The sequence below is a fragment of the Mustela nigripes genome, chromosome 2 (genome assembly GCF_022355385.1).
Source record: "Mustela nigripes isolate SB6536 chromosome 2, MUSNIG.SB6536, whole genome shotgun sequence".
Lineage (NCBI taxonomy): Eukaryota > Metazoa > Chordata > Mammalia > Carnivora > Mustelidae > Mustela > Mustela nigripes.
Window position 1 is genome coordinate 59,364,115 of NC_081558.1, and position 52,376 is coordinate 59,416,490.

At 49.8% G+C, this 52,376-nt stretch overlaps 1 protein-coding gene across 1 annotated transcript; it reads left to right on the top strand.

Annotated features, from left to right (window-relative positions):
• The first annotated feature begins 2,752 nt into the window (after positions 1-2,752).
• UROC1 (urocanate hydratase 1) lies at positions 2,753-44,336 on the top strand. The gene is made up of 20 exons (XM_059390462.1): positions 2,753-2,931; positions 10,453-10,583; positions 11,686-11,779; positions 12,736-12,795; positions 13,113-13,241; positions 13,371-13,432; positions 17,400-17,466; positions 17,554-17,697; positions 19,226-19,314; positions 21,823-21,885; positions 22,190-22,369; positions 22,673-22,770; positions 23,546-23,618; positions 25,274-25,395; positions 26,973-27,043; positions 30,135-30,233; positions 32,498-32,597; positions 35,348-35,429; positions 41,450-41,549; positions 42,299-44,336. The coding sequence occupies exons 1-20, from the start codon at positions 2,806-2,808 to the stop codon at positions 42,437-42,439; spliced, it is 2,031 nt and encodes a 676-aa protein (XP_059246445.1). The 5' UTR covers positions 2,753-2,805; the 3' UTR covers positions 42,440-44,336.
• The last annotated feature ends 8,040 nt before the right edge of the window (positions 44,337-52,376 follow it).

Below are 52,376 nucleotides of genomic sequence, written 5' to 3' on the forward strand. Positions count from 1 at the left end.
ACTGGCCATCTGGAGCCTGGCCAGGGTTGGCCATCCCTGGTGGCTCCCTCATGTGCCGGAGGTCAGCTGGGCGGTTGACCTGGGTACCTCTGCATGGCACACCCCAGCCTGGCATCCCAGGGTACTTGGGCTGCTCCACAGAGTCTAGAACTCCTTCTGTTTGTTTCCTGATAATCACTAAGTTTGACCCAGACTCAGAGGGCAGGACCATACCCCAGCATCACTGGGAGAAGCACCCAAGCAAGGACTGGCTGGCAGGTTTTACAACCACTTCTGGCGTGAACAAGGAGCAGGAAGGAGGCTCTGGAGTCGATGAGAGTGGATGGAGAAGTGAGAAGGGCAAGCAGGTGGTCTACATCCCCAGAGTGTCCTGGGCCACATGTGGGTTAGTCTAAGCAGTCTGCAGTTGTGTTGCTAATTGGCTGGAGGGGGCTGGGAGAAGGTGGGGGGCCAGGAGAGAGGCTGATGCCATCTCTGGGAGAGAAGATGGGCATGGACCTGGGTGGGGTGGTCTCAGCATCCAGGATGTATTTTTAAGTTAGAGGGGTTGGGTCAGGGTGGTTCAGGAGAAGGTATCCCAGGTGGTAAAGTGGATGGAGAAGTAGGAAAGGAAGCTGAGACCAGGCTGATGGTTCAAGAGACAGAAATCCTGCCTGGTTCAGGAAGGCCAGCTGGATACTACAGAGACTGGGGTCCAGTGTGGCCTGGACTGGGGGCCACCAGGAAGGCAAGGCTGTGATACATAGTGCTGGTCACCAGGTGCTGCTAGGAGGAGAGGCTGGCTAGGACAGAAGCAGCCACCGGGGTCAACCAGAGGGGAAACTAAGGCAGGCACTTGACGGCTGGAGAGAGGCCCCATCAATCACCAGGGAGGCACGCTCTGAGCGAAACTGGGTTTGGCTTTTAGTGCCTGCCTGCCTTTCTTTACTCCTTATTAGCTAAAATTTTTTATTTATTTGGTTTGTCCATGGAGCAAAATTCAAAACCACCAGAGGTTTTTTCAAATGAAGTGACATTTACATATCATAAAATTAATCATTTTAAAGCATACATTTAGTACATTGGCATTTAGTACACTGGCATTTAGTACATTGACAATGTTGAAAGTGTCAGAGTTTTACAGTGAGAAGTCTCCTTCCCTCCCCAGTTCTTTGTAGTGTACACACACACACACACACACACACACTTTTCCTTGCTTTTTGATACAGGCAACAACTGGAAAATGAACAGTATCTTAGCAGATGTTTATTCTGTGATAGGCATTAAGATGTGCCTCACGTGTTCTTAGTTAATCCTCGGATGCACCCTGTGAAGGAGGGACTATTACTACTTCCATTTTACACAGGAAACCGAAGCACAGGAAGGCTGAGTAACTTACCAAAGATACACAGCTAGCGAGCCGTAGAACCAGTCTGGCCTATGTAACACCCGTGACCTCATTCTTTTACCTAGCTTGTACAATGTTTTTAAAAATAAAGTGATTTATTTTGCAATTCTTGTTGATTCATGTTGTAAGAAACAATCCCTTGTGCCCCATTTTCCCATAGGAAACATCCTGCAAAACTGCCGAGCTCTGTCATAACCAGAACGTCGACACTGACAAAATCCACCCATGTTTAAAACCATTTTCTAATGGACTGCAAACATTTCAAAATGAGGAGATCTTACAAAAGCTGATTTCTGGCTTATCTGCCAGATGAGGTCCTCCAGGGGGACCTCAAGAGTGGCTGGGAGGGTGCATAGAGCCCGAGCTCTGGGTTCTGAGGGTTTAGATCCAACTTTGTGGTCTTAGTTCCTGGCACCCCTCTCCACCTCAGCTTCCACATCCATAGAATGGGATGGTGAACTCCACGGGGCTGACGAGGGGACAGAGTGAACTGGATCACGTGACGTGCTCCAAAGCGTGCATTTAGTACTCGGAAGATGTTTGTTGTTCTTCTCCCCTTGCCTCGAGTAGGTCCTGCCCTTGGTGCTTACACAACTTGTTTGTGCCTCCCACAGCCTGAGTGGTAAATTACCACCCACTTGTGTAGACAGGGACAAGGCCCAAGGCCACAGGGCCGGTCAGGAGCTGAGCTAGATTAACACCCAAATGTGTTGCTCTCCCCGGACCGCTAGGATTCTAGTGCGGTCGCTTCCTGGCTGTCTGAGTGGGACCTGGGCCTCAGTTTCCCCATCTGCAGCACACTACTGATTAGGAGCACTTTCCTGCAAGGTTGTTAATGAAATCAAGGATAAGAGCCATCTCCAGTTGGGCCCCTCACAGAGAGCTTTGGGTGGGGGATGAAGCAGCATGTACCTCACTGGGAGTCCAGAAGAGTATACCTGCTGCTGGGGGTGGGGCACTGCCTGCCTTCTGCACAGACCATGCGTTCTGTGCAGCTTCAGGATCACATGCCTCCCCATCATCGAGATACCAACCCAGCATCACCTGTGTGGGTAAGACTGCCAAAGCAAACCCCCACATTAGAGCCCACCAGCTCTCCAAAGCTGGGTCCTAGAAAACAGCCGCTTGAGGCCAACACCCCACTAACAGGACAAATAGACCCCTGAACAGCTGTCTCCCCGGTATGAAGCCTGCCTCTCCCCAGAACACTGCCCCCGCCTCAGGTCAATACTTCAGGCAGCCAGGCTAGGGGCCAACGACCCAATGACCTAATCATGGCTCCTTCTGTAGGACCTGGGCCCAATGAGGCGCTGGAGGAGGTGGCTGTGGAGCGGAAGGTCCCCGCCCGCTGGACCGTGACTGTGCGGTCTCTGCCTGACTTCCCACAGAGCCGGCCTCCGTCTCAGCCTCAGCCAGACATGTCCAGCCTCCAGACACTATGCTCCGGCCTGCCGCTGCGGCCCCTCCCGGAGAACCGGGGCCGCTGGGCTGGGGTGTCCCACGCACCGGTCAGGACCCCTGGCCTCAGCCCCTTGGAGGAGCAGGTAAGAAGTCGGTCCCCATTCCCACCAGGCCTTTTGCCCTCTGGTGCCGTATGGATGGTCCGGATGGACACTTCCTATTTCTGCTGTCTCTGCGGGAGCTGCAGCTTCTCAACTCAACCTCCCATCCCTGCTGGCCAGAGCCTCCTGAGGGGAGGTCGACGGCCACTCCACCCACCCCTTTCCTCATTTTCTCCCCAACTACCTGTGATTGATGGGGATCCCGTGGCTCAAGGTCATCCAGCCAGGAACAGGGTGGGACACTGTGGCTGCCTCCAGTCAGAGGAGTGAAGCTGGGGCAAAGTACCCCAAAAGCACAGCAGCGGGTGTACCCTCCTGCCCCAGACACGCACATGGCTTTGAGGGTCTAGGAAGTCAGCTCTAATTTCCGCCTGCCCCCAAATTTTGCAATGAGTTTGCTGCCGCAAGGCTAGAACCCCATTGGGGGTGCGATGGTGCTGGTGAGAACAGGGCGGAGGCCAGGGGTCTCCACCATCGCCCGCAGCCCCGAGAGCCTGGCCTGGCCGGAGACGGCCCGGGACTGGGGGCGCTCCGACCAGCCCCCCCGGCAGGTCTGACCATCTGGGAGTACACCTGTCTCCCTCGTAAGCTGGGGGCAAATAATTACACCACGCGGTAGGGAGGCCCGACGAAATGAAGTAGGTGGCTCGGTTACACCAACAGTATTCTCCTTTTTCTTTGTTCAGCATTACTAGAAAATATACGTAAGCACGAACATTAAAAAAGGAGTCACACAACCCCACCCCACAGAAAGACTGAGGCGCTTCAGCGGCTGCCCCCCAAACTTTCCGCCCTTCGGGGCTCACAACATGGGGGCGGGGCGGTGGGAGGACTTGGGGGCGCTGGGGCGGGGTGGGGGCGAGGCTGGGCAGAGCGAAGCAGGAGAAGGGTGGGCGCGAGATGCTGGGGGTGAGGGGTGTTGCTGGGGGCGGGGCGCTGGGGCGGGGCTGGGCGGAGCGGGGGGGGGGGGAGGGTGCGGCAGAGTGCTGGGGCTGAGGGGTGTTGCTGGGGGCGGGGCGGTGCTCATCTGGCCAGCTCAACTCGTGGAGATAGTCGTTAAAGCTTCCTCCCCCTCTGTCCTCCCCGCTGGGCGCCAAGGCCTTGACTTTTGACCTTGAAGGCCCGAATGGCTCTGCCACCTGCCCATCTCAGGCGATATTTTTCAGGTTGTGTGATGGCCTCTTGTGCTGGGAGGAGGGCACTCAGGAGCTGAGGAGCTGGGTCACCTCCGCTTTGCCCTGGGTATGTCGCCATTTGCTTGAAGTACAGAAACAAAACCCCTGGAGTAGGGGCTACTGGCAGGTCTGGGAGTTTGTGCTGTTGCAGCCCTTTAACCTTCCCTGGGATGTCAGGGTCAGCCAGCCTTCAGCGGGGGCCTGTTAGACAGTAAGAAAGATGTATGTTGACCTCGGCCCTGCCCCCCTTCCTGCTAGTACTTGGTCTTTGACCCCAGCTCCTGACAAAGCTCCTAAATTCTTTGGAATTTCCTGGATGATAGGAGCCTCTTTTGTTCTAAGGAAGCCACTGTGGGTGGGTTCCTGAATGGAGAACCATCACCCAAAAGACCATTCCATGATTAGAAACGGAACCTTGGGCTGTACCCCCCATTCTCTGGATGGGGAAGGGGACAGGAAATGGAGTTAATAATCCATCATGCTATGTGCTGAATGAAGCCTCCACAAAAATCGCTTAACCACAGTGTTCAGAGAGCTGGGCTGCTGAACATGCTGAAGTGCTGGGGCAGGTGTGGTACCCCAAAAGGGCATGGAGGCCCCACGCCCCTTCCCCAGACCTTGCCTTGTGTACCTCTTCACCTGGTTGTTCATCGGTATCCTTTCTGGTAAGCTTTGTTATATAATAAGCCAGTAGACATGTTTCTCTGAGTTCTGTGTGCTCTCTAGCAAATTAGGAGCCCAAGGGAGGAGGTTGTGGGAGGCCCGCTATGTAGCTGGTTGGTGGGAAGGTGCAAGTATGGGATGTGTGACCAGGCATCTGAAATGGGAGGGGCAGTCTTTGGGACTCTGTGTGATAGCTCTGAGGGTGAGCAGGCTCCCGGTAGATGGTGTCGGGACCAAACTGAATCGTAGGCCCCCCAGCTGGTGGGGAGAATTGGTCATATGGAGAAACCCCTCAAATCAGTCCCTGAAGCGTCCTGTGTGAGAAAATGTATGAGAAACACGAGAAGCTTCTCCTAGGCAGTCCCAAACACAGTGACTTTATCACTAGCTCATTTTATGCTTTCCCTCAGCTTGTTTCCAATTCTTTTTAAAATTTAAACATGTCTCTTTGATTTTTGGTGTAAACTTTCCAGGTAATTTTATAAGACAAGGATGTCAAGTATTATAATTGTGAAAGTTCCCCATTTCTCTGCCTGAATCACCATGGCCGCTTTTTGGGCGTACCCTTCCGCACGCATTCCATGTACTTACAAAATGTGTGTGTGTGTGTGTGTCCTTCTTAAGAATAAAGACACATTCTAGGGGCACCTGGGTGGCTCAATGGGTTAAGCCTCTGCCTTCAGCTCAGGTCATGGTCTCAGGGTCCTGGGATCGAGCCCCACATCGGGCTCTCTGCTCGGCGGGGAGCTTGCTTCCCCCTCTCTCTCTGCCTGTCTCTCTGCCTGCTTGTGATCTCTCTCTCTCTGTGTCAAATAAATAAGTAAAAATTAAAAAAAAAAGATTCTCTAAAAAAAAAAGAATATAGACACATTCTATATTCATCCGTTTTTTAAGGTGTTCGTTATTGGTGAGTTTAGAGTTGTTCTGTTCTTGTAACTGGTGCACAGTATTTCGTTACTAGGGTGCCCTTCCCTCTTTGGTCTTCTTTAAGGAGATTTCTCTGTTTAAATATAGAGTATGGTCTGGCTGTAATTTTAGTCAGTGTATTCTCAGCACAAACACAGGACAGCTTCTGTGGTGCAGAGGGAAATTTTCATCATAGAACAGGAGCAGCAGTTCTAGAAATATCTTTAGCACCCCCTGGTGCCATACCCAGTTACTCTTAGTGACCTTTTCTCCAAATCCTGCCCCACCCGCAGGGGCCGTTCTGGGCATCAGATACCAAGACCTGAAGACCTCTCACCTGTGTCCTTGTCCCCATCACTAATAACACACTATCTCAAGCTTCTTACGAGCGGGGCTCTGTTGTGTTCATTCCTGGGGCTTCAGCGACACCAGTACCTGTTTGTTGAATGAACAGGCAAGAGTCTACACTAAGCGCCCCAACCAAATCCTATAAGAGTTTAGTGGGCAGGAGAAACCTAGGAGGGCCTCTTGGAGGAGGTGGTCTTGGCAACATGGGCAGGGTTCTTAGGCTGGGAAATCCAAGAAGGAAGGCCATTTGGAGACAGAGTGGGGCAGAGAGTGAAAAATGCAGAGATGGGCCTGTCCAAAGTATTGTGGGGGTGAAGGAAGCCCTGTGGAGTTCCAAGCTGGCTGTGGAGCTTGGAGAGTCAGGCCCAACCAAATTACTGAGGACTCTGAAAGCCAAGAGCAGTGTTGACTGTGTCAGATGAGAAATGGGTAGCTCCTGAGGGTTTCTGAGTAGGGGCATGAACTGCTGCTTCACAATACTCTCTGTGAAGAGTATAAGGGTTTCTCCAGATTCCCTAGAAGGACAGGGTGGGCAGGAAACCCAACTAGAAGAAGAAGTCAGTAGCATGGAAGGCCATGAGTGTGGGAGATGATTATTTTGATGGCTGGCATTCCCACGGTACATATATGTGCCAGACCCTCTTCAGTTAGTCGCCAAGATGGCCCTATGATGTGTGTGCTGTTCCTGTGCTCATTTTCCAGAAGAGGAGAAGGGAGGTGAAGCATGCATGTGCCACATAGCCCCCCGCTCTGGGATACACTGAGATTGGAAGAGCCGGAGCCCTGTAGCCTCAGCCTCTGCAGAGGCTGCCCCGTTCCCAGCTACAAGCACCTGAGCCACAGTTTAGACCCAGGAGGCCAGCTGCAGTTCGGGCCAGAGCGCACCTAATGAAGCCTGAGCAAGAGTGGGTGTCAGGACTGGGGTGATTCAAACAGGGCCATGCCACACACTCTCTTCTGTGAGCTAAACAAAGTCACACACTGGTATCCTTTTAGGTGATCAGCCACCACGCAGGAAGGATTTGCTTCTGGCAGAAGTAACACTGTTCCCAAGACAGGATTCTGTCACTGTCTATTACTTTCCTAGGGCTGCTGGGATAAATCTCCATGAAAGAAGTGCCTTTAAAACAGCACAAATGTATTCTCTTACAATTGTGAGTGTCAGAAATCTAAAATGGGTTCCCTTGGGCCACGAGCAAGCAACACTGATGTGTATGCAAGGATATTGAAATCATGCTTGTACTTTTGCTCTCTGATTGAGTCTGGTGATTCCCATTTTTGGGGGTGCAAATATTACATATGAGATTGTCCTGGTTTATGTTCACATGTCTCAAAAGTTCATAATATATTTTCAGTAACATTAATTATATTGTAAAATGTTAAGTTAAAAATAAGCAGCAGGGCTGCATTTCTTCTGCAGGGGGTGGGGGCCGATTTCTTTCCTTGCCTTTTGTAGCTTCTAGAGGCTGTCTGCAGGTTTTGGTTGTCCTGTCCTGTCTTCCATCTTCAAAGCCAGCTGCCTAGCCAAATTCAAATCTCTCTCTCTGACTCAGACCCTCCTGCTTCCCTCTTACGAGGACCCTGGTGAATATATAGGGCTGATCTGGGTAATGCAGGACAGTCTCTCATCCTCAAATCCTTAATCACATCTGCAAAAATCCACCTCTTTTGCCTCACAATTTAACATATTCATGGGCTTCAGGGAGTGGAATGCAGACATCATTGGGGGCCATTACCTGCCCACCACACCATCAGGCATCCTGAATTCTCCAACCTGATGGCTGAACCCAGAACATTTTATGAATTCATCCTCTTTCCCTAAGGGAACAGGCCACTGTTCTGTTAGAGTTTTAGGCCTATTAAGGTCAGGTGGGAGTGGGAGTTGTCTAGAATATTCTTGCCAATTTTTGTGTCTTAAATACATTTGATTTCGTCAGTAAGAACCCACTTAGAGAGGTGCCTGGGTTGCACAGTCATTAAGTGTCAGCCTTCGGCTCAGGTCATGATCCCCAAGTCCTCGGAACAAGCCCCACATCGGGCTCCCTCCTCAGCAAGGGAGGATGTTCTCCCTCTCCCCCCTGCTTGTGTTCCATCTGTCACTGTCTCTCTGTCAAATAAATAAATAAAATCTTAAAAAAAAAAAAGAGAGCCCACTTAGAACATGCATTATATAATTAGCGGACCATAATTTCATCAATGATAATCCACCTCTGAAATTGTGTGTGTGTGTGTGTGTGTGTGTGTGTTTTTTAAGACTTTTATTCCCAGGGTCCTCAGGCCAGTGGTGGGATCTTGGGCAGACACAACATGTCTAAATACCATTTTCTCATCTTGACACTGAAAGCTGCTCCCAGTCAGAGGCTTGGAATATTGAATCCAGGCCAGCAAACAGAGCTGCTGCTTTGTACGCTTTTTCACTGAAGAAATACTTACTGCATGTGTATTAGATAACTCTATCAGGGGCTTTGTAGTGAGGTCAAGTCTTGTGTAGATGTGTGTGTGTGTGTGTGTGTGTGTGTGTGTGTGTGTGTTAGGTATTGCTTTAGAAACTTTTCTTTAAATGCTCAGTTTCGCTTGGCATGCTCTTATGAGAAAAGCTCTACACCAGCTAGAAAACAACAACCATCTTTGTGTTGAGGTATAGCCCGCACAGAAAGCAGCCGAAACCACCTGTGCACAGACACGAATGTCACAGGCACACAGGGAGAGGGGACAGACCCGGGCTTTGAAGGGGGACCGCTATCCTGACTTCTAATGTGTGGCGTGGTCACAGCTGCTCTTGAATGGCCTGTCAACAGAGTTACGCAGCTGTCCCTTAAGTCTTTCACTCAACAGCAGGTTGGGAGAAGCCACCTGGCTACTGTGTGTCACTGTGGAAGGTTCATCCTCGTCGCTGTCCTGTAGTGGTTCCCAAAATGGGGTCCCCGGGCCAGCGGCAGAAGCACCTGGGGACTGGTCAGGGACACAGGTCAGAGGCTGTACCAGACCACTAGGGTGATTCCGACATCTGCTGAAGTTAGAGGCCCTCCTGCCGTAGCATATTCCTAGCCGCTGTTCAGGCCTGGGTGTATCTTACCCATGCAGCCTTTGACCTCTGGGTGCATCGGACAGGTGGTCCTGCCCCTAGCCCTCTGCCCCAGGTACCTGTGCTCCCAGCTGGGTGTCCAGCGTCATCTCCCTGGTGGCACCCAGCTGGGTGTCCAGCGTCATCTCCCTAGTGGCACTTCTGTCCCACCAGGCCAAATGCTGTGTACCCAGTCATGGGCCCTAGCATCTTCTCTCGTCACCTCCTGCCTCCCTGTGTCCAAAGCCCACCTATCTTCCTCAAGTATCATGCCATCTCTTCCCTCAGCAGATCTGCACTGCGTGAATGAGGGAATAAATTCAGCACACTCACCTCCTACTCTCCCACCCCCAAAGCAGTTTGTGCCCCAAATTCAGCTGGTTGAAGAAATGGCCTCAATGTCCACCCAGACACCAGGCTGTCACCGTGGTCCCGTCTCCCACTTTGCCTGCCTCCAGGAGCTAGTCCAGGTGTTGGAAGGAGGAGTGCTATGAAGGGGTCTGCCAGGATTCTGGCCTCCTTGAGCTTAGACAGATTTTAAGCAATAAAACAAGCAAGCCCTAGAACATCCAACAGTGAAAAGCTTGGGACAGAGACAGAGGCAGGTGGAGTGGCTGGGAGTCAAGAGGGGGAGTCCAGGGCAGGCCACTGAGGAGGGGGCACCTGGACTGAGGCCCGAGTGAAGGTAGAGACCCTCCAAGAGAAGGCAGGGGGCAGAGAGGGTTTAGGCAGAGGGAAGTCTAAGTACTAAGGCCCTGTGGCCAGACCAGGATCATGAGGGATGTCTGGAGGAGTGACAAGATGGCTTGGGATTTGGGGTGGATGAGAAACCTTGGGAAGGTTTCTTCTTTCTCTTGGTCTGCTGTCTCTGGCTCCAGGCTCTGCCCTAGGCCTGCTGGCATCTGGGGTGATCTCATTTCCAGAGCAGTCACTATGCAGTTGTGCATCATCTGAGTCTGGTTGCCAAGCTGGCCGCTGGTGGAGTGTTGCTTCCCTACAAATGCACAAGATGCCTGTGGGCTCCAAGCAGATCTGCTTTCCCCACCCTTGAGTCCCCATCTCCCACTGCAAGCCTCAGGACAGACCCCTCTCAGCTCCTTGACTGGGATGAACAAAGGGAGGGTCTAGAGGTCTGTCTACGTGAAGAGGGTATGACAATCAGAGAAGGCTTCTTGTAGGATGTGACATAGTAGATGGGCTTGGAGTGAGAACTAGGTGATCTCTGGGTGGGGCCACAGGTTTCTGAGTGGAACAGAGGTGAATCAAGTAGGGAAGGAGGATGGCCTCACAGCGCTTGGCCCGGAGCTCCCCTGCCCCCTGCTGCCTCTCTTCTTTTTCTTCCCCCAGCTGGCGCTGAGGAATGCCCTGCGCTACTTCCCCCCGGATGTCCAGGAGCTACTGGCCCCTGAGTTTGCCCAGGAGCTGCGACTGTATGGGCATATTTACATGTACCGGTTCTGCCCTACCATGAAAATGAGGTCAGTGCTGGAGACGGGTGCAGCTTCCAAGGGGGCCCAGAGCAGGAAGTGCGTGGGAGGCACTGCGCTGGAGGTCAGCAGGTTGGGGGAATCCAGGCTGTCCACACTAGGAGGCACACAGCCATGGTAGGCTGAGCCAACAGCACTCCCACAGAGAGGGGGGATGGTGGCTGTATTGTGGTCTGTGTAGAGTCTGTAGCCTTGAACCTGGCCAAAAGATGAGGGAATCCTTTTCAGACAGGTGTCTCTGGCCTGCCATCCAGGGGAGTCAATCCTGAGCAATTCTGGAGCCCGGTTGTATACGAAATCCCTTCTCTTAACCTCATGTCTTTTCCTGCCTCGAGATGAGGAGAGCTTTAGAGGGGCGCCTCTGTCAGTGTCTTCAAACAGCTTTGGTTCCCACCAGCGGTCTCAGGCTGAGCAGTGCACGGCACTGGAGGCCTTGTAAGAAAATGTGGGTGGCTGGGCTTCACCCCACATTGTGGATTTGGCAGTTCTGGGGGATCGGGGCAGGAGGAGCTGCCATTTCCATGGTTCCCAGACAAGGCTGCCCTCACTCAGGGCTCACACTCTGAGCGTCATTGTTCTTGGATATGCCAGATCTGTGTGGAACTGCCCCCAGGGAATGCCCATAAAGTAGGAACCACGTCCCCTCATTCCTGTCAGGGCCTGTCAGCCTGGCATCCACTCTGGAATTGATGCCCAGGAGCACTGGTGGCATGAAGGAAAGCTGGGACGCATGAAGTCCACCTGGATTAGAGGCTTCTGGAAAGCAGACATCAGCTTTGCTCGAAATCCATTTTCTGCCACTTGGACCTCGTCAAGTGGGGAGGAAGGGAGGTCCAGGTGGGCAGGGGCCTAACTCCCTGTGCTTGGAAGGGCAGGTGTGCAAAGCATAAAGTGAGAACCAGAGTGGGCTGGCCTGGGTGGTTTGGAACCACCTTCTGCGGGCAAGTCCCGGGCGACTTCTGCAGGATGCCATCTTGCTGCCCACACCTGCGTGGCCAGGTGCTGGGCTGTGGCCTGTGTGGGCCTGAGCTTTAGCAGGCAGGCAGCCTGGGCCCTCCCATCATCACACCTGGTGGCTGGACTCCCCTTGCAGGGCCTACCCCATCGAGCAGTACCCCTGTCGGACGAGAGCTGCTGCGGCCATCATGCACATGGTCATGAACAACCTGGACCCTGCTGTGGCCCAGGTAACAACTGGGGGAAACTGAGGCATGGGAGGAGCACCGCCCGGCAGAAATGGAACTCAAGACATACATATAATGCTTTTAAGCTTTTATTTAGAAATAAGGATAGATTCATAAGAGATTGTAAAGACAATGCAGAGGATACCGCAGAACCTGCTCCCAGCTTCTCCCAGAGCCTGTAACTTCGGTAACCGCCATGCAGCACCAACACCAGGGCATCAGTATCGGCATAATAGACCCACGTGTCACTTTAAATTCTCTAAAAGCCACATGAAAAAGTAAAAAAAAAGTAAAAAAAAAAAGATTTACTATTGTATTTTGTTTATCCCAATGTATTATAAATACTATCATTTTAACCTGTAGCATACACATTATTGAAATGTTTTACAACCTTTTTTTCTACTAAGTCTCTGAAGTTGGGTATATTTTACATTCAGAGCATGTCAGATGAGCTACGGTTCAAGTGTGCGATAGCCACACATGGGTGGCCAAGTCTGGTCACGTGTGTATGGCAGGTGTCCTTGGGGGCCAGTCTGTACCTCAGACACCCATATTTGAGAAAGGATAGCCTTTTCAGGGGTGAGTGTCCAGGTATTAAACTTGAGGGCAAGATGGTCCTAGAATTTAAATATTCCACTTGAGGCAAGAGCTTCCTCAATCCTGGCCCTGGCCTCAGAACCTGGTCACAGACGGACCCTTGACATTGACCCGGGACTGAGTTCCCAGAGGGATCCCAGATTCAGGTCTGACCTTCTCCTCACACTGAGATCGTACCCAGTCACAGGTGGGCCAATGTTCTCGCAGAGGTTGCGGTCCTTGGGCCTTGTCCTTTCTGCCTTCTCCCTCTGTCCTTAACACTCCTTCTTCAAGGGCCATTAGCCACCTTGCCCCGTTGAGCACAGCAGAGAGGTGGGGGACCTCCCAGCCCCCCATCTCAGATGACATCATGTCTTCTCCAGTTTCCCCAGGAGCTCGTGACCTATGGAGGAAATGGACAGGTGTTCAGCAACTGGGCTCAGGTACACTGGACTGTATGGCTTTCCCCCCACCGTGTCTTCTGGCCTGGTAGGAGCTTACAACCCAGGGCTCAGGAATCAGGACTCAGGTCTCTGCTACCCTGATGCCTGAGATGCCAACACTGGAGATACTCAGTGTACTGAAGGTTCCAGGCATTACTGGAGGCACCCGGAACCATTGGAGAGTAATGAAGGCCTGGGGGATGGGGCACTGGCAGGACTCCTGGGGCTGTGTGAGCTCTCTGGGCCTGGGTGGTAACTTGGGAGGCGGTGTGCCCTCTCACCTTACAGATCCCTCCATGCTTTCTTCTTCCCTGCAGTTTTGGCTGACGATGTCCTACTTGTCGCAGATGACGGAGGAGCAGACCCTGGTCATGTATAGTGGACACCCACTGGGTCTCTTCCCCAGCACCCCCTGGGCCCCCAGGCTGGTCATCACTAATGGGATGGTGGGTCCTGGGGCAGCTGGGCATGGTCATGCCTTGGGGCAGCGGGAGACCTGGGTGCCCCCAACACCTGCCTCCCCATTGTTTCCTCTGTGCCGCCCCCAGCCCTTGGCTCCCATTCCTCTTTTCCAGGTCATTCCCAACTACTCCTCCAGGACAGAATATGAGAAGCTCTTTGCCATGGGAGTCACAATGTAAGCCCCAGCTCACTGTTACAGTTTTTATTAAGGTGTTTCTACCTCAACCATGCTTTATGTTTTTTTTCAGCCATGCTTTATTATAAAACTATATAGCAATATTAAAAACAATTTGAAAAACAGTCACAATGGCAGTACCAAAGCACGATTTCATGTTGACATATTCCCTAGGAGTGTTTGTGGATATGCATACTACAATTTTCATACATTTATGAGCAAGGGAACAATTTGGATCCTGTTGTTATGTTATGGACAATTTCAAATAGACAAAACATTGTAAGAATTAACAGTGAACACTGAGATTCTGTGTTTAACACACTACTGATGTCTGTATCCCCTTTCTATCTATCCATCGTCCTTCTATCCATCCATCTGATCAGCTTGGTTTTTGATGCTTCTGAAAGTAAGCTGATATGATGTCCTGGAATTCAATATTGGTTTACAGTTTTTTTTCTTTTAAAGTGAAATTTACATGAAATGCACACAACCTAGTGTGCCATTTGATAAGATTGACCAAGGTGTGCACATTCCAACCCTGACCCCAAGATACAAAGTACAACCATTTCATTTGTCATAAAATTAATGCAGGCTCTGAATTACAGACTTTCCCTTCAAACAATATAAAAAGAGCTACAGTGGAAGGGAAATCCTTCTCCCATCCTGTACTCCCCATTTTGGGGGAGTCAAGTCTGTGTCTTTCCAAACACTTCTTACGCAGGTGGTTACAGATGTAAGTAGACCCTTACAGGCCCTCTGCACTAGCCCTTCTACCTCTGACAATATTGTTTTCTTTCAGGGACTATGTCTAAGTGATCCTTATTTTACCTGCATTGTTCAACTGTAGCATGATTTATTTTACCCCCTTTCCCTCTGATTTGTGTTGTTTCGAGTTCTTTGGGCTTATAAAGAATGCTACAGTGAATGTTCTGATCTGCATATTTTTGTGGATCTCTGGAAGTGTTGCTCTAGACTAACCATGTAAAACCATTACCGGGACCAACGAAGTGGATCCCCTCCTCAGTGAGCTATGGACAGAGGCCACACCAAGCAGTGTTGCCTCACAAGGTCACTTTATTCGTACAAATGGGGACATCACAGGGAATAACGTCCAAAGGCACTCTCCCAGTGGGGGCAAGCAGGTCCCTTTTAGTAGGACTTGGGATGAATGTTCCTAGCGGGATTTTAATATTGAAATGAGGCTGAGGTAACTGTCAGGCACAGGGGTTCAAATGTTTCTTCTCCCATTCCAGCAGTTTCTTCCTTAGTTTCTAGAAGAGGAAATTGACAGGCAGGACCCTCTAGGCATTTCCTGAGTTCAGGAGTCAGTCCTGAGTTTGGGGGATCGAGGAATCTCGCCAGTGACCAAGTGTGATCAGGTCTGTCCTATTCAGAGCCAATTACCCAGGCCTCAGGCTTATATTTTATAATATAATCATCATAATAGTCACCAAGATTTGTAGATATCTTCACATTCGGTCCTTTACCCAAGACTCAGCACTAGGTGCCCTTCTCAGCCCATTTTGTGGAGGAAGAAACTGAGGCTCAGAAACTCAATTCTTTTTCTGGTTGGTCATAAGTAGTTACCATTACTGTTATTTCCTCTGAGGCCCGACAGCCTCTTCTGTGCCTGTGGAAGCAGCTGTGGGGTCAGAGGTTCCACCCAGGATCTGCCTCTTGGATCCGGTGCCTCCTAAGTGTGACGTTGGACAAGTGAGTGTGCTTCTGATTTGTAGGTTGAGGACGGAAGTTTCAAGAGAGTGGAACTGCAGAGTCAGACCCATCTGCCACACCTGAGGGTTGACCCAGGTGCCATGGGCAACTGACTAAATGGATGCAAAATGCCCATGGGTGGAAGAGGTTTACTCCTATCCAGGATCTGAGAGCTTCTAACTAAAGCAAAGCCTCCTTGCTACCAGTCAGACAAACACAAAGCTACAGATAGCTACGAGTCCCAGGGAGGATGTGGAAAAACAGGCAGTCTCAGATTGTGGGCAGGTCGAGGTCCATCCAGCAAGGCTGGGGGTGGCCAGGAGGACTACATCTCAGCAGCTGGGGTCAAAGTTCCAAGTGCAGTGGACTTGGAACTGTGGACAGTCTTACCTCCAAGAGCTATTTTGGGAGCAACATGCAGTGGATAACTTGAGCACAAAGGACCAAATCAGAAGGATTTAAAATCATTTCCCAGCTCTGGTGCATATCCCTATGTAACCTTGGAACTTGGATCCTGTCTCTAAAGAGAGAATTTAATAGCTCCTCCTCAAAGAGTCTCGTGAGATTTCATGAAAGGATAGAAGGGACACTGTTTTCCGCATAGTGCAAAGGGAGCTCCCCGAGCACTCTGCTTGATGTTTGTGGGCCCACTAGGGAGCCCTCCTTCTGGCAGACGTTAGGGGACCATGCAGCCTTGTGGACGTGCGATGGTTTCACCCTTTTCCCTGGGAAAGTATTTATCATCTTAGCACTATTTTTTATGTTGTTTAATAGACAACGTTCCAATGCAAGGATAATGCCTCCCCCTTTTTTAGAAGATGCAGAGGTTCCACGTGGTCTGGTGCCTTATCCAAATTATGGGATAGACGCAGCATCAGACACAGATCTGCAGGAATCAGGATCCACTGTTGGTTCAGCAGAGAGGAGGGGCTGGAGAGAGTTGCTGGGGGACAGGAACCCGATAGAAACGAGATAAGGAGTTGAAACTGAAGAAGGAGTAAAGCAAGCGTCCATAAGCCCTGGAGGATCTCCTTTCATCAGTGGTCCTCAGGGAGGAGGAAGGTACAGGCAACAGAAAAGTGCTGTCCTCCCCTTGTTGCATTGCCAGAAAATTCAAGAGTTTGATGATTATCAAGTGATGGACACAGACATGCACATGCATTGCTGGTGACAGTCACTTTGGCACTTGAGAGTATGTTCATATTTGAAATGTTTGCACCTGACGACCTAGCACTACTTCTTCCTGCTTCCTTCCCCGGGCCCAGGGAGAGGGATAGGAGGCATCTCACTGCCACTGTGGGGTGCGTTGTTTGCAGAGTGAGGTCGGAGGGGCAAACATTCTGTGGCTTCTGATATTGCATACTGTGGAGCCATGAATAGGAGTGGGCAGGATCTGTGTGGATCGTTGTGGGATGGCCTCCACTGCTGTTGTGCCCCCTGTGGAAATGGTACCACTACCTACACAGTGAGGCCATTTATATAAATAACACCCCTACTAATGACAGTAACCGTACAGCAAACGGTGCTGAGTGCCCTTCAGGGCAGTCTGCCTCACTGAGGCACAGCACACACACCTGACGTTTGTGGCCAGGTAAGTTTGGATACACGCCGGAGCTGTGCCAGCCCCTCTCTGAAGACACCTCCCCTGCCTCCTGCAGCTCAGTGCCAGCCCTCCCGCAGGTAGACTCCCCAGTGGAAGGTCATTGAAGGTCACAGAATGGAATCCCACAGAATGTACTTCTTCACGTCTGGCTTCTTCACGGAGCCACTTGACACACAGGAGGACATGGGTCATTTTCTTTGCCACATGGCATTTCATTGTGTTCATAGTCTGCAGTCGCTTCTCTGTCCTCTGTGTCCTCTGTGATGGGTATTCCAGCTGTTTCATGGGGTTGGCTGCTGCAAATACAGTTGCTGTGAACAGTGGTGTGCTTGTCTTTACGTGGGCGTGAGCCTGCACAGTGGAGGTGCTGGGTCACGCTCAGCCTCCATCAATATGGTCCCGTAGTCCCCAAAGTGATTTTACCAATTACAGTACAGTTTTGAATAAAACAAAAATCTGTTTAGAAAAGATCCAGGAGGCCAGAGGGGACCAGAATTGGGGGGACTATAGCTTTATCTCTGTTTCCCTTTTTAAAAGGAAAATATATTAATGTATTTGTGGGGAATTAAAAAGGAAATTTAAATTATGTAACACATGTGGAAGCTGTGCCTGCTCTGGGCTCACCCCTAGGCTTGCCTTCTCTGTGGGCAGGTACGGCCAGATGACAGCAGGCAGCTACTGCTACATTGGACCCCAGGGAATTGTCCATGGCACAGTGGTGAGAAAAAGGGCCATGCCTGGCTGCAGGGGGTGGGAGGCTGATGTGCTGGAGGGGACAGTGAGTGCCTGCCTCTTCTCCTGGCAGCTAACCGTGTTGAATGCTGGCCGACGGTACCTGGGTGTCAAGGACCTCACTGGGAAGGTCTTTGTCACTTCTGGGCTGGGCGGAATGAGTGGTGCACAAGCCAAAGCCGCAGTCATCGTGGGGTGCATCGGTGTGATAGCAGAGGTGAGCCCAGTGGCGGGGGTATGTCTAGGAACATAGGAGAAATCCTGCTCTCTGCCCACCTGCTTCCTCCCTCAGTCTAGAGACACTCACACTCCCAGCTGTCTCTTCTCTCTCCACCACGCAGAACTCCCTGGGGCGGGGGGGGGGGGGGGGGGCGGTAGAATTCCAACGGCAGTTTATGCCTGCTGCCTGCTAAGTGCCCATCACCTTCCACAGTCAACATTTGCGCCTTCTGTGGGCACTTCTCTTATCCCACCAAATCCCTGGAACACGGCCGGTGGATAATAAATATGGATAAATGAGCATAGACCTCTCCAGCTCAGACAGGTCACAGTCGGGTGGGGGGGTGTGGACTTCAGGAGAAGTGTTGCAGGTGGCGTTTGCTCAGTGGCTCTCACGGCTTTCTTTGGTAGTGCCAAGGAGAGGAAGGGAGCCAGGGAGAGGAGGCAAGGAGCTTTAAGACAAACCTGGTTGGGGTAGGGCGTACCTTCTCATGGGAGATGTATTTCCTGCTTTCGGGGGACAGAAGAAGGCCTGAGTGTCCTTGCACAGGCGTCTCTTAAGTGACTTGTATTTAAAATAATCAATATGCCAGAGTGGCACATTTTGGGGGGCCTGCCTTCAGCTCCTACACAGAAAATAAGTTACAGCAGCTAACGTTAGCTCACACAGAGCTCATCCCCTGGAATCTGCAGGAAAACAGCCTGCGTTTTTAAAAAGCCTTGACTTCCCCTTGCCTCATCCTCAACCCTCATCCTCATCTACTTTCCTCTGTATCTTCAAAACGTGTTTGCCACAGAGAGAACACTCAGTAAGTATTTGTAATAAGATTCCCAAAGAGTAAATAAGGAATCCTAAAAGAGAAAGAGAGAGAGAAGCCTTGGTGAAACACAACTTTGTGACTTACACTTAGTTGATACTAAGCCTGTGTCATACATTCTTGTACTTCTTAGGAGCCCACCTGGCTTTAGGTAACAGAAAATCAAACTATAGCAGCTTCCACAAATAAGGTTTTGTTTTTCTCACACAGCCACCAGTGCTGGCATTGGTCCAGCAGCTCAGTGATGTCCAGCCAACATCTCTAGATTGTCTTGGATTTCCCTCGTGGTTACAAAATGGCTATCCCAGCCCCAGCCATTTCATCTCCATTTAAGACAGGAAGGAGGGAGAAAGGAAGTGCCACCCCTTACTGACTCTATTTTAGCAGGAAAATAATATTTGAGAAACCCCTTCTTTTACTTCATTGATCAGTATTGTATCAAATGGAAGTTTTTACCTAAAAGGGAGGCTGGAGACAGTGGACAGAGTAGTTATGGTTCACTTGGACTGGGGATGAACATAGTGTCCTCTTGAAAATCTGGATTCTGTTGATAAGGAGAGTAGGAGGGGGAACGCACATTGGAAAGCAGCTCACAGCATCTGCCCTGATGCTCTGTTACAAAATTGGGGGACCTGCATGTGGGATGGCATCTTCCCAGTGGAGGCTGACATGCCCCGTAACTGGGGACCCTGCATCTCATGGTCCCAGGTGGATAAAGCCGCCCTCATGAAACGCCACGAGCAAGGATGGCTGATGGAAGTGACCAGCAGCTTGGACCACTGCATTGAAAGACTCAGGTACAGTGCCTGACACACGAGTGTGGAAAAGTGGGGAGACCCCAAGAAAGGGCCTGGAAGCTGGGCTGCTTTACATGGGCCTGTTAAATGCCTGACACTCGGCCACAGGTGGTGCCTCACCAAGGGACCCCACAGAAGTTGGACGGTACCAACATCACAGGACCCACTGTGGGGTTTGAATCATGACCCCGAAATCAAGAGCTGCAGGCTCTCCTGATCGAGCCAGCCAGGCTCCCCTTCTAACTCCATCAGAATATCTCAGTGGTCACTAGGGCTGGGGTGCAGGAAGCCCTTGAAGTTCTAGTACCTGGTGGTCAGACACTCGCTGCTAAATGAGTTTCTTGAGGTTGAGCCACCATTTTGCAAAGACTGTGCCTTGTATTTCTCACTGTTGTGGCTCCGTGCCTAGCTGAGAGCCTGGCACATAGCAGGTGCTCATCTAATCTGCTGGAGGAAAATAAGCCTTTGAAAGATGGAACTGTTCCTCAGAATGACTCCAGGTTGGGGGTAAGTGGGTCTTCCTCCTCACTCATGCTCTGGTTCTCTGGGTGGAGGACAGGGGCTTGGCAACATTTCCCTCTGGTGTGATGTCTTCTAAGGTATTTCAGTGGGAATGGGGGAGGACTGCCCTGGGGGCGGCTGATCCAACGTCATTTTGTTTGTTTGAAAGAGAGAGAGAGAGAGAGAACACTAGGGGGCAGGAGAGGGGCACAGGGAGAGTGAATCCCAAGCTGACTTCTGGCTGAGCTTGGAGCTGGTAGGGTTGGTCTCATGACCCTGAGATCATGACCCCAGCCAAAATGGAGAGTCAGACATTTCAGCTACTGTGCCACCCAGGTGCCCCTGGGGGCCGGTTTTTTGAAGCATCTTCTCAACTGATTTGCTTTGCAGAACTGAACTCTGTTTGGGGAGGACACACCGCCCAACGGTTCTCCAGCCCTGCTGCAATTAGATTTGCTCAGGGCTCTTCAAAAGGGGCTTATAGGAAAATGTTCAAGCACATGCTGAACTGGGAGATACTCCCATTACCAGGATCTTTTAAAAATCCTACTTTGACCCCATTGTACCCCTGTGTAAAACTCTCAGGTGAGTTTCCATTGAATATAGGAACATAGGAGAGATTCCAGACTTCTAGTGGGACATGGATGGGTCTGGCCTGATCTGACTCCTATCCCTGTTAATTCTGTTGAGCGTCCTGAACATACTCACACACTTGCATACATGTGCTTGCACTCGTGCACACACACACACGCACACCCCGAAAGAATCAGGTTAGAGCCATGTAACAGGGTGCCACAAGCAGCCCGAGGGGTTATACTTCTGCTCCCTGAGCTGTGGAAGACACAGATGGGAGTGGATGAGCCTCTGGGAGTGGGGACCTCGTCCCCATGCTGGTCCTGCTGCTGGGATCGATCCTGTCTTCCTTCTCCACTGGTCACTGCTCCTGTGCTCCTAACTGCTCTGGAAATATATGCCTTTTCCCACTTCGTTTTCTTCCATTTGGGAGCGAGGAGCATGTTGGTTCCGCTGGCATCTCTCTGCAAAGTGCGGTGTGCAGTCAACCTGCACCTTTGAGTGAGCGCCCAAGCTCCCCACCTACTGTTGCTTTCTGACACTTCTCCTACCTGTGAGGCTTCATGTATTAAATCTTCTGTGGTTTTCTGTCTATTAAATATGCTGCCCCCCCCCTTTTTTGTCCTTTTATCTCTCCCAATAACGTTTGGAGTCATTTAAAAAAAAAAAGATTTTATTTATTTAGTTGAGACAGAGAAAGAGAGCGAGCATGAGGGATGGGGAAGGGGAGAGGGAGAAGTAGACTCTCTGCTGAGCATGGAGCCCAAAGTGGGGCTCGATCCTAAGACCCTGAGATCTCAAACCGAGCTAAAGGCAGACGATCAGTCAACTGAGCCACCCAGACACCTGTCTTTTTTTTTTTTTTTTTACAATTTATTTATTTTAGAGACATAGAGAGAGTGTGAACATATGCAAGCGCAGTGGGGAGGGGCAGAGGGGAGGAATCTCAAGCAGACTTCCCACTGAGCATGGGACCCAAGGCAGGGCCCCTCTGTGGGGCTCAGTCTCATGTTCCTGAGATCATGACCTGAGCCAAAATCCATAGTCAGACACTTAACAGACTGAGTCACCCAGGAGCCCCTGGAATCCCCTTTAGTGATGTCTGCAATTTTAGGATCACCTTACATGAGTTCTAGAATGATCCCCAACAGAGCACTAACAGCAACAGCCCTGATTTTGTGAATCCCCTGGAGAAGGCTTGTCACTGTTGTCATCTCCATTCTCTCGTCTGGAGCATTCAAGTCTGCTGTTACAGTTCCGGGTCCTCAGAAGACACGCCTCAGAGGTTGCTGCACCTTGGGCTGGATGCTGACACACACAGTGCTTTCTGTGACCTCCAGGCTCTTCTGCGTTCTTGCCAGCTTGGTGTTGGTGTTGGTGGACATCTGCGGGCAGGTGTGATAGGCCGTCTGCTCTGCTCTTGTGCCCTTCTAGGGAAGCAAGGAAAAGGAAGGAGGTGCTCAGTCTTGGTTACCATGGCAATGTGGTGGATCTTTGGTGAGTGGGGGATGGGAGTTGGCAGGCTGGGGGACCCTGGGTGAACCTCCCCCTCCAGATAGGGTACTGATGGTGGCCATGTGCTCCCAGGACACAACGCTTCTAAAATGTACTCAGCTAAGCTCCACTCCCAGTTTTCAAGGCCCAGATCCTGGCCTGAGCTCATAGCAGACTTCCTGCAGATGTTCCTTTGAGAGAGGAGGGCAATCTCCTCCCAGCAGGCCTGTGAACTCAGGCCCCAGGGCATGCTTACCCCTGCCCTGGGCAGATGCGTCCCACATTGATCACCCCTTGTTTTCCCCAGGGAGCGCCTGGTCCACGAATTGGACACAACAGGGGAGCTCTTGGTGGACCTGGGATCAGACCAGACATCCTGCCACAACCCATTCAATGGTGGTTACTACCCTGTGCAGCTGGGCTTCGCAGAGGCCCAGAGCCTTATGGCCTCTGACCCTGCTGCATTCAAGGGCCTGGTCCAGGAAAGGTGATGAGGTCCCAGGGCTACTCTGGTGTGTGTGGTGGGGGGAGAGGGGTGCAGGAGCTTTTGGACTGGTTAACTTAGGCCTCTGCCTGGTTCTCCAGGGGCCAACTGTGTGGCCTTAGAACTTTAACCTCTCTGAATCTGTTTCCTCCTCTGTCCGAAGGGAAGGAAACAGCAGAGCTGGCTGAGCCCCATGGGGTGCGGTGGAGGGGTGACAGGGGTGAGGCGCAGAGAGCCTGCTCTTGCGACCTCTCGGTTGGGGCGGTGGGGAGACAGGGCTGACCGTGAACCACTGGGCTCTTGCAGCCTGAGGAGGCAAGTCTCAGCCATCAACAGACTGGCCAAGGAGAACTTCTTCTTTTGGGACTATGGCAATGCCTTCCTCTTGGAGGCCCAAAGAGCAGGTGAGACACAATGAAGGCGAGGTGAGGGGCCAAGACCCTGGCACTGGGCACTCTCCCTTCTCACCAGCCAGGAGTGGACCTGGCAGGTGCCCGGCGGGAAGAGGGGCACGGCATGCAGCTTTCACTGTGCCCTTGCCCGGGGCCTTCTAAGAGCTGGTCCCACCAGGTCCTTGGCCTCTGGGCCTCAGTTTTTCCATTTGTCTTAAGAACATCTGGTGCCACAAAGAGTTGGTAGGATGCTTGGATATAAGGTCCAGTGAGGGGAATATACAGCTTAACTTTTCTGAGAAGGAAATTATTTTTTAAAAATGTAAATTCAATTTATTAACATACAGTGTATTATTAGTGTCAGAAGTAGAGGTGAGTGATTCATCAGTCTTATATAATACCTCGTGCTCGTACCATCATGTGCCCTCCCTAATGTTCGTGGGAAACTTTTCTGTAGAACAGGTGACTCATGCTGGAAGGTAAAGTTCAGATGATACAAAACTACACAGAGGAAGGTGGCCCTCCCAGCCCTGTCCCTGCACCAGGCTCCCTCCTGGAGTTCAAAAGTTCTGGTGGGCCTTTGGGGGCACCGAAGGACCTGGCACATGAGGGCAATGTGGACATGCCCCCGCCCAGCCCCACAGCAAGGGCAGACTTGCTATAGTCTTTGCCTGGCCTCTGTTTAAATCCCCCTCTGGAGAGGGGTATGAGTCCTCGCCTCGAGGCAGTGTGGCGCAGCCCTCAGACCCTCCAGCTGATTCTGTTCGGCTGGCTGCTCTGCCGACAGGAGCTGACGTGGAGAAGAAAGATGCCAGCAAGACGGAATTCCGCTACCCCTCGTATGTCCAGCACATCATGGGGTAAGTGATGGAGTCACTTCTAGCCTCTGGGTCCTAGACACTCAGGTTGGCAAAGTCCTGAGGTAGGGAGAAACAGGAGATAATCCGAGGGAGATCTGGCTGAGCAGGGAGGCCTCGGGGTCAAACCCAGCAACACAGGGACACGGGATGGGAGGCCTCAGGATGCTTCTGGAAGGTTCACCAGCCCATTTGCACACAAGATGGGACCAAAGAGGGAGAGAGGGAAGAAAGGTGATGGTCTCCTTCTCAGGTTCACTATGGGTGAGGAAGCAGAGGCTCAGGGGGCCACACTGCCAAGCTACATACAGCAGGGAGCTGTCCAGAGAGGAGGGTGGGCTCAGGGGACAGGTGAGGGAACAGGGGACAGGGGACAGGCCAGGGGCCTAGAGCCCACCTAGAAAGGTCAGTTTGCCTAAGGAAAACCTGGTCAAGCCCCCCACTTAATGTTGCTCCCAACTACTTCGATTTAGCTCATTGATTTTCAGGTTGTCTTTGTAACAACACTATAAAGGAATTTCTGCCTGTTTGTATCCCAGCTCCCTGCTCCTGCAGCAAGAAATGATGCAGATCTAAGAGGAGGGACAGAGAACACTGAGGGGAGAGGGGTAACACTGAGGGCAGAGGGGCTGATGGGGAGGGGGGAATGATGTAGGAAAGATGTTAGAGTTGGAAGCCAATAGCCAAGAAATATTTCTAAGGACATCTTTGGTGCAAAAAGGTGGTTTTCTTAAAGCATGAGGACAGGACCCATGGGCACAAAGAACTGCATCGGTGTCATGAAGAGTGGCGCATTATGTACTTTCAAGTTGGATGGGGGTTCAGGGATAGCAAAAGCCTCTAAGGAATTCTGGAAGCAAGGTTTCCAGGACCTTGAGGAGGCTAACTGTTGTTGGGAAAAGATAATTTATTACTGTCTAATAAAACCTTAGTCGTGAGACCCTTCAGATGTACAACCGTGGGCCATATGCCTGAGGGGTGATTGCCAACATGTATTTTAGGGAATAGAGATAAAGGAAATTTCCAAAGGAATTTTTATATGTTAAAGTAGACTTACAGGATCCTTGGGGGATGAGTGGTTGGGCTAGGATTGTCTTTTGCCCTTAGTCAAGTATTAACATGGAGGCAGTTGAGTCCCTAGAAGAATGTAACTCTGCCTGTTTCAAGGACTTATCAATGGGCTGTAGGTAGTAAGGAAATTTAACCATTTTCCTTCTGCCTTTGTTTCCCACATCAGGGGCCTGAGGGAGGAGGGGATCTAGGGGAGCAGAGAGGCTGAGAGGGAGGTGGGAACAGTGAGGGAAGGGAGACTGAAGGGAACTGGGGAAGGGAGGTGAGAGGGAGGAGGGAACAGGGGAGAGAGGCTGAGGAGGCGGGGCGGTGGGGGGGGGGCGCTGAGCGGGGAGAGGGGACCTGGAAGCTTCTAAACTTGCTGTCCAGTTAGTGGCTCAGGGGCTTGCAGCAACAATTCTGGACACAGGATAACTTCACTATGTGTGCCCACATCCAAGCCCCCCCAGCCAGCATACAACCTTCACCCCTCTCAGTTCTGCAGCACCTGCAGGCCTTCCCTCCAGGTTCACGGCGCCCCCCCCCCCCATCAGTGGGTGCAGCCAGGCTGGGGAGCCCCGAGGCTAGGAGGCATTTTGTCTTTGCAGGGACATATTCTCCCTGGGATTTGGGCCTTTCCGCTGGGTGTGCACGTCAGGGGACCCCCAGGACCTGGCAGTCACAGATGAGCTGGCCACGTGCGTGCTGGAGAAGGCCATCGCTGATGGAGGTGAGGCTGTGGGACGGGCGACGCTGACAGGCAGGTCCAGGGCAGCCCACCCCCTTGACGCGGCCCCCTTCTCTGCTCACCTCCAGCCTGCCGCCCCCGCCCCGCAGGCGCGAGCGCTGGGGGCCTCGGGGTCGTGCCTGTGCACGGTGCTCCTGGTTCTCGCACCTTTCTGCTGTGCCCGCTCTGCTTTCCCCGCGTCGGAGCTCCTGCCCCGGCCCGAGGCTTCTCCGATACATAGCGCGGCTCTGCCTTCACGCGCGGATGGTGGTGGTTGACCCTCCACGGACGACCGGCCCCCGCCCCTGGTTTAACCTCAGTCCCTTTATGTGTAGTGGATTTGACGTGTCGCTTATCACGTGGAGAGGAGACGAGAATTTTAGGAAACGTCCTCAGCCATCTTAGCTCCTACCCCCACTTCTCCGCAGCCTTTCTGCAGGTCCCGGGCACCTTCTCGCCAGTTGTCTGTGAGGGTCCTTCAGCCTCGGAGGCTCCTTTTCAGACCCCAGGGACCGTTCCAGGCTCTGGGGGCTGGGGGCACGCCCAGGTTACCCGGATGCAGGGTGTGGGAGGAGCCAGGCGGGGGCGGGGCGGGCTGGGGAGGGTCGGGGTGGGGGCGTCGCTGGGGACCGGGAAGAGGAGTGCCGGGAAGGCCTCCCGGGAAGGGGAAGGGAAGTAGCAGTGCTCTCTTAGATATCCTCCAGGTGCTAGGGGAGCTGGCGGGCTGGTGCTTGTCCATCAAAACGTCCTCCGGGAGGAAGCCCTAGGCTGGTGCACCTGCTGGCCGCTGCGGTGTAAATACTCTGGTTTCCAGCGAGGCTGCACACGGAGCTGCAGCCAGCTCTCCCCCAGACACGTAACCTCAAGAGCACAGAACCTGGTAAAAGGTAGTGAAGTAATTTGGCAGTGATGATTTGTGAGCATTGCCTTCATTTTTAATAAAAAAATTTTAAAGTGTGAGTTCTTATAAAAAGTCCCGAGGAACACAGCTACCCTCTGACTCCAGCTCGCCCTCCACACTTTACCCTACTGGCCTGTCTTACTGAGATAGGCCGAGCTTTGTTCTACCTCAGGGCCTTTGCATTTGCTGTTCCCTCTGCCTAGAGCACTGTTCGCTCAGATCTTTGTGTAGCTAGTTCCTTCTTAGCATTTAGGAGGTAGCTTGACCATTACCTCTGCAAAGACGCCTTTGGTCCCCCTGACATCCCCCCCCCCCCTCCCACCGCAGTGAGTACCTCACCACACTTATTTCCTCCCTGGTGTGCAGCAGTCTCTGTTCCCAGTGCCTGGCACAGCACCTGACCTACGCTGAGGACTCAATAAATGTTTGCTAAGGGAATGAATTATTAGGCAGGGGGGGGGTCACACACATCATGTGACTGTTGGCATTACTGATTCCAGAATTCAGATGGCCTGGTGGGGTACTGAAGATGGGAGCTTCCTGACCCTGTGTCTGGGCTCCATGATGCTTGCAGGACAGATGTCTGCTATGCTGAGCACTTGCCAGCGGGAGGGCCCATGCCTGAGCCCCACAGAACAGGGGACCCTGGGGCCTGTGACACCCTACTTTCTCCCTGCAGTGAACCTGGCTGTGAAGCTGCAGTATATGGACAACATCCGCTGGATCCGGGAGGCCGCCAAGCACCGGCTGGTGAGGGCTTGGCCTGGCGGGAAGCAGGGGTGGGCCTCTGGACTGCCCTCCCAGAGGTGGGGGGCTGGTATATATGAGCCCCAAGATGGTGCCAACATACCCTGTGAGACTGCTTAGGTGGCAGCGTCCTTGGCCTCATAGGAGACAGCAGCAGCCACCTCATCCAGCAGGCCTCTGAACAAAGAAGCCTGGTGCCTTTCAAATGGTGCCCTGGGGCCCTGGGGCAGTGACCAGGGTCAGTTAGGTCATTGCTCACTCAGTTACTCCACAAGTAGCTCTCTTGAGTCAGGCCTCCTGGCTTTTCCTCTGTGTGGCCTGGGGTGAGTGGCTCAGTCTCTCTGAGCTTCCCGTCTCAGCTGTGCATTGAGATGCCAGTGACTGTGTGCACACCCGAGCTGTGGTGGTGTGCATACTTGGAACAGGCCCTCTGGGACAGTCTGTGCAAGAGGCACGGCTAGGCCCAGGGCTGAGCAGAGATGCATGCCGCTGCCTCGTGTCTGCTTACATGCATGTGAACATGGATCAAGGTGATGCTGGGTGGGGACTGCTTTATACAGACTGGTCAGAAAGGTGTCTCTGAGTATGGAGTACACAATAATTATGGAGAATATACTAAGTATGGAGCTGAGTTGTGAGTTTGGGTCTGAAGGCTGGGAGTTTGGGGGATGGAGGAGCTGCCCTGTGACAGTCAGGGAGGTACAGGACCAACGGAAGCACAGGCCCTGAGGCAGCAGCAGGCCTAGTGTACTGGGGACAAATGAAACACGAGCATCTGGCTCACACGCCTTTGGCCACAGACCTCGATGAACAGACTGCCTGCTGGACACACATCCAGACTAGTGTGTTCCTGGCCTAGAGGTCCTAAGGCCAGAGAGGGACTCCCCTGAGCACTGTCCCTGCTCCTGGGCTCCTGGGGCCCAACACTACCTACCCAGACTCCTCCTTGGCCAGTGATTGGCATACGTGTTTCAACCACAACCCCCATGTCAACAGTGGTCTCTGTGTCTGCTCAGAATCTGAGACGACCACCCCACTGTTGGACTTGAGAATCTGGTCTGTGGGGAGGTTGGAGCAGGAGCAGAAATGTGTAGGGCCAGTCTGGAGGTGGCCTGGAGAAGACAAGGACCTGGCCTTGAGGGAAGGGCTCCCACAGAGCAGGAAGGGGCTAAGGGGAGTTTGGGAGGTCAGGGTCATGGAGAATGGCCCTCTGGATGCCGCTACAAGGGTGATAGAGAAGCAAAACTGTCTCTTCTGTGTTTGAGTTGAAGTTTTCTGGAGGTTGTGTTCTCCATACTTACTTCACATTGCTCTTTGCCTTAGGGAAAGATGGTGATCACAGAAGGCCATCCTTTTTTTTTTTTTTTTTTTTTCACATTTTAATTGAGTTTCTTTTAAGGTTCACTCTTGATGGAGCTGGCAATCCTATGCCCATTCCTCCTCGATTTTCTTTTTCTGGATCCAAGACATCTGAAAATCTCTGCAGTGCTGATTTCTAGTATAGTCCTTCCCACATGACTCTGAGGCAGCTGGCGGGAGTCTAGTAAGGCTGTTAGCAAGCCACATGCAAGAGAAAAGTGGTTCAGCTCACTGTGCTGGCCGGCACCTCGGCCCAGACAGAGCTGTTTTCCAGCTCAGGGTCAGGGCTGCGGCTCCCTCCGGCACCCACTACTGAACCTTCCACCTCATTCCAGGACGAGTGGCCAGGCAGTGGAGAGAAACACCTACGTCCCCTTTGGAGAATCCAGGGTTTTTCAGTCTCAGCACAATTGATGTTTGGACCAAATCATTTTTTTTTTTCAGTTGTGGCAATATATACATTACCATAAAGTTTTCCATTTTAACCATTTTTAAAGTGCAATTCAGTTGCTTTGTGTACCCTTACATTGCGTACAACTATCACCACCATCTGTTTCCAGACTTCTTCATCTTCCCAAGCTGAAACCCCACCCCCATTCAGTATGAACCCCCGTTCCCCTCCCCTAGCCCCTGGCGGCCACCACCGTACTTTCAGTCTCTCTGTATTTGACTGCTCTAGGGACTTCATGTGAGTGGGATCGTGTAGGACTGGTCCTTGTGGGACTGGCTTTTTCACTCAACATGATGTGCTCAAGGTTCATCCACACTGCAGTGTGTGTTAGAATTCCCTTCCTTTTCAAGGCTGAGTAATGTTCCATTGTCTGCACAGAGTGTATCTATTTTTCTTGTGCATTCATCCATCAATGGACACCTGGTGTGCTTCCACATTTTAGCTGTTGTGAATAATGCTGCTGTGAACAAGAACAACCGCCAGCTGCCTCAAATATCAGTGCGAGTGCCTGGGGGCTGGATAAGTCTCCGTTGGGGCAGGGGGTCATGTTGTAGGATGGTTAGCAGCACCCCTCCCATGCCCACGCCAGCAGCACCCAAATGTGTATCCAGGCTTTGCCCCTGCTTGAGAACCACTGTTCGTTTTCACTTGCTGCCGCTTCCATTTCGTGGGAGCGACCTGTCTCACCCTCCAGAAGGGCTGCTCTTGGTGTTTTGTCCACAGGCGCCTGGCCATGCCACCTAGGACTCAGGTGCTTGTGGGCAGGTGGCTCAGCCTCTTGCCCCAGTATTTTCGTCTATAAAGTGGAGCTGAGGATGAGGATCCCAGCACCTTCCTCACAAACGCAGCAGTGAGCGATGGTGTGCAGAGAAATTGCGGCTGTGCTGGGCGCAATCTGAAATTGCCTTAGGTGATGTTCATATTCTTTTTATTGAGAGGACTCAAGCCGGAGTATACTCCTAATAGGTAACACCGCGAGAGATGGGCAGGTCAGGGTTTCAGAGACCCCTCATGGGGTTAAGCCTTGAGGTGCTGGATCACAGAGGGGCATCTGGGGGGCCCGACTGTGTGTGGACATGCAGAGGGTCAGCGTGGTGGCATGGGGTGGGGGCTGGACGTGAGGGCCCGCCTCAGGCCCACAGACTGAAGAGCTATCACACACCTCGGGGTGCTCCACAACCTGCCTTGAGGGGACTATCTGGCTGCTGGTGGACCTGTCACCCAAGTTGCTGCCTGCACATCACTAAGTCACCGAAGTGCCTCTTCTCTACCTTTTCCCCGCAGGTAGTGGGGTCCCAGGCAAGGATCCTGTACTCAGACCAGAAAGGCCGTGTGGCCATCGCTGTGGCCTTCAACCAAGCCATCGCCCGTGGGGAGATCAAGGTAACACATTCTGGGCTGCAGGATGGAGGCCTCCCCTTGTCTCCTTGCCATCAGCGCCGGCATGGCCCGGAGGCCCCGTGGTCTGTGTTTGTGTCAGGTTGCAGGGCAGATAACTGGGAAGCAGGAGTGAGGAGACTTGTCCTCAAAGCGAGCCTCTGATATGGTTCCTGCTGTGTGACCTTGGGCAAGTCAGGTGCTGTCTCTGAGACTCAGGTGCCATTTTCTGTTAACCCCAAAGCCTAGGTGTGAGGATTGAGTGACTCCTCTTTCTTGAATTACCTTTTTTAAAAAATTATCTTTTTATAAACTATGACAAACTTTCCTAGCTTTCCCCCATTTTATTCCCAGTCAGCAGCCCACCATGGAGGACCTGGAGCTCTGGGGACACCCATTTGGAAGGCTGTTCCGCAAAGCTCTTTCTAGTGTCCCTGGGTTTGAGAGTGCCAGTGATCAGCTGTGAAAGGGAAATCAGACTGATGAACATGATGCCTGTCCTGGTGGGTGGTTGTGGTGGTGGCAGGGACAACAACCCTAGTCCATCTCAGGGAGCACTGCCAGAGCTCAGCATGCCTAGGAGGAGGGCTGGGGCCGCTCCACCAGGACTCTCTCTAGGCACACTCTTGTCCAGGCTGTAGTTGGCCGGTTAGCACGGAGAGCAGGGAGTCTTTGTCATTCATTCCACACGCTTGATTGGGCACCTCTTCCATGCCAGACTTGTTTTGAAGGACTGGGGACTCCGTGGCAGAGAACAAAATAGGCAGGGTCCCATCCTCATCCACGCAGTAGGGAAGAGAAACTGATGTTGCGGGATAAAGGTATAAGTCTAGAGGGAACATCAGATGGTGATGGACATGAGAAGAAAGTGAATGGCGGTGAGGGGGTGTGGGTAATGGGGTAGAAGTGGCAGGGAGGGCGTGATGAGTTGGGAATGAGCGGTGGCTTTCGACGGGGTGGGGATGATGGGGTGCAGGTGAGGGGTAGGAATGAGTGTTGACTTTAGACGGGGTGGTCAGAACAGGTCTTCTGAGTTAATGGCTGTAGAACTGAAAGCTGAATATCTGGAAGGTGCTAGAATCTCTGGGGGATGGCAGTTCAGAGCAAACGTGAAGAGCAAGCTTGGCCTGTTTAAGAAAAGGAGAAGAAGGCCTCTTAATTCAGAAACATGGGGAGTTCCCCTTTCAGCAAGATACCTCCTCTTATGCTGGGAGCCTATGCAATTCTATGACAACTGGGAAGGGCTGGCCATAGGGCTAACCATAGGCCATAGCCCTAACCATAGGGCTAGCCATGGTTCCTTTGTGAGACACTCAAGAAAGATTCCAGTTTGGTGCTGGAAAGAGCTTGCTTGTTGCAGCTGTGGGCTCCGCTGCCTTCCTCCTCCTGAGGACAGCCAAGTGAAAGGTGTATCTGGGCCAGACTAGCACTCACCTCATGCTTGTGGGCACGGAATGTGCCCCTTTGCCCCAGCACCTTTACCTCTACCACTTAATTATTCCAGTTAGAACTTTTTTTGTAATGGAACCACCCTGTGCCTGGCACAAGGGAGCCTGGTTGGCCTGTCCTTAGCCATGACCCCACTCAACCATCAGGGCTACACTGTATTCTGTCATTGGGGTGCAGAGCTGCCGACCTCCTGGCACCACGTCACAGACTTCCAAGCAGCCTGAGATCTTTTGGGAACAGGAAGAATTGCCAACACATGCATTTGAAATATTAAACCCCCTGTGCTTTCACCATTTGAAAAGTCTGTGTCCTCACAGAGAACGGCAGCACAGGAAGGATCTTGGTGATTTCCTTATCCAGAAAACCAAGGCCCAGAAAGGAAGCATCCACTCGGCACCCCTGCCCCTTTCCTTAGCATGCAGACTCAGGGGAAAGCCCAGATTCTAGTATACTGTGTATGGATTTAAATCCCAACCTGTCCACTCACCAGCTCTATGTCATTGGCAAGTTTCTTCTCCTCACTGGACCTCAGTTTTCCTGTCTATAAAACAGGCATGGTAACAGGCATAGCTATCTGGTTAGAGTGGTTGAGACTACCCAATGAGCCAATACGGCCATAACACGTGGTTGGCCTGCACGTATAGAAAGCACCCAATCTGTGGAATGAACCTGTTGGTAGCTACAGGAAGCCATCAGAAACATCTATGCTTTCTCTTGTTGAGGAAGGTATATTTCCTGGGGGAGCAATCTAGAGGGTTTCTGGTGTGTGCCAGGCAGCTATGGTAGACACTGCCGACATCTCATTTCCTTCTCTGCTACAGGCGCCGGTGGTCCTGAGCCGAGACCACCATGATGTGAGTGGCACGGACAGCCCCTTTAGGGAGACCTCCAACATTTACGATGGCTCTGCCTTCTGCGCAGGTGAGAAAGACAAAAAAATTTTTTTAATTGTTTTTATGTTGGATTTGATTTTGTTTAAAAATCAGTTGATTCATTTCAGTCAGTCATAATGATGCAAAAAAGGTTCATCTGAGAGACTTGGCATAGGGTGACCAGCCCAGCACACAGGGGTTTTTGGGATCTGGGATATCTGGTTTTAAACTGGGATAGTGTTACACAAAATGGGACAGCTGGATGCTGTAGACTCAGGTGTGTTCCTGACCCTGTCACTTGCTAGGTGGTCCTCAGCAAGACACTTCTAGTCTCTGAATCTCAATTTCCTTATGTGTGAGATGGAAATAACCACAGTACCTACTTCGGAGGTTTGTTGTGAAGAATGAGGTGAATTAATACGTGTGGAGCTTTAGGTCATTGCCCTGCAGCTGGCATTCAATAAGGTTATCTGCTGCACCTGATGTTACTCTTCTGCTTCTAAACCTACTACAATCATAATCACCACAGAGGCTGGTGGGTTCTAGTCCTGGCATAGCTCATTCATTCCCAGTACTTGGGGGTTCCTTCCATTATGGATGGGATCTCAAGGAAAGGAGATAGACACTCAGGAACCCCATCTGTATCACTTTTTTCAAGGAGTTGATATATTTCATGTAAGTTATCAAATTTATAGGTATAGAGTTGTATTCCTATATTTATCTGTCTAATGTCTGTGGGGTCAGTTGTCATGTCTCCTTTGTCAGTCTTGATATTGGTCATTTGTGTATTTTTTCTTTGTTCTTGATCAGTCTGGTTGGGAATTTATCAAATTTGTTGATCTTCCCCACAAAAAGAAGCTTCTAGTTTCATTCATTTTTTTCTATTGCTTTTTTGCTTCCAAATTAATTGATTTCTGCTCTAATCTTTAGTATGTCCTTCCTTCTACTGGCTCTGGGTTCGACTTGCTCTTCTTTCTCTGGCTTCATAAGGCAGAAGCTGAGGTTACTGAATTGAAACTTTTTTTTTCCCTAATAGAGGTATTTAATGCTCTGATTTCCTTTTAAACACTGCCTTAGCTGCATCCTGACAATTTTTAAATGTTTTTATTTTCATTCAGTTCAAGATATTTGTTAATTTCCCATAAGACTTTCTCTTGGATCCATTGTTACTTGAAATATCTTCTTTAATTAATTAAATTTTTTTTTAAGAGAGAGAGTGTGTGAGTTCAGGGGGAAAAGGGCACAGGGAGAGAAAGAGAGAGAGAGAGAGAGAGAGAGAGAATCTTTAGCAGGCTCCATGTTCAGTGTGGAGCTCAAAACAGGGCTCAATCTCATGATCCTGAGATCATGACCTGAGCTGAAATCAAGAATAGGAAGCTTCACTGACTGAACCACCCTGGCACCACTAGAAGTACCTTTTAAAATTTCCAAGTTTTAGGAGATTTTTCAGATACCTTTGTTACCGACTTCAGGTTTAATTCCATTATGGTCTGAGAACTTACTTTATATTTGTTCTGTTCTTTTAAAATTGTTAAGAGTTGTTTGGTGGCCAGAAGATGGTCTATCCTGGTGCACTTGAGAAGAATATATATTCTGTGTTATTTGGTGGATCCTGCAGATGTCAGTTAGGTCAGGTTGGTTGATAATGCTGTTCTGGTCATCTGTATCCTTATTGATTTTCTGCCCAATTATTCTGTAAATTAAATATAGAGAAAGTGGTGAAGTCTCCACTGGTGTTTGCGGATTTGTCTGTTTCTCCTTTAGGGTCTTCAGCATCTTTGCTCTGAGTATTTTAAACCTATGCTGTTAGGTGCACACTCGTTTCAGTATCTGATGTCTTCTTGGAGAGCTGACATCTTTATCATTGTGTCATGTTTCTCTTTGTCCCAAATAATATTCCTTGCTCTGAAATTCTCTGTTATTCATATAGTTTATATTCATACCTGTGGCCACTGTAACAAGGTACCACAAACTTAATGGCTTAAAACCACACAGATGTGTTCTCTCACAGTTCTGAAGGCTGGAAGTCTGGAATCAGATCTGGTGAGCTAAAGCCAAGATATGGCTGGGCCGGGACATCTAAAGAGGTCCTAGAGGACGTTTCCCGGCCTTTATTAGGTTTTAGGGCTGCGCTTCTTGCATTTCACAACCCAGTATAAGGAGGAGAGTGTTCCTAGGATTCTCCCTGTCTTCTCTGGGAACACCCAGCTGGGTTTTGGGAAGAAGAGCCTGCTAGGAAACCCACACATTCTTATACCTGTGTCCCAGAGGTCTCAAGGTTTCAGGCAAGCTCATGCTTGTCCTTTAGCAATTTGTTAGACACACGTGTAAGGTGACCAGATTCTCTGTGTAAGGGCCTCTCTCTCCCCAGATTGTAATGAGTTGGTTGACCTGGGACCTCAGTTCTCTGATGGGGACAAGGACATTCACTAATTTGTAGTTACTTATTTTTTGTTGTTGTTTTGTTTCATTTTAAGGGTGGGAGTGACTCTCTTGGCTCTCTGCATATATGGGCTAAAATCAGTACCACCATCCCTTTAATTCTTTTGTTCTTTCTGCTTCTGGAGCACTTTATCTGGCCTTCAGAGCTGGAGGACATAACTGTACAGGTTAACAGTGGGTACTTGGGCACTTGTCAGTACTCCAGCTTTGCGTGGCTCTGCAAACATACATTGTGGCTGTTTCTAGAGTCTGTCCTTCAGGCCCCACTCAGCCCATTGTCTCCCGGGTCAGAGCCTGGCCTGGCCCCTAGCCCGCGGCATTCAGGGAATAATGGGGCCGTGGCCTCTGTTTCCGCAGACATGGCTGTGCAGAACTTCGCAGGAGATGCCTTTCGCGGTGCCACCTGGGTCGCTCTTCACAATGGCGGGGGTGTCGGCTGGTAAGGTTTTTGGAGAACTGGGTGCTGTGGGTGTGGGCTGGTGTCAAGGTCTCAGGAGTTCCCTCGAGGGTCCTGGGCCCTGCCTCCCCTTAGCTCCCTCTGTTAAGGGCTTTGCTGTGATGTGTTCCTCATGTGAGCTGGAAATAACAGGACATGGCCGAGCCACTCTACCTTTCAGGGTCTTACTTGTCACACTGGACACGAAGGCTGTAAGAACCGTCCCTACCCTTATCCTGTCCATTTTCCCTTTGCTTTCCCAGATGTTTTCTCAGGAATTCTCAGTGCTGTCCTAACCCAAGCCTTCTTCACTGATGTTGTCCTGGGCAGCTGGGCTGGGAGGCGGGAGACCTGGATTCTGGGGTCCTGGGTCCCTGGCTCACAGCTCTGCCCTGCCAGGCCTGTTTCCAGTCTGTGTCATGAGGAAATTGGGGTTTGCAGGTGGGTCTTATTCCAGCTGACAGTGACAATTCCATCATGAAGAGGTCTGCTATTATTCTGCACTCCTAGTTCTAACATGTGGGGTTTTCCCACACCACCAGGCAATTCTTTGACGCCCAAATGGGTGTCCACAATTCAACTCAATTCTGACACTGCTCAGAGACAGTACCAGATCCACAGGATAAGGGCTCAGTCCCACAAGGATGCCACCACCCCTGATGCTGATCACAAGTCTGGGTTGTCACCTGTGCATCTGACCAGTGTGCTACAAATCAGAGGTTCCCACAGTAGCCTCCCTGGGTTCTATTAATATGCTTGAGCAGCTCATAAAACTCAGGAAACCGGTATATTCACTAGATTACCAGTTTATTACAGAGGATATCAACGGGTGCAAGTGAATAGCCAGCTGAAGAGATACAGAGGGAGAGTTCCCAGAACAAAGGAACTTTTGTCCTTGCAGAGTTTGGGGCCTAGCACTGTGGCACGTGGGAGCGCTCTGGTTCCCCAATCTAGGACCTCTCCAAACTTGTCCTTTTAGGTATTAATGGAGGCTTCATTATTTAGGCATGATTGACTAAATCATTGATCCCAGATTCAACCTCCAGCCCCTCTCCTTTCACTGGAAGTCTGGGGCATGGGACTTAAAGTTCCAATCCTGTAATGATATGGTTGGTTCTGCTGGAAACTAGCAACCCCCCTCATTCTTTAAATGCAATCCAAAAGTCACCTCATTCACATAACAAAAGAGACTTTAACCACTCTTAAAGCTTACAAAATTCCAATTTTTAGGAGCTCTGTGCTAGAAATGGGATGAAGACCAAATATATAACTCATTATAAGGCACAACATCACATCCACAAAGAATAATGATTAACTAATATTTATTATACAAAGATGGTGTGGCAAGCATTTGCTAAACTCTTTGAATCTACTCTCTCACCTAATCGTAGAAGAAAATGCATTTTACAGATGAGGAAACTTAGTGACCTCCAGCTGTCCCAGCTGTCCCCTCTTCCCAGCCTGGGTAGCCGGCAAGTCTGGGCCCTGGCGCCAAGCTGGACTCCAGGCTCTCTGGGACAGCAGGGGGCACTGCGGCTTCAGAGAGGAAGGCAGCTCCCTCGCTGGCCAGCTCTGAGCAGACCTCTGAGCCCATTCTGGCCAGAGGGAGCTTGGCCTTGCCCTCCGCAGCCAAGTCCCTCGGCACTGAGCTTCCCAGAGCATTCCGCTGCGCTGGCTTCAAGGCCAGAATTCTGAGCCGTTGCCCAGTCAGGCGGTCTAATTAATGGAAAATGTGACGGGCGCGTGTGTTCTTTCCAATACACAAGGCTGTTGAAAACCAGGACAGAGAGTGCCTGGTGGAGGGGTACCTGGTGTTTTGTCACTAGATGCTGAATTGGTGCTGGAGGTGACGAGAATAAGGTTGAGTAACATGCCCAAGGCCACAGAGCTGGCGGTGGAACCAGGATTCGAATCTAGATCAGTCATCTCCCAGGATCCACCTGTCGTTGCCAACTGAGCCACAGGGGCAAGAGGGATCAGAGCAGAGCTGGCCCAAGAAAGCATCCTGACATGAGGGCTTTGGGGCAGGAGCCCCTGCATGGGGAGTTCCCAAGAGAGGGAATGCTCCCTGCTGATTCCCAGGTTGCTCCCACCCTCTGGCTGCCCCTAGGCTCTGTAGACAGGACTGCACACACCCGCATAACCTAATGCGTCAGATGCCCCTGCAAGGCTTACTGTAAAATCAGCAGGAGGAAAAATCTGCACCTCAACCATTCCTGTTCTGGGAGGAAATCACTTTTCACTTGTCAGCTAATTTTTTGTTGTTGTTCTACACAAATCCATTTCTGAGTTATAAGTTTTCTCTGCTATTTCTTAATATGCTTTCGATATTTATTTATTTGGCAGAGAGAGAGCGAGAGCAAGCAAGGAACAGGGGGGAGGGGCAGCGGGAGAGGGAGAGGCAGGCTCCCTGCTGAGCAGGGAACCCAACTTGGGGTTGGATCCCAGGACCTTGAGATCATGGCCTGAGCTGAAGGCAGCCGCTCCACCATCAGAGCCACCCAGTTGCCCCTGCTTTCAGTTTTTATATCATCTGCTGTCTCCCTGTTTTGGGGCACTTCTGTTTCCAGGACAGGCCGCCTTAGCTCTGTGTCATCTTCTCTTTCTCTGCCTCCGTGGAGCCCCTCTTTCTGGTTGCTTGCTTGAAGTCTGTGCTCATGCTGTCTGTCCAGTGGTCCTTGCTGTCTGCTGGTGTTTCGAGAGGGTGTGCACAGCCCAGTGTGTGAACAGGGACTTTTGGACCAGAGCAGAGCAGGAGGGGTCAGCAGTCAGTCTCTGGTTTTAGGCTGGTTGGTCTGCTGGGTTAACACAGGTCTAGTCTCCTATCCTTATAGAGAGGGTGTAGCCACCAGCCAGTCACTAATCGTCACTGCCAGCCTATAAAGCAGTTGTGCATCTGGATCCCAGGTGATGTGGCTTCTGCTAGCCCGAGGATCGGTCTGAGGACTTGCAATGTTCTCGACCTCCATGTACATAAATCTCCTCGGCCTGCACCTCCAGGGCAGCAGGGTATCTTCGATGTAGAGTTTTGTGGCACAATTGACAGCATGGATTCTGAAGTTGACGTTTCTGCACGAGTTAAGCTTGTTGAACTTCATTTCTCATTGACAAAATGCTCCTTGTAATAGCAATAATGGCTTTATAAGCTGGTGGTGAAGATTAAATAGTGAATGGCTAACGCTCACAGTATCGTGTGCAACAGGTACAAGGCCTTCTAGACTGACATGCTAGCTCGCCTGATCACCACAACAGTCCCCTGTAAGAAATAGCTGCTACCTAGGTGGAGAAATAACTTTGCCCAGGTTTCAAAATGAGCTCCATTTGCAGGAGGCCTGGCCCGAATGCATGTGCTAACCTTACCCTGTGAGCTACCTGTAAGGGGACCATAGCAGGGTTGGGGAGTGGCATGCCTCCCATAAACCTTAACCTTACCAGGTGTGTACTGTTTGGGATTGGAGGTGAAAACTGTGGGTGTTTTGAACTTTAGTAGCTGCGGTCACATTTCCTTGTATAAAAGTTCCAGTTTGCGTAACCTCAGCACCCTGGGTGTTACCGCGTGGGATTTGCCAGACTGGTGGGCAAGGGGTGACAAATCCTTGTTTTGATTTGACTTGCTTGCTTCCTATTTTTGTTTTGGGTTGTGAGATTTTTCTTATGGACTGGTTGTTCTTGTTCTATTTTAGACATAGGATGCTGGTCTTGGGTGCACGTCCTTTGTGTTTAAACATCATCTATAGTGTCTGTGCTGGTTTGGTTTTCCAGGAGGCAGAAGCTGAGGTGGAGGTAGCGTGTGTAAAAGGCTTACTGGGAAGATCACCTGAGAAAGGAAGTGCGGAGCAGGAGCGAGGGCGCCCTCAGTCTCCACACACACCCGCCAGCCTTGCCACCTAGCGGTGGTGGGCGGCAGATTCTGGGTGCAAGAAGGCCATCAAAGGACCCACTTAGGGTAGAAATGGGCAGGCCCTCGCCATGTTAGTGCTCTATCTCTGCCCTGAGAAGGACCCTAAGGAGTTATTGCTGTAGACTGTGAGCTAACCATGTTCCCCACAGCCAGGCTTTCCAGAAGGGTCACCCATGCAGGCCTCTCTTCAAAGATTAAACTTCAAAGTTTAATCTTTATCCAGTGACTTCTTATTCTGGCTCTTCATTTTTTTTTTTTTAAAGATTTTGTTTATTTTATAAAGAGAGAGAAAGAGAAAGCATGCGTGTTAGCGGGGAGAGGGGAAAGGGACAGAGTGGATGGGAGACAGAAAAGGAAAGGAGAGAATTCCAGAATCCCAAGCAGACTCCCCGATCAGCGTGGATCATACAGTCTCACAACCCCAAGACCATGACCTGAGCCGGTACTAAGAGTCTGATGCTTAACTGACAAGCCACCCAGGCACACCAAGGGCCCTTCATTTTTTAAACATTGCTTTAAAAGACATTCCTCCTCCTTCCCAAGTTAAGAAAATGCATGCTCCTAAACTTTCTTTACTTACTATCTATTTTTGAATTTTTTTTTCTTTAGTACACCTGGCACCAGTTTTTATTTGTGTGACATAAGGCTCTACTTTTTTTTTTCTCAATGGGACAGTTAGTTGTCCCAACTCCATCTATAAGCAGCCCCCCATGCTCTGCGATGGTGGTGCTGCCTTTATGGTCTCATCTTCTGGGGCTCAGTGTGTGTGATGTGTGGGCAAGGTTTGCTGAGGTTTGCTGGGCCGCTTTGCTCTCTAGCAGTCTGGCCTACAGGCTCCCAAAACAGAAATGAAGTTCTCATCTCCAAAAATTCCTCTCTAGTTGAAGGATACACTGAAGTCCTTGCTCGGCAGCACTGGCTCACATCTGCTTTCCCTTCTGTCACCCAACATCAGTCCCTGATAGGTGATGACTGATGGTGACCTTTATCCACCTGGAGGCTGGTGGGAGATGTGATGGGACCCCGGGGGCCGGCACAGGGCCACCCAACTCTGGGACATGGGCTGAGGGCAGAGCAGGGGCCGCTGCCCATTCACAGAGGTACTCGATTCTCATGTCGGGAGTGGGGAGCGCAGCTGGCTCCTGTGGCAGAGGGCTCCTCACCTTCTTGGTGGGAACTGGCTGAAATTGTCAGTAGAGCCCAAATGGGGCAGAGAAGCAGGTAGGGCCTGAAGGATCTGAGACTAGAGAAGGTAGGTGCCTCTTTTGGGTACAGGAAGGAGGAAGAGCAAATTCTCTGGGAGCAGGGACTGAAAGGCCAGATGCTGTGTTCCCAGGGGTTTGTGTTGGGCAGTAAGGCCTTGGCAGGTGCCGACAAGAGGTGGGGCATTTCCTATGTTCGTAATGGAAGGGGGTGGGAGGGGTATAGTGATGCTATCAGCAGGAAGGGCAGCCGGGCCTTGTTCATGATGCTAAGGGTGAGAATAGAGATCCAGGGGTGCCAGGAAGGAGAGGATGCCCATAGTCGATGGCACACATGAGGAAAGTCAGACTGCACTGACATGCTTCATTAAGATCCCCCGACACCTACTGCAGAGATGAATGAACACGTGACCGTATCACGTCCGCGAGGGGAGGGAGTACAAACAGAGCCCAGAGAAATCTTGTTGTTAGAAAATAAGAGATATGGAAAATAAAGGAACTTGGTCTTCAGATCAAGTTATCAGGACCCCAAAATGCGCCTAAAGCAAGCTGAAAGAGGAGGCAAAGGAAAGGAAGAGCATAAGGAGAAATCAGGTAGAATGACCGTTGAATTGAGCAGCCCAAGAGCCCCCAGGGAAGCATGGGATATGGAATGCTCTCAGAACCTCAGAGAAGGAGGTCACGTGGGGAGGTGACATGGTCGAGGGTCCTGAGGGTGGGTGTGGGGTGCACGGAGTAAAGCATGGAGGTGCAGGTGGGGAATGTGCAGCCCAGTGATTCCTGCTTCCCTGAGGTCGGGGAGAGGACACAGGTTCTACCAGCTGCAGCTGCAGCAGCCACCCAAATGTGCGTGCACTTCCGTCCACTCCAGGCAGGGGCAGGCCTGGAGAGTGGCCTGGGAACCTCTTTGCCTCTTACAGGGGTGAGGTGATCAATGGAGGGTTTGGCCTCGTGCTGGACGGGACCCAGGAGGCCGAGCAGAAGGCCAGGATGATGCTCAGCTGGGATGTCTCCAACGGAGTAAGTAACATCCAGTCCTTTCCCGGGCCTTCTCTGGGGACAGTTCTGTCAGGCCGAGCCTCTCTCACTGCTCTGCTCACTCTCTGACCTCTCTGGCTGTGCACGTGCCCGTGTGGCCCTGCTGGGGCTGGGGGGGCGTCCTCCCTCCCCATGACCACATCACAGGCCAAGAGAAGAGGTGGTGAGCACAAGTGACCAGGTGGTCATGGGGAGGGTGTGTGCAGGCAGGTTATGAGGGGGATGGGGAGGGGCTCAGCGTGCAGGGACCCAGGCAGCTGGAGTCAGGTGAGGGGGTAGCATCAGAGTGGGGATGGAAGGGCCTCTGGAGGGGCGCTAACCAGTAGAGGGGGTGGTGAGGGCCACGAAGCTGTGAGGGGAAGGATGAGGGGTGGCAAGCATGGCAGCAAAAAAGGCAGGGAAGCCCTAAGGCCTGAGGTGGAGAGAAGGAAAAAGCCTTAGGGAGGATGGTTCCTGGATACTTGGACGTGGGTTAGGCTGGGTAGAAGGTTGGCAGTTTCAGATCAGGGAGGGGGCTAAATACATAGTCCAGCCAAGAGAGAGGGGGTCCTGAGCTAGAGGTGGGAATGGGGTAGACGTCCAAGATTGCTGGCCCCATGCACAGCACAGAGGGACCCCGAAGGGGATAAGGGTGGGGATTTGCAGCCCGGCTGCAGTGTGTCCAGAAGACCCTGTTGGGAAGCTGGTGTTGGCAACAATGGATGCCCTCTCCCCTCCCTCCCCCACCACAGGTGGCTCGGCGCTGTTGGTCCGGGAACCAGAAGGCCTACGAGATCATCTGCCAGACGATGCAGGACAACAAGGGCTTAGTGGTGACGCTCCCCCATGAGGTGGCAGACGAGTGCATGCTGCAGCAGGCCCTGCGGCCATGAGGGGAGCCCTAGAGTCAGCCTTGCTTCCCTCACCCCCTTGATTCCTGTCCCCACCCCCAGAGCCACAGCACACCTGTCACTGCACACCTTTGTCTCCCAGGTTAGCAGTTTCCCACACAAACCCTCATGTGGCCTCACGACTCCCTGGAGGGCGTGGTATGGGACCATCCACCATTTACAAACGAGCCAGCTCAGGCCAGAAGAGATGGGAGTGTTTGCCGCTGACCTCTGGGAACCCTGGGAGGGCATGAAAGTCTGGTCCAGAGCCCAATCCTCTAGCTCGCCATAGAGTAGACTCCAGGAACTTTTGGGGGCTGTGCATGCCACAAATACTGGGTATCAACCAAGTCCCTTCAAAACCCCTGCCTCTCCTCCTACCAAGGGACCAGGGTTTCCTTTGGCCAGGTTTGTATCAGTCATTCTGCCTCCTGTCCACCTTCCATCCACGCATCCAGATATCCTTCCATCTGCTGGCCTGTCTTGCTGTCTGCGATGTACTTTTTGCTCCTCAGTGCCTCCAGCCATGGGCCCAAAGGAACATGGTCAGGCGCTGGGTTCGAGGGTCCATGGAGGAAGACAGGGCAATAAAGGATTAGGAAAGAAAGAAGCCATGTAAGGTGTCACGAGCAGGATGGCCATGGGCTGGTGGGATGGGGACAGACAGGGTCCCTAAAGGGACAGTGGTATTTTGTGAGAAAAAGGAGAGAGGAGGGGAGCCCCCGACTGCTGCCACAGCATGGAGTGCAAGAAAACGCAGTCCAGGGACACCTGGGTGGCTCAGTGTGTTAAGCCTCTGCCTTCAGCTCAGGTCATGATCCCAGGGTCCTGGGATCAAGCTCCCCCCACCCCAACGTTGGGCTCTCAGCAGGGAACCTGCTTCCCACTCTCTTTCTGCCTGCCTCTCTGCCTACTTGTGTTCTCTCTCCCTCTCTCTGTGAAATAAATGAATAAAATCTTTAGAAAAAGAAAATGCAGCCCAGTCCCTTTAGAGGGAGTTCCACTCCGGAACCCTGTTTGCAACCAGGTGTCCTGTAGGAGCCCTGCTGGGCCTGAGGCTGTATTCCTACACGCTGCCCCCTCCAGATCTCTGATCCCTACAGCTGCTGCACCCATACATAGCCCAGGTTCAGATTTAAAGCGTCCAGACAAAGGGAGTTATGTGGCCATGCTTTTCCAGGCCTTCCTTTTGAAGAAGGCATCCCCCTTTTTAAAAAAAGATTCCCCTACTTTTAGGGCTCCCTTCTGCCTATTGCCTCAACTCCTGGTTGCCTGCTGCCCCGTCCTCTGGGGTGCTGCAGGATTTGGGTGTGAGTGGCTTTCCCCATGTGACCACCTAGCTCCTTGAGCTGAGACCAAGGTAGTAGGAGGAAACAAAGTAGCAGTGGGATGGGGGGTTGGGAGAGAGTGGGGAGAAAAACCCCCAAAGACAGCACTACCCTCTGATGGCAGTGAGGACATTTGTCTTATTTGGGTCACACTGGGGGACCCAAACCAAACCCTTTGCCTTCTTCAGAACAAGCCCCTTTGGGGAGGGGACTTCTAGCTTCTCCCTCTAATCCAGGGCAGACCATGGCTTCACCCTCCCAGGAGATAGGGTTGAGGGGTCAGGGAAACTGGGAGACTGCTTCCCTGTCCTTAGCAACCAATGAGACATCCCCTTGATGTACCATGTTTCAGTAGTAGTTGTAGGTGTACAACATAGTGATGGGACAACACTTCCCCTTTCCTTTGTAATTAATCAGGATTTAGAAATGAAATGCCAAGACTCTGATAAAACTTTGATCTGTTTAATTTTGTTTATTTACTGGAGAAGGATTATAGAGGCCAAAACTTGCCTTCCGGAATCCCAACGTATGGGTGTGTTTCTTTTATAAAATAAAAAATTATCCTAAATTAATAGGTAGATGTGGGGGCCTGGCAGTACTTAGCTTTCCCCTAACCCTGCCTACCTGCTAGGACCTTGGGGACCTTGGCCTCTCTGAACCTCAGTTTTCTAAACTGTATAACAGAGTATAACACCTGCATCTCAGTCAAGGGTGACCGTGGTTCTGCTTTATTCTCACCCAGGTTCTGCTTTATTCTCACCTAAGCTGTATAACAGAGTGTAACACCTGCATCTCAGTCAAGGGGTGACCGTGGTTCTGCTTTATTCTCACCCAGGTTAAAAAAAGGAGCCAAGTGAAGGGATGAATTTCCTGCCCCTCTTCTTCCATCCTTCTCACCCCACCTACTGATGTTGGGCCCTGCTCCCTTCCCTATAGACATGGAGGGCCATGCAGGGAGTCAGGCTGAGGTGGTCCCACCACACTTGCTGGCTGTCCAGGCCAGGAGAAGCCCTCATGACCTCACTGTGCAAAGCAGGGCACCTTTGACTGTGCACCTCCTTCTCATTATTGCCTAACCTTAGATCAGCCAGCCGCTGGAGCTCATTGACAAATGACCCACCCTACACAGAGAATTTAGAAAGCCACTGGGGGATGCGTGTCTAAGGAACACAGAGAACCTGACACCCCTCCCCCTCTACACCTGCAAAGAGGAGGCCAGTCTAGCTGGGCTCTGTGTCTTTAAACACTAGCTATTTGTTTCCTCCCTAGTGGCCATTTCCTCCTTTTCCCTTACTCATGAAGCCCCAGTTTTGTCTGGGCTATAGTATATACATCACCCCATAGTTGATTTCAGGACTGCTTTGTTCTTAGGAGTGAACATTGGCCGAGTTCTGGCCATGAGACGAGGTAGAAGTAGGACTTCTGGGAAAGCTGTTGCTTCTTTAATAAAAGTGGATAGATGAGGCTGAATTGCTTTTGGCCCTCGCCCCCTCCCCCTGCCAGAACCTCAGGTGTGGTGCCCAGAAGCATAGCAACACTGCTGTGAGCACAATGACTGCAGAAGCACATGGAGGATGCTCATGGAAAGACAGTGGTCCCCGGGCTCCTGGCAGTGTGTGAAGCTGCTGTGCCAGCTCTGCTGGTCCCACTCCAGCCTCGGCCATCCTCACCTGTTAAAGCCGTCCCAGTCGGGCTTCTGCTGTGTGCCACAAGCTCAGTTCTAAAACCTCCCATGGTCTGTCCACAAGTCTCCATGGAAAGCACCCTGGTGCCTGTTATCTGTGTAAATATTCCCTCTTCCTTCAGAGAAACAAAGAGGGCATGTCCAATGTTAAGACCAGGACAGTTCTTTTCCCATTCATCACCTTCCTTTAAGAGCAGGGAGGCAGGGCTCAATGGCCAGCCTCAGGCCATGGCTCAGGGGGCAGCTAACCATGTGCAAGGGCCTTGGACCCTCTCTTGGCTCCACTCCGCCGTGTCAGTAAGCAGGCTACTTCCCTGGGCCATAGTGTGTCAGCCTATGTCTGCTGCCACCAGGGAGAAGGGACACCAAACATCCAGAGTGGGGCCCCCATGGGGCTCATTTGGGGAGCTCAGCCTCCGTGGAGTGGATGGAGCAGAATGACTTGTTTGCTAGTATCTCAGGCAGACAAGGAATTGGATATTTTTCAAAGGGATTTGGTGTCCAGTTTAATCTTACTTTTAAGAAAAAGGAGATGTGTGGTCTACTGAGAAGTGTTTTTATCAAAATGATTGAAATAGAAACCAGTTGACCATGATCAGCATAGGCTTCAGTTGCCTTGAAAATTCAAGGTTGTGACTGTGTTAGGGCCTCTCCCTGAGTAGCCTCTGCCCTCCATGAACCTGGAACTCCCTGGGAATCAGATGCATCCCTTCTGGCCAACCCAGGTCAGTTCAGGAGGGCTCAGCTGCATGATGAGCTCTATTGCCCTGGGCCTTCAACTAGGTCCCTACAAGGAGGGCAGGGGGCCAGACTTGACCTCCTGATGCATTATTTTTGCCCTCTTTAAAAATGTTTGACTTTAGAGGAAGAAGCAAGATGGCAGAGGAGTGGGAGACTGAAATATCTTCCGGTCCCAGGAGTGCAGCTAGATAGTTATCAAACCATTCCGAACACTTACAAACTCAACAGGAGATAGAAGAGAAGAAGAGCAGCAATTCTAGGAACAGAAAATTGACCACTTTCTGGAAGGAAGGACGTGTGGAGAAGTGAATCTGAGGAGATATATGGGAAGATAGACCGTGGGGGGAGGGGCCAGATCCCAGCAAGTGAAGCACAAAATTAGAACTTTTAGAAGTTGGCTCCACTGAGGGACGTTGCTCCAGAGTCTAAGGAGGGGGTGGAGCCTTCACTGAGACATTGTGGTCTCAGGACCCATGGGGTCACAGAAAGACTGAGGGTGTTTGAGAGTGGCAGAGCCCCCAGGTATCATAGCGGGGAAGCCAACTACAGAGACAGAGCCAAAGAGTGAGCTCTCAGCTCGGGGTTACCTTAAACTGTGATCCAAGGCACAGTCAGGCCACTGCTCTTTGAGTAGGGATCCCACAAGTGGCAGAGTAGTGCGGGAGCACATTGCAGGAATCTGCTGAGTTTTGAGACTCCAAACAGGGCTATGCACCAGAGATAGAAACGCTCGGTCAAAAAGGCAGGCTGATCATGGAGCATGGCCTGAGACCAGGGAGACAGGAGGGATTGACTGCTTTTCTATAAGGGCACATTGAGAAGTGGGAACCCAAGCTCTCAGCTCCTCCAGGCCAGAGATTGGAGACTGGAAGAGATTGGAAGGCTGCCATCCTCATTCCTATCCTCCAAAACTGTATGGAAAGCATTCAGGGAGCAAAAGCTACAAGAGAGAAACCCAAGCAGATGACTTAGCCTGCACCCTGGCAAGGGAGGTACAATTCTGCCCTGGGCAAAGACATTTGAGAATCACTGCAAGAGGCCCTCCCCCAGAAGATCAGCAAGAACATCCAGCCAAGACCAAGCTCACTGATCAATAAAAACTGTGGAACTCCAGAACTAGGGGAATGCAACACAGACTTCATGGCTCTTTCCCCATGATCCTTTAGTCTTTCAAAGTTAAAATTTTTCTTTTTTTATTTATAATTTTTATTATTTATTAACATATAATGTATTATTAGCCCTAGGGGTACAGGTCCAAAGTTAAATTAAAAAAAAATTTTCTTATTCTATTTTTTTTAACTTTTCCTCTTTCATATTTTGAAATTTTTAAACTATTTTATCTTATCAATACATTTCTTAAAAAAATTTTAAAAATATTTTATTTATTTATTTGACAGAGATCACAAGCAGGCAGAGAGGCAGGCAGAGAGAGAGGAGGAAGCAGGCTCCCCACAGAGCAGACAGCCTGATGTGGGGCTCGATCCCAGGACCCTGGGATCATGACCTGAGCCAAAGGCAGAAGCTTTAAACCACTGAGCCACCCAGGCGCCCCTAAAAAATCTTTTAAATTTTTCATTGTTATAGTCATATTTTATCCTTTCATTGTATTTAACCTTATTTTTTGTATACACATAGGGGTTTTTTTTCTCTTTAAAATTTTGGGATATAATTTCTTTTAATAGATCAAAATATACCCTAAATTTAGCACAAGGCTATGTTATAGTCTCACATTCTCTCCTCTTTTTTTTTCTTTTTTTAACCAATTTACTCTTACCAATTCCTTTTTTAGAATTGTTTTTAATTTTCATCTTTGTAGTCATATTCCCTCCCTTCATCATGTTTACCTTTATTTTTGTATATATATAAGTTTTTCTTTCTTTAAAATTTTGGGAGGTAGTTTCTTCTAAGAGACCAGAATACACCCAAAATCAAGTGAGTGGCTCTGTTCTATTCACCAGTCTATCATACACACACATACACATACACACACACACACACAAACATATATATATTTCCTTTTTTCCTCCCTTTCTTGCCCCCCCCCCCCAATTTTGGGTCTCTTCTGATTGGTCAGCATGTATTTTGCTGGGGTCATTGCCACCCTTTTATAATTTTGTTCTCTCATTCATCTATTCTTATCTGGATAAAATGACAAGGTGGAAAAACTCACCACAAAAAAAGAACAAGAGACAGTACCAATGCCTGGGGACCTAATCAATACAGACATGAGTAATATGTCAGAACTAGAATTCAGAATGATGATTATCAAGGTGTTAGCTGGGCTTAAAAAAAAGCATGGAAGATATTAGAGAATCCCTTTCTGGAGAAATAAACTAAAATCTAACAAAGTTGAAATTTAAAAAGCTATTAATGAGATGCAATAAAAAATGGAGGCTCTTACTGCTAGGATAAATGAGGCAGAAGAGAGAATTAGTGATACAGAAGACCAAATGACAGAAAATAAAAAAGCTGAGCAAAAATCAGACAAACAACTCCTGGACCATAAGGGGAGAATTCAAGAGATAAGTGATACCATAAGATGAAACAATATTAGAATAATTGGGATCGCAGAAGAAGAAAAAGGAGAGGGGCATAAGGTATATTGGAGCAAATTATAGTAGGGAATTTCCCTAATGTGGCAAAGGGAACAAGCATCAAAATCCAGGAGGCACAGAGAACCCTTAAAATCAATAAAAATAGGCCCACACCCCGTCACCTAGTACTAAAACTTACAAGTCTTAGTGACAAAAAGAAAATCCTGAAAGCAGCTCAGGACAAGTGGTCTACAACATACAATGGTAGTCAGATTCGGCAGCAGACCTATCCAAAGAGACCTGGCAGGCCAGAAAGGACTGATATGATACATTCAGAGCACTAAATGAGAAAAATATGCAGCCAACAATACTATATCCAGCTAGATAATCATTGAAAATAGAAGCTGAGATAAAAAGCTTCCATGACATAAAAAAACTGAAAGAATTTGCAAACACCAAACCAGCCCTACAGGAAATATTGAAAGGGGTCCTCTAAGCAAAGAGGGAGCCTAAAAGTAGTAGACCAGAAAGGAACAGAGACAATATATAGTAACAGTTACCTTACAGGCAATACAATGGCACTAAATTCATATCTTTCAATAGTTACCCTGAATTTAGTAAATGGGCTAAATGCTCCAATCAAAAGATATAGGTTATCAGAATGGATTAAAAAAAAAAAAGCTGTCTGTCTACAGGGAACTCATTTTAGACACAAAGACATTCCCTGATTTAAGGTGAGGGGCTCTAAAACAATTTTCCATGCTAATGGACATCAAAAGAAAGCTGGGGTGGCAATCCTTGTATCAGATCAATTAGATTTTAAGCCAAAGACTATTATAAAAGATGAGTAAAGACACTATATCATACTCAAAGCGTCTGTCCAACAAGATCTAACAGTTTTAAATACCTATGTCCCTAACATAGGAGTGACCAACTATATAAACCAATTAATAACAAAATCAAAGAAACACATCGACAATAATACAATAATAGTAGGGCACTTTAACACCCCCCTCACTGAAATGGACAGATCATCCAAGCAAAAGACCAATAAGGAAATAAAGGCCTTAAATGACACACTGGGCCAGATGGACATCACAGATATATTCAGAACATTCCAACCCAAAGCAACAGAATACACATTCTTCTCTAGTGCACATGGAACATTCTCCAGAATAGATCCCATCCTGGGTCACAAATCAGGTCTCAACTGGTACCAAAAGTTTGGGGCCATTAATGCTCTGAAGCTAGAACTCAAATACATGGAGGTTAAAGAGTATCCTACTAAAGAATGAATAGGTCAACCAGGAAATTAAAGAAGAATTGAAAAAAATTCATGGAAACAAATGAAAATGAAAACACATCAAAATCTTTGGGACACGGCAAAGGCAGTCCTTGAGAGGAAAATATATAGCCATACAAGCCTTTGATAAGGAACAAGAAAGGTCTCAAGTACACAACCTAACCCTACACCTAAAGGAGCTGAAGAAAGAACATCAAAGAAAGCCTAAACCCAGCAGAAGAGATATCATAAAGATCAGAGCAGAAATCAATGAAATAGAAACCAAAAGAATGGTAGGACAAATCAATGAAACTAGGAGCTGGTTCCTTGAAAGAATTAATAAGATTGATAAACCCCTGGCCAGACTTATCAAAAAGAAAAGAGAAAGGACCCAAATAAATAAAATCATTAACAAAAGAGGAGAGATCATAACCAACACCAACGAAATGCAAACAATTATAAGACCATATTATGGGAAACTATACGCCAGCAAATTTGACAATCTGGAAGAAATGGATGCATTCCTAGAGACATATAAACAAACAAAACTGAACCAGGAAGAAATAGAAAACCTGAAAAGACCCATGACCAGTAAGAAGATTGAAGCAGTCATCATATATCTTCCAACAGACAAAAGCCCAGGGCCAGACGTCTTCCCAGGGGAATACTACTAAACATCTAAAGAAGAATTCATACCTACTCTCCTGAAACTGTTCCAAAAAATTGAAATAGAAGGAAAACGTCGAAATTCATTTTATGAATCCAGCATTACCTCGATCCCAAATCAAAGACCCCATCAAAAAGGAGGATTACAGACCAATATCCTCAATGCACACAGATGCAAAAATTCTCACTAAAATACTAGCAATAGGATCCAACAGTACATTAAAAGGATTATTCATCACAACCAAGTGGTATTTATTCCTGGGCTACAAGGTTGGTTTAACATCTGCAAATCAATGTGATAGAAAAAATTAATAAAAGAAAGGAAAAGAACCATATGATACTCTCAATAGATTCTGAAAAAGCATTTGACAAAGTACAGCATCCTTTCTTGATCAAAACTCTTCCAAGTGTAGGGATAGTGGGTACATTCCTCAATATCATCAAAGCCAGCTATGAAAACCCCACCGCAAATATCATTCTCTATGGGGAAAAACTGAGTGCTTTTCCCCTAAGTTCAGGGACATGGCAGGGATGTCCACTATCACCACTGCTTTTCGACATAATACTAGAAGTCCTAGCCTCAGCAATCAGACAACAAAAAGAAATTAAAGGCATCCAAATCAGCAAAGAAGTCAAACTCTCACTGTTTACAGATGATAGGATACTTTATGTGGAAAACCCAAAAGTCGCACTCTAAAACTGCTAGAACTCATACAGGAATTCAATAAAGTGTCAGGATATAAAATCAATGCACAGAAATCAGTTGCATTTCTATACACCAACGGCAAGACAGAAAAAGAGAAATTAAGGAGTCAATCCCATTTACAAGTGCACCCCAAAATCATAAGATACCTAGGAATAACCAAATAACCCTAACCAAAGAGGCAAAGAGTCTGTATTCAGAAAACTATAAAGTACTCTTAAAAGAAATTAAGGAAGACACAAAGAAATGGGAAAGTGTTCCATGCTCATGGAATGGAAGAACAAATATTGTGAAAATGTCTATGCTACCTAAAGGAATCTACACATTTAACCCAATCCCTATCAAAATACCATCAACTTTTTTTCAAAGAAATAGAACAAATAATCCTAAAATTTATATGGAACCAGAGAAGATCCTGAATAGCCAGAGGAATGTTGAAAAAGTTAACCAAAGTTGGTGGCATCACATTCTGGACTTCAAGCTCTATTACAAAGCTGTAATTATCAAGACAGTATGGTACTGACACAAAAACAGACACATAGATCCCAGATATAGACCCTCAACTCTATGGTCAACTAATCTTCGATGAAGCCAGAAAGAATTCCAATGGAAAACAGACAGTCTCTTCAACAAATGATGTTGAAAAAAATTGGACAGCCACATGCAGAAGAATGACACTGGACCATTTACTCATACCACACACAGAAATAGACTCAAAATGGATGAATAACCTCAATATGAGATGGGAATCCATCAAAATCCTTGAGGAGAACATAGGCAGCAACCTCTTTGACCTCAACCGTGGCAACTTCTTCCTAGAAACATCACCAAAGGCAAGGGAAGCAAGGACAAAAATGAACTATTGGGACTTCATCAATATCAAAATTTTTTGCACAACAAAGGAAACAGTCAACAAAACCAAAAGACAACTGACAGAAAGGGAGAAGATATTCACAAATGACATATCAGATAAAGGACTAGTATCCAAAATCTATAAAGAAC

What these genes read in the sequence shown, in the direction of transcription:
- UROC1 (XM_059390462.1), top strand. Translation starts at nt 2,806, where the DNA reads ATGTCCAGCCTCCAGACACTATGCTCCGGCCTGCCGCTGCGGCCCCTC. An exon ending in GCATCGGTGTGATAGCAGAG is followed by an intron (nt 17,698 to 19,225) that starts GTGAGCCCAGTG and finishes TCATGGTCCCAG; the next exon opens with GTGGATAAAGCCGCCCTCAT. An exon ending in GCTGGGATGTCTCCAACGGA is followed by an intron (nt 41,550 to 42,298) that starts GTAAGTAACATC and finishes CCCCCACCACAG; the next exon opens with GTGGCTCGGCGCTGTTGGTC.